At 45.1% G+C, this 60,000-nt stretch overlaps 2 protein-coding genes across 4 annotated transcripts; one reads left to right on the top strand and one right to left on the bottom strand.

Annotated features, from left to right (window-relative positions):
* Positions 1 to 1,258: 1,258 nt before the first annotated feature.
* Positions 1,259 to 5,590, top strand: FABP1 (fatty acid binding protein 1). Its single transcript, XM_043985801.1, has 4 exons — positions 1,259 to 1,414; positions 3,034 to 3,206; positions 4,424 to 4,516; positions 5,475 to 5,590. The coding sequence occupies exons 1-4, from the start codon at positions 1,348 to 1,350 to the stop codon at positions 5,523 to 5,525; spliced, it is 384 nt and encodes a 127-aa protein (XP_043841736.1). The 5' UTR covers positions 1,259 to 1,347; the 3' UTR covers positions 5,526 to 5,590.
* Positions 5,591 to 11,177: 5,587 nt separating this feature from the next.
* On the bottom strand, positions 11,178 to 55,434 carry SMYD1 (SET and MYND domain containing 1). 3 transcript variants are annotated; one of them, XM_043980601.1, is made up of 11 exons: positions 55,281 to 55,434; positions 55,008 to 55,198; positions 38,391 to 38,567; positions 33,307 to 33,520; positions 30,457 to 30,587; positions 28,060 to 28,098; positions 24,346 to 24,535; positions 20,164 to 20,256; positions 18,392 to 18,555; positions 16,898 to 17,066; positions 11,178 to 13,116 (listed from the first exon to the last, which is right to left on the bottom strand). In XM_043980601.1, the coding sequence occupies exons 2-11, from the start codon at positions 55,142 to 55,144 to the stop codon at positions 12,958 to 12,960; spliced, it is 1,473 nt and encodes a 490-aa protein (XP_043836536.1). In that variant the 5' UTR covers positions 55,145 to 55,198; positions 55,281 to 55,434; the 3' UTR covers positions 11,178 to 12,957. The 3 variants fall into 3 exon arrangements, with proteins under 3 accessions (XP_043836536.1, XP_043836535.1, XP_043836538.1); XM_043980600.1 differs by lacking the exon at positions 55,281 to 55,434 and having other exon boundaries at positions 55,008 to 55,230; XM_043980603.1 differs by lacking the exons at positions 28,060 to 28,098; positions 55,281 to 55,434 and having other exon boundaries at positions 55,008 to 55,229.
* Positions 55,435 to 60,000: the final 4,566 nt, after the last annotated feature.

Below are 60,000 nucleotides of genomic sequence, written 5' to 3' on the forward strand. Positions count from 1 at the left end.
AAAGGCAAAGTCCCATTTGTAGATTCCCACATGTCACTGGCTTTGCCAGTTATTATAGCTCAGATAAAATGACGTTTTGTTTCAGTAGCAAGTAGGGGAGGGTGCAGTTCACTGGAGAACAGTACAGTGTTGGGATTACAGAATAGCTACATTGCAAAATGCCCCTAGTGTAGTGGTTAAGCAGCTAGGTGTCAAAGTGGATAGAGCACTGGGCCTGGAGCCACCCAAGCCTCAGACACTACCTAGCGGTATGATCCCGGGCAAGTCACTGTTTGCCTCAATTTCCTCATCTATAAAATGAGCTGGAGAAGGAAATGGCAAATCATTCCAGTATATCTGCCAAGAAAATCTCAAAATGGGGTCACAAAGAGTCAAACACAGCTAAAAATGACTGAACAACAAAAAGTTCAGTTTAGGGGTCTATGCTAAAACCTGAGAAACTGAAAGTGAAATAATCTTAAAGTGTAAAAGAATAACTCAGGTTGAATTCAATTCCGCAAACGTCTATTATTAAATAGCTGCTGCATGCTTCATACTGAGGAGACAGAGATAAAAATGGACACTCCACCCTCCGAGAGAGAGAGAGACAGAGAGAGAGAGAGAGAGAGAGAGAGAGAGAGAGAGAGAGAGAGAGAGAGAGAGAGAGAGAGAGGGGGGGAGAGAGGGAGAGAGGGAGAGAGAGAGAGGGAGAGAGAGAGAGAGAGTAAAGCCCAAACTTCTCGTAGTAAGCTCTGGCTTCAGATACAGTGCCCTGTTTTGGACAAAGGCTTGTAGATGGGAAATGACAAGATAAGCCCGAGAAAGCACCAGATATCCACCGCAGATCAGTGTTTTACTGGTTGTGTGACTTCGACAAACCTTGGTTTCCTTATCTCTAAAATTGGGGCAACTATATTTTGATCACATACCCTATAAAATAATTATAAGAATCAAATGAGTGAATGAGTGAGAAAGCATGATGTAATTTTTTACAAGTGCCATATTGATAACAATTCTTGTTTCTTTCTGTTGCCGCAAAGCAAAACAATCTCATTATCTCCCCATCCTTCTGCCCATGGGCACACTCCTCCCCATCCAGCCCCAGACAGTCTGGACAGTGAGGCAGCTCACCACCTGCTCCTGTACTAAGTGACCAGGCCCTCCAGTTAACCTCAGCTAGGCTTACCTTATCCTTTATCGCTGACCATTGCTCCCAAGGAGTTAATGATTGAGCAGAATCATAAAACTTCCAACCGATAACCTCTGACCAACATTTGAAAGGAAAGAGCCCCCTATAAAACCAGCCCCTCAGGGCCAGGCCAGGCATCTTCTCTCCCAGCTGGTGTTTTGAGAGAACATCTGTCCACCATGAACTTTTCAGGAAAGTACCAGCTGCAGACCCAGGAGAATTTTGAAGCCTTCATGAAGGTTGCTGGTAAGTGGACATGGGACGTATTGTTGTTATTATTACTCTGCAGCTAACTTGATGATTCTCTAACTTCTTCAAGTGAGAAACTAAGCACTTTTCAAACCTGAAAGTGCTATGCAAACGCTGGTTGTTATTACTATTCTGCCTGGTCCCCAAAGGAAGAACCAGGAGCAGTGGGGAGAAAGCATAGGAGGTAGATTTCAAGTTAATATAGACAAGCACTTCCAGACAACTAAAGTGGAACAAGTAGCCTCCAGGAATACTGAGTTCCCTGTCACTGGAGGTATTCAAGCTACAAATGAATAGCCAGGAGTGTTGCAGAGGGAATTCCTGGGGAGCTTTGGGCTGAATGAGGTGGTCACTGGGGTCCTGTCCGACTCTGGGATCCTGTGAGTTGATGATGGTCTAGGAAGAATGGAAGATAAGGATCTAGACCCATCCCAACAAGGTTAACGACTACTTGATAGAACACAAGTGTACAGATTTAAGGTTGGGAAAGGAAGAAGAAGGAATGATGATGCGGTGGAAAGATCACTATGGGTTTTGGAGTCAGAGACCTTAGGTTTCAACCTCTTTTGTTGTTGTGTTGATCAGTCATTTTAGTCATGTCTGACTCTTCATGACCCCATTTGGGGTTTTCTTGGTAAAGATACTGGAGTGGTTTATGATTTCATTCCCTGGCTCATTTTACAGAGGAGGAAACTGAGGCAAATGGGGTGAAATGACATTCCCGGGGTCACCTAGCCAGTAAGTGTCTGAGGCTGGATTTTAACTCAGGAAGATGTCTTCTGTTATGTCACTTCTCTTTGGGCCTCAGTTCCTTTATCTATAAACTATAGAGATTAGACCCAATGGCTTCCGAGTTCCCTGACAACTCTAGAGCTAGGATGCTACACAGGGTGAGGGGGAGAGAAATCCTGACAGAGAATTCTAGACTTGGAGGTGGAAGGGACTTCAGAGGACATATATTCCAACACCTTCATCTTACAGATAAGAAGACTCAGGCCCAGGGACAGTAGGTATATCAGACCTCCCCAGAGGCCACACCAAACAGCAGCCAAGGTTTCTGGGAGCCACAGCCTACTAACCCTTTATGAAAAGTTATCCAAAGTGCACACTTCCATTAATCATTTATTAAGCATTTACTGTTCTAGTTATGTGCAGGGGAGATTTTGACTGTACACTGAAGCTTCTTTGCCTGTCCCCAAAAAATAACCAAGAGACAATAGGGTGCAGTAAAGGGACCACTAGATTTGAAGTCAGAAGAACTCGATGAAGATGATGACGATGATACATTACACTTTAAGGTGTGAAAAGCACTCTATCTCTGTTATTTCATTTGATTCTCACAACAACCCTAAAGAGATATGGGGGGGTGTTACAAAAATACCCATTTTATAAATGAGGAAACTGAGGCTGAAAGGTTTAGCAATTTGCCCAGGGTCAAACATCCAGCAAGCATCTGAGGCAGGATTTGAACCGGAGTCTTTCTGGCTCTTGCCTCCTTACTACCTACGTGACCACTGGCAAGATATTTCATTTCCCCAGGCCTCAGTTTCTTTTTTCTGTAAAATGATCGTGTTGGACCAAAAGAGCTCTAAAATGCCTTCTCTTGTATGACTCAGGTGTACCTGATGACATCATACAGAAGGGAAAGGATATCAAGGGGGTGTCCGAGATTGTACAAAATGGGAAACACTTCAAGCTCACCATAACCGCTGGCACCAAAGTCTTGGTGAACGAGTTCACCCTGGGGGAGGAGTGTGAGCTGGAAACTCTGAACGGGGAAAAAGTCAAGGTAAAACTATAACTTAATCCAATGGAAGAACCTGTTAGTAATTAAGGTGCCCCCTCTTAGCCTCTGAGCTAAGCCCTGGAGGAGATGCAAAGATGAGCTAAAATGTGGTCCCTAATCCTCCGCAGTTTACCATCTCCTGGGGAGTTAAGACCCAAACACACATCTCTTGTTAGCCACTATGTTGCAAGATGAAAAGCTAATTGATGAAATCCAGGATAGAGGGCCAGCCATGAAGTTGTGCCTCTGATACATATTGTCTGTGTTCAGGGACTAACTTGATTCCTTCAATACCAAGCCCCTCCTACATTCCCAGTCTTCTCACACCTTACTCCCTAACACATCCTCTTCATCCAGTGACTTTGCCTTCCTGGCTGTTCCTTAAACCAGAGCCACCATCTGCCATCTCTGGACATTCTCTCTGCCTATCCCCTATGCCTGGAATGCTCTAACTCTTCCACTCAGACTGTTGACCTCCCTGACTTCCTTAAAGTTCCAGCTATAGCCTACTGTTAAAGGCTAAAATTGGCGTCATTCCAATCATTACACTACCCCGCCCCACCTTGCCCCCCCCACACCCCTACAAGAAACCTCCCCCAACCCCTTAGTTCTAGTGCCTTCCCTCAGTTAAATATTTCCAACCTAATCTGTCGATAGAGTTTGTACATTATTTTTTTGTTTACTGTTTCCCCCATTAGACTGTAAGTTCCCAGCTATCTTCAGCACTTCAGCAAAATGTGACACATAATAGGTGCTTAATAAATATTTATTGACTGACAGGGAAAGGGAGAGAAGAGAGAAGGGGAGGGAAGGAGAAAGAGAAAGGAAAGGGCCAAGAGAACTAGAAAACAATCCAGCCAGTACAATCTAGAATCAAGGAGTTCTGCAGGGAATCTAAATTGTGCATTGACTCCAGGGGTGTGCTAGAGCCAGCTCAAACCTGTGGGAGAGAACCAATTGTTCAATTTTTAGCATGAGCATTTACATCTCAGAAAATAGCAAATACCACAAATCAAGGATTGATTGATTCTTTTATTGATTGTCTAGATTCAAAGTGAAGGAGAAAATGTTAATAATGCAGATTATAAGGAGAAGTTGTGTGTACATTTTTTCCCCTCCAGAAAGTGACATTTGCCAGCACATCCCTGGCTCACTCCCACCCCTTTCTCTACCCCCTGTCCCTGGGGCTTTCCAGAGCTAACTCTTCTGTCTTCCTACAGACTGTAGTACAACTGGAAGGAGGCAACAAGCTGGTGACAACTCTCAAAGGGATCAAGTCAGTCACTGAACTCAATGGAGACACAATCACCAACGTGAGTGATCGGGTGTTTCTCTTTCTGCTCGATTGTGGGGGATGGATCCGAAAAGCATTAGTGAACACCTACAAGGAAGACTGTCCTGCTCTCAAGGAGGAGGGAAGAGGGGAGGAGGGAAAGACATGGAAGACTGCAGAGAGGGAGGTGGGAAGAGGGGAGGAGGGAAAGACATGGAGGACTGCATAGAGGGAGGTGGGAAGAGGGGAGGAGGGAGAGACGGGTGAGGAGATGGAGGACAACAGGGAGGAGGAAGGAAAGAGGGGAGGAGGAAAAGACAGGGAGGAGGGAGGGAAGAGGGGAGGAGGAAGAGACAGGTGAGGACATGGAGGACAGCAAGAAGGAAGGAAAGAAGAAAGGAGGAATTATTGCCCAACGCCCTGTGTAAAGTTGAGCATATTAACATTTATGGCAGACTCCAGGGAGCTTGGAGGGTGACCTCTAAGATTCCTTCCAGCTCGAAATCCACAATCCTCTCACCCCTACACCCCCAGTGACCTAATCCTCTAACCCATTCCTCCTAATCTCCCCTTCAGGTAGTAAACCTTTTTCAGCTGTCAGCTGTTACACTGTTGGGAATATTTATATTTTCTTTTTTCTTTTTTTTTTTTTGCGCGGGGCAACGGGGGTTAAGTGACTCGCCCAGGGTCACACAGCTAGTAAGTGTCAAGTGTCTGAGACCGGATTTGAACTCAGGTACTCCTGAATCCAGGGCCGGTGCCTCATCCACCTAGCCACCCCATATTTATATTTTCTAATGGGGCCCTATTAGACTCCCATGCCAACCTTCCCCAGGGTCCCCTGAGGAAGCATGGAGAATCCATACAAAAATCCAGAAAGGTTGCCAACCCCATCTCTAATATATCTAAAATATGGGGATCATTGCCTAACATGACATGCTTATATACTGAAAGAAGTTACAGGAAAGGTTAACGCTGGATTTCTTCTTGGCTTTCAGACCATGACATTGGGTGATATTGTCTTCAAGAGAATCAGCAAGAGAATTTAGACACAACTGCTTTTCACTTATTTTTACTGTGTAAAATTGGTACAATAAAATGTGACTTGTAAAAAGAAATCTGTTTGTCTTTGAACGACCTTACAAGCACATTTTTATTCAAGGTTTTATTGCTGCCTTTTGCTCTTACAACACAACCATTTTTGAACTCAACATGCACACCCACCCACCAAGTTAGCTTCACCTTGTAACAAAGAAAAGCAATCAAGCAAAGCCAACCAACACAGGGACTCCATCTGCTAGTATAGACACTATTCTTCACCCATAGTTCGCCACCTCTCCAAGGAATAGAGAGAGCCACAAGATTTAAATATTTTAAAGATCTTTGCAAATTACCATTCACCTAAAAAGAAATTGTGCCTGCTGTGGGGATGATGGAGTCAGTTGCTGCCTTATAGTGTGATTTTAGGGGTGGTTTATGGTCCATGTCTCCTCATTCCTTAGTCCCCCACAAGCACCACCATCTATATTTGCCTAATATTATACCTGAAATGCCTAAGTGAGAATCATACCTTTGGATCAAAGTGTTTTGAGTCCAAACTGTTAAAACATCTATGTTTTTGTTTTAAACGAGAGGGGTATTTTAAAAACCAGCTACAGAGAATAGGGCCTTGACGATACCAGCTGAAGGACCATTTTTCTAGTAAACAATGAGGCAGGTTTGGGTTATGAAACTCAGATCGGGAAGCAGAAAGCCTAAATGAGGAGGAGAACCTTAACTAGAGAAGGGCAAGCAGACCTTTGTCCCCAGATTTAAAAGGATGCTCTGCCCTAGTAATCCTTTAGTGGCATGAAAACAGCAGAGATGTAACCTGGCTTACAGAATCACAGAATTTCAAGGTTGGAAGGAACTTCAGAGGTCACCTCGTCCAAACCATAGCTGAAAAAGAATCCTCTTACATCATGTCTGGTAAATGGTCATCTAAATTTCAAAACGAGAAAGAACTTATTACCTCCCGAAGCATCCATGTCTCTTTTGGAGGCAGCTGGTGGCATAATGGTTAGGGCACTGGGCCTAGATTGAAGAAGATCCAAGTTCAAATCTTGCCTCAGATGCTTCCTAGCTGTGTGAGTCTGGATAAATCACTTCACTTCTGTTTGCCTCAGTTTCCTCATCTGTAAAATAGGCGTGATCATGATAGCACCTGCCTCCCAGAATTGTCATGAGGATCAGATGAGATCATGTTTGTAAAGTTAGCACAGTGTCTGGCATGCAGTAAGGACTTTATAAAGGCTTATTCCTTTCTACTTTTGGATTGTTCTAATAGGAATTTTTTTCTTATATCAGAAATAAACAAGAATAATCCGTTAAATTAGGAAGCTATGATATGGTGGCCTTTGGTAACCTCCTGCTCTCTTCTCACTATCTTCCCCACCATCCTATGTAGCAGCTTCCTCAGTATAACAATGACAATAAATAATAATAAACAACTAATATTTATGTTGCACTTTGAGGTTTATAAAATGATCCTGGGAGGTAGGTAGTATTATAATCCCATTTTATAGATGAAGAAACTGAGGGAAACAGATGGGAAGTGACTTGCCTAGAGCCATACAGCTAGTGTCTGAAGCTAGATTCTAAGTTGGGTCTTTCTGACTCCCAGTTCTGCATTCTAAACACTGCACCATTTTACTTGGGTGTCTCAGAGTCTCTGTCTCTCCCCACACAGGGTTTTGTGCTATTTGCCCAAGGTACAAAAGATCCTAGTTACTGCTCTGGTAGGAAGTCACATTTGGGAGCCCTGAGCAGACAGAAGGAGGTGAAAAAGCAGGGAAGGAAGGCAAATACCCAGAAGATGATGGGTACATCCCCTGAAGCACCTGAGTAAGGCAGCTTCCCAGGAAGCTGTCACACAGGGTAGGGAGGAATATGGTGGGGCAAAAGAACAGATCACCCCAGTCCACTCTTTATTAACACTCATTTAAGGAACCCTTTGGATTCCCTGGTGCTCGAGCAAAGATGTTGAGGGTCTGTATCATTTTGCTGACCCCTTGAATCACCCTTCACCCCATGCTTTTTAAAAATTCTATCTAGGGGGCAGCTAGGTGGCGCAGTGGTTAAAGCACCGGCCCTGGATTCAAATCTGACCTCAGACACTTAACACTAGCTGCGTGACCCTTGGCAAGTCACTTAACCCCAATTGCCCTGCAAAAAAAACAAAAACAAAACAAAAACAAAAAATTCTATCTAGAATCCTTCCTACATGAGAATGAGCAACCAGGTTGGTTACATCGGTGAGTGAGATGGGAGAAGGCATACTCACAAGCTCTAGGCTGTAATAAAAAGCTCTCCCATCCCATGGGAGTGGTTGCCCACAGGCTACCTGCCAAATGCCCAACTGCCATCTATGGGAATCCAAGTGCTGAAAACCCAACCCTAAAGAGAAGCTGCTTTAGGTCATCTTTCTAAAACCCTAATACCCCCTACCCCTCCCCCCACGCAGATCTAGACACCTAATGATCATAGCCTTGAAACAGCTTCCACAAGGGAAGGTGTTTAAAGGACCCAACCAAGTGATGAGTAGGGAGCTAGGGCTAAGGACTTGGAGAGTATAGAGATCTTCTGTAAAATGTAAGTCACTTGAGGGTACGGACCATTTTCATCTGTCTTGATGTGCCCCAAGTTCCTAGTATGGTGCCTAGTGGAATATACTGGAATACCCCCCTAACAAACCTCCAACCTTCCTGCTCATGTGACCCTTCCCTCACTCAGAGAGGCATCTGGGTGATGTTTAGTGGGGAGATGAGAGGGTTATAATTAGAAGGCTCTTAAAGGACATTCACAGGGAGGGGGGCTGGGGGAGGAGGGCATGGTGTTTGGTTTTTTCCATGGCAGATCCAACCAGGTTCTAATGGAATCCATGTCCCTTGGCTCTGCCCTTTCCCAGCGGCTGCCTGTCCTTCTGCCCTAAAGGAGGAATTTTAGCTTGTAAATACAGTTTGAATGTTGCATTTGGATTTTGTACAGGTGCCCCAGGGACCACGGGCATGAGGCATACTTTAAATTAATCCAATAAATAGAAAGCCAGACAGCTGCAGATCTTATCAGCTATTTTTACACTTGCCTTCTCTATTCCATCCTCCCCACTCACAAGCATCACACTCCTGCCAGTGCCCCCTCTTATGGGGGAGGGGTGTGCAGACGGAGGGAGTCCTCTCTCGGAGAGTGTCTTGTTTTGCAATTTACAAAGGTCCAGTGGGAGATGAACCTCTGGAAACTTTAGCCCTGGATCCAATTCAATCCATCAATAATGTAGCAAGTCCCCACTATGTGAAAGATGCTGGAGAACACCAAGTCCCTGGCTTTAAGGAGACTATATTGTTCTATATTCTAGAACACAGAAATTTGAAAAGAGAGAGAGAGAGAGAGAGAGAGAGAGAGAGAGAGAGAGAGAGAGAGAGAGAGAGAGACAGCGCTAGGAGGATGGAAAGAGACTTCCTACAGTACTTGTGCTGAGAAACTAGGGATTCTTAGAAGAGACAGAGGTGAGGGAGGAGTGCGTATCAAGCACAAGTATGGCTTGAACAAAGAAATGGAGGTGAGGGCTTATAAAAGGTCAGGTAGACTGGAAGGTCAATCATGTAAAAGGGAATTATGGGAAATAAGTCTGAAAAGGGTAGGCTTTGGAAACAGGCTAGGAAGGGCTTAAATGCCCAACTGAGGAGTGCATAGACTGTCCTAGAGGTGATAGGAAGCCACAGATTCTCAAGAAGAGCTGTGACAGGTTCAGATGGGTTTCGGGAAGATGATTTCCCAGAATTCAAGACCATGATGCCATTCCCTATTTATCCTCCTTCACTCTAAGCTTAGGGGCCACTCCCAATGAGGTAAAGTATTTCCAAAAACAAGGAAAGTTAGGGAAGGAGACCATATCTGAGGTGTGGTCTAGACAAGGGAAAGAGAAAGTTGAGGAAGTAGTTGGGTAATCCAGGTAGGACCTATTATGGAGGGAAAGGGGGATTTTTTTGTTTGTTTGAACAAACCAGGCTGTTGCCCCACCTGTCCAAAAATCAGGTACCATACTTGAATGCCCTTTGCCTATTGAGGTAATAGGTTCTATGAGCATGGGTCCACCTTCCACAGTCTAATTCCTTGGGGATTTAGGGAGCTCAGGAACACTGGCTTTGGAGTCCAAGGACCTGGATTCAAATTCTAGATTTGTCAGCCATGAATATCCATATGTGATCTTAGGGAGGCAAATGCCTTGGCATCTCTGAACCTCATTTTCCCCACCCGTAAAACAAGGGAGTTGAACTAGAGCCACAGAATCCCAAGTATGTAACTAGATTTCGAGGGCGGGGGGGGGGGAGTCATAAACTTGGATAGGGAAAATATTATATCGTTATTTTCACCAACTTCTTTTGGGAGGGGGTGAGGTAATTGGGGTTAAGTGGGTTGCCCAGGGTCACACAGCTAGTAAGTGTTAAGTGTCTGAGGCCGGATTTGAACTCAGGTCCTCCTGACTCCAGGGCCAGTGCTCTATCCACTGTGCCACCTAGCTACCCCTTCACCAACTTCTAACTGAACTTTAGCATTTCTTTCAAATATCTCAAACCATTATTCTGAGAAGGGGTCCATAGGTTTCACCAGACTTACTGCCAAAGGGTCTGTGACACTAAAAGATAAAGAACCCATGAATTTAGTGATTTCTAAGGCCATTTTCACCTCTGAATTTGCTATTTAATTTGTGAAGGTGTGAAGATATCCATTAGATTGCAAACTCCTGGAGGGCAGGAACTTGTCTTTTGCCTCTTTTTGTATCCCCATCACTTAGCCCAGTGCCTGGGCCCATAGTAGACTGGTATGTAACAAATGTTTACTGAATTGAATTAAACTGAGATCCATGGAAATTTAAAACAGTAACAGAGACCCTTTAAAGGAAGTTCTAAGGGAGGAAACCTTCCTGATTTCTACCAATCAATCAATAGGCATTTATTGTCTATGCACCAAGGCTGGTGATGGTAGAACTATTTCTGGCTTGTATTACTACTGTGGGTTTTAACAAATGTACATTTATTTGCATTTCTTTATATTTTGTCTATACATACATATATGCATATTATATATTGCATTCATGTATTTCTATACTTATATGTATAGAAAATGTATTTATATATACAATATTACATGTATATATGTATATATTCTGAGGCAATATGTTCATGTATATATGTATGTACATGTGTATATGTGCATATATATACATTTATATTTGTTGTCTCTCTCATTTGAATGTTCCTTCTTTCAAGTATGCTTGGCTGTCATTACCAGTGCATGCCATCTGATAGTTTTCTATTTTAACTAGTTATTCTTGCTAACCAGGTGATCGCCTAAATTGTTCCTACCCTCTTGGAGGAGTATGTATGTGTTCTCATAACTAAATGCAAATTTTTAAATTATGCAATTTTTCGAATTCATCATTTAGAATTTCTGCTCCCTCTGAAACCCAGCTTGCCTCAACATAGTTATAGCTTTGGTAAAAGGCCCCTGAAATAGCTGTTTGCCATGAAATATGGGGCAGGAAGGAAACCTTCAGTTAGGGCCTAGGAGCTCCCAGATGGGGTTATATTGTTCAGATGACCCACTATATGATTACAGCCTTGGATTTTAGGAAGAAAAAAATCTCAACGTTTGCTTGCTTAGAAACACTGATTTTTAATGCTACTGCTTTAGTTACTACAAAATTATATGAGCCAGAGACATCGCGCGATCCAAGTCTCTGATCCGGGCAAGATGATGGGCAGATGGTGTTGGCCCAAAAGGCAGAAATATTGGGGGAGACGAGTCCTCGGTTCCAGCAGTGAGACATTCTGATTCCAGTCACGTACGCTGTTCACACACACACACACACACACACACACACAAAAGGGTACAAGTCCCAGCTTGGGAGAAGCTGCCTTGGGGAACCCATATGGGGCAAATGGGAGCACACTAAACTTGGCATCTGGAGACCTGAGTTTGAATCCTCGCTCTGTCACTTGTTGCCTATGTGACCTTGGGCCAATTCATTAACTTCTCTCAGCTTCACTTTCCTCATCTGCAAAATGGGGTTGATAGAGCAGGAACTCATTTCACAAGTTCATTCTGAGGCTCAAGGAAGAACAGATGTGTGGAGTGCTTTGAGCCCTTCAAAGTGCCCTGTAAATGTCCAGTGTAATGATGTTGGGTCGAAGTGACTGGTAAAGACTTGGACCTGGGATGGCGACTTCACATGGCCTTAATCTTCCAGACAAACCCATGCAAACTACTGTTTCCCAGCCCAGTCCCTGACTCAGGCAGACCTCCCTGCTCTCAGGCTCAGGGACATGTTCTCCTCAACCTAGCTGAATCCTCCCCATGAATGGCTTCCATCAAATCCAGGCTCCCCTCTGTAGATGATCAGCTCCCTCCCTAGGCCTGTGAAATCAGCCATGTTCAAAAGAGAGAGGTCTCTCCCTCCAGGAGAGACAGGGAGAAAAGGAAAGGAGCAGCATGTGAGCCCATTAGAATCAGAGCTGAGAAATTTGTCCCAGGGCGTGGAAAAAAAGAGAGAAAACTAGGTCAGGCTTTGCCCTGAGATGTAGAAGAGAAGCAAAAAGGCGATCGATGGGGTGCAGTGTATAAGGCACCTGGGTTCAGATCCTGCCTTAGACACTGGCTGCCTGTGTGACCCCCTGGGCTTATCATTCAGCCCTTTGAGTCTCAGCTCCTCATCTGTGGGTGGAGGGATGAGAAAGGTAATAATAACACCTCTCTCATTGTCTGTTGTGACATTTGGATGAAGTCGTGTACATATTTTCTAAGCCTCATTGTCCTTTGTAAGGGCCCTAAATATCTCATTGATTTGATATCCAGAAAAGAATCTTCCAGTCTCAGAGGGTCATAGATTTCTGGCCAGAAGGAATCTCAAAGGTCACCTAGTTGAGCTCCCGTTTTACAGATGGGGAACCTGAGGACCAAAGACATGAAGTGATCTACCCAAGGTTACATAGCAGCAGAGTCTAGATTAGAACTCAGGTCCTCTGGCTCCCAAGTTGGCGGTGCCCTCATTCGGTACTCACTGTGCTCAGAGCACAAAGACAAAAATTAAAGCAGCCCCTGCCCTCAAAGGGCTTCCACACACCTGTTTCAGAGTAGCCCCCATTTTTAGGAGGTCCCAGTTCTCAGAGCACCCAAACACGCCCACATTCCCCACAATTCCATTGGAACATGAGGAATCCACAAATGTGGACCAAAGCGACATTGGACAAGACAATACTCAGAATCACACACCATGCTAACAAACAATAGGTGTCAAAGCATGCTCGCTGGAAGACTTGGGGTGCCTTCCTTCCAACAGCCATCCAGCCCACTGCATTCCTTGCTCCCCGACCCCTTTGGGAGGATGGTTCTGCCCCCTTTGCCCATCCCTTCAGCACCAGATGTCCCCTCTTGAGCAAGTCCTCATGGCTTCTTATGAAAGGTGGGCGTTGCTGTCTCCACGCTTGGCTCCGCCATGACCTGCATCTTCTGGTTGCTCAGGGTGGCCTCCCGCATCTTGTAGTACATGAACTCATTCTGTCGGAACATGCGCAGCTCCATCTCTGACTGGATGCGCATGGCCTGTGAGGAAGCAGATACCCCCAAGTGTGGGGAGAAGAATATTTAGGAAAGCCCCCAAGTTGGATTTCACCTAAGGTCTTGTAGGCATCTACCATATCATTCTGTAACCTAGAAGTAGGTTCTCCTTTTCCAGAGGTGAGAAGATGAGCACCATCGGACACTGAATTGGACCACTACTGGCTCCAATGCGATGCTATTGATCATAAGCCCCAACCAATAGCTTAGCATTGTGGGAATTTGCATAGGTTCCTGGGTATCAAGCTCCCCTGTGAGTCTCTAAGGACTCATGCTTCGCCTGAGTTTAAGGGATTGTTCTCAAAGGCGAATGAATGTATGTCTTAGGGACGCTCAAGTGAGGTCCAGTAGACTGCTTGACAACTCCAAAAGGCTGTTTTCCTCCCTTTCCACCTTTCACATGTGGGAAGATCTCTATGCCTCGACTCTTTGATTCCCTAAAACTGCCTACCATGACCTTCACACCAACTAGGCCCATTCGCAAAGGCAGGAAGGCTGTGGAATCTCAACTAGTCAATCAAATATGGAGCTTCTACTGAGTGTGAGACATCACCCCAGGGAAGTCATCCCAGACTCTCCCCCACAGTGTAGATGTGGCTGTCACAACAGAATGCCATACTTGGAATAGAGGAGATGCTCCCTAGATTAGCCTCCCAATAGGTCAGTAAACCATAAGGTATGTAGACACAAACAGAATGGAAACGTCCAAGTATCCCAAACAACTGGGCATGCAATGACCTTCAGGGGACATCCAACCCAGAAATGGCCATGGTGAGTGCCACCCATGCCCATGACCATGCCCATCCACCAAAGGCAGTTGGGGGTTGGGAACATAAGCAAGAACACTAAAATAAACCAAAGCTTTGGGGAATCAGAGTTGAGTTAAACACTCAGTCACTTGCCGAGCTAAGCACGCACACGGGCATAACTTGGACTGGCTTGTCAGGCTACCCTTGCTTCACTCCAGACTTGGCCCTCATCTCCTGTGCCCCGAGAGTTGGTAGAAAGGCTTGCCCTTCCCCTAAGCATGGGATTACTGACATATGTTTGCTGTACCTCCACTGCTGATTAAGCAAGCACCAGTCTGAGAGAAGCAATACCTTCCTCCCACACCCCACCAAAATCAATTAATTAATGGCAGATCCAAAATGGGATCCAAGAAAGTTCAAACAAGAGAAAAGGTCAAGTGGGGGTAGGCTGGTAAATGTTTAACATATGACTGCTCTTCCCCCTTCTTCATGCCTTCCCCCCCCCCAAATGCAGGACATTGTTTAATCTGATTTGTTTGTTTGTTTGTTTTGGTTTTTGGTCAGGCAATTGGGGTTAAGTGACTTGCCCAGGGTCACACCACTAGTAAGTCTTAAGTGTCTGAGGCCAGATCTGAACTCAGGTCCTCCTGACTCCAGGGCTGGTGCTCTATCCACTGCGCCACCTAGCTGCCCCTAATCTGAATTATTAACATTTTTCTCCATCACTTTTTTAAGTCTACAAATCAACAAAGCAATAACTCAAGTCTTGATTTATAGAATTTGCCAATTTGCGGGTATGAATGCTCACACTGGCTTTAGCACATCCCTGACCAGGTCCCAGGGGATTGCTTCTTCTCAGAGTAGGGAGATCTGGGGATGGAAGGGGAGATTTATAGCCAGGTGGGTGAATGAAGTACAGGATTATACAGCAGACCAGGGATGCCACCAAAATGACCACTTATCCACAGAACAGTGTTTGGTACACAGTAGGCACTCAATAAATGCTTGTAGAATTGTTGATGATTCTACCCCCAAACCTTTGGCCCTTGTTGGTGCTGCCCCAGTCTTCTCTGTTACAATATCATGCCTTGTCCTGACCCAGACACTCAGGCAAGATTGTACACTCAGACATCAGATGCCATCTCCCACAGGAGACCTTTTCTGACCCCCTAGATACCAGTGTCTTCATACACACACACATCCCCCTATGTACTTGGTACACATTTTGACTTTATTTCTATGCATACCTCTTGTTTCTCCCCACAGAACATAAGTTGCTTGAGGGCAAAGATTGTTTTACTTCTGTCTTTGTATCTGCAGAGCTTAGCACATAGTAGGTCTTTAATAAATGCTTCTTGATTGGTTGGTTGGTTTTTCAACTCAACCACCTGGGTCTTGAGAGGATGTGATACTCAACAGTTGAGTTTTGATGGAAGAAGAAAATACAGAAAGGTCTAGAGGGTAGGTAGGCCAAAGTAAGTGTTCTGGGGGGTGGAACAGATGGCAGTGCCAGCCCCTGGGCATGGGGAGACAGTCCCAAGAGACCAGGGTGGGAGGGAAACAGCTGTGTCCTGGAGGTGTCCCAGCTTTGATTTTGAGGGCCTCTTTAAGAGTTATGTAGATGGGGCAGCTAGGTGGTGCAGTGGATAGAGCACTGGCCCTGGATTCAGGAGGACCTGAGTTCAAATCCGGCCTCAGACACTTAACACTTACTAGCTGTGTGACCCTGGGCAAGTCACTTAACCCCAATTGCCTCACCAAAAAAAAAAAGAAAAAAAGAGTTATGTAGACAATAACAGTGTTAGGTGCCATGGGAGAGACTACTAGGTGCTAGGAGACGAGAAAAGTCAGCCTTTATCCTTCAGGCACCACAATGCCACTGTCTTCATGGAAGGAAAAAATGACAGAGAAAGCCTGAGGCCAAAATCGGTTTGGAGCAAAATCTGCAAGCAGGGACTCCTCTGATTTTACCTGTTTTGTTAGTAGTCCCCAGCACAGCTAGGCCTCTCATAAAGCCGGCTGGAGACACAGAAGTCACCCACCCCAGTCAGCTAAGTCTTCTATTTATTTCTTGGTTCTTATAGCACACAAAGGCAGCTGGGTGACGGCATAGTGCACAGAGCAGTGGGCCTGGAGTCAGGAAGACATCCTGAGTTCAAATCTGACCTCAGACACGTACTATTTATGTGACCCTAGGCAAGTCACTTCACCCTGTTTGTCTCAGTTTCCGCATCTGTAAAATGAGCTGGAGAAGGAAATGGCAAACCACTCCGGTATCTCTGCCAAGAAAACCCCAAATGGGGTCACAACTGAGACAGACAGACAGAACTGAACCGACAGAATGACTGCATACAAGAGGCTGCTTCAGGTAGTGCTGGATTTAGAGTCGGTTCAAATCCTGCCTCTATGTGACCCTGGGCAAGTCATTTAAGAGTCTCTGTGACTCAATTTTCTCATCTGCAGAATGTCTGGGTTAGACCCAATGACCCCAGAGGTATCTTACACCTCTGGATCTATGATCCTGTTCATCTTTGTGCTTCAGACAAATCTGAAGTCGAAAGCACTGTAAGCTACTTTGGAGAAGGAATTTCCATGCAACAGTTCCCTACATCAATGAAATCATGTTTCTTTCATCAATTCCTATGGTACCAACGGCACTCGTGTCACCATTGAGCTTAGCATGTTTCCCTGAAGCTGATTAGAGACATCTAATGAGATGAAAGAGACATCTTTCATTGATATCAGGGATTCACATGAGAAGAGTCCCTCCAGCAGGGAGGGATGATCAATCGATAAGCACTTATTAGGCACTTTCTGTATACCAGATACTATGCTAAGCACTGGGCATAACAAAATCATATACCAGCATTATTTCTTGATAGATAGCAGGGATTTTAGACATCACTGAGTCCAGCCCTGCCACTGCACAGAGAAGAAAACCATGCTCCTGTTCCAGTGTTTCAAGACAAGCCATGCACTGGGCAGGAGTGGCGGAGAGACTTTAAGGGGTCACTTACTTCCAGGTCCTTAGTGATTGGATGGGTGGGCCCATGAGTCACCAGGAGGATGGCGTAGGCTTTGCAGATCATCCCATGCCCAGCCTCAATGAGTCCAGCGTGCCAGTGGGTCAGCCCTGCCCTCATCACAGCCATGCCCAGCTGGGCATTGTTAGGGTGGTAGAGCTTCCTGAAAGGGCATGGAGAAGTCATCATGTCAGAGAGGGAAGCTCTGGAAAGGAGGAACAGAGCAGGACTCTCCTCTGGGATCTGCCCTCAAGGGAGGATGTGTCTGCCTGGCAGGAGCCCAAATCTCACCCTGGACTTTTCTAGACCATTGGACTTTCTTGATGCCAGGGACATAAGGGTGACAGAGAAAGACATAAGGTTAACTGGAACAGAGAGACAGCATGGCCCAGGAGATAGAACACGGAGCTTCTTGGAATCAGGAAGACTTGTGTTCAAATCCTGCCCTTGGTACTTGTTGACTGTGTGATCACCTCCCCTCTGTGAGTCTCAGTTTCCTTATCTGTAAAATGAAGGGGCTGGACTTGATGTTCTCCAAGATCCCTCCCAGCTCAGTATCTATAAATCCATGAACATCCATGTGGGAATTTCTCCCCAGATGAAGGACCGTGATGCAGAAATGTATCCATGTTCATCTCCAGAGGAGAAGAGCCCCTTTGCCTAAAGTGCTTATAATTAAGCTAGATCAAAGCCTAGAGACAGAAAAACAATTCCTCCTTCCCACCTCTAGCCACCATCCCTCTAATGGGAAAGGACTGGACGCCCTGGATAGGAGCCCTGAGTCTTCTCTAAAGGTTATCTGAGAAGAGAAGAGGAAACGCACTGCCTTCCTTTTGGAAAAGAGGTGGGGGGCCATGGGAACGGAGCATTGTCTATAACATCAGATGTGGTTTGCTACATCAGCTTGGTCTGCTCAGCTCTTTACTCTCGGTCATAAGATAAGGTTGAATGTGGCATAGGGGGAAAGAGCAGGCATCAGAGTCAAGAAAATCCAGGTCAGTCCAGCCCTGACATGCATGGGCTATGTAACCCCGGGTAAGTCACCCTCCTCAGTGCCCTAGGCTAATGCTGTCAAACTCACATAGAAACAGGGGCCACTGAGTCATACAGAAGGATCCCTATGGGCCACATACTGACTTAGAAAAGCACATGTCTATATTTTTCATTTTTTCATCAACACGTTAAAATTCCAGAACTACCATTGTAATCTGGTTTGGGCAGCATTCATGTCTTGTGGGGCCTAGGCCTTGTGTCTGGCACCTCTGCCCGAGAGGTAAATCCCTCATCATTCCCTGTGAGATCACAGGTCCAGTCCCCATGTCTAAGGGAAGGTTCATGGGAGGCTCATGGGAGGGTGAAGGGAGGGATCTAGCCACAAATGACTGTGACATTAAAAGGCATTAAGATGTGTTGGACATGGGGGGAGGGGGGATACAGGGATGGGAAAGAGGGAAAAGCAGGGGGAGGGGAGGGGAGGAAGGCACCTACATGTAACCATCGACCATCCTCTTGGCATAGTCCGAAGCCTCCTGGAAGCTCTGCAGGTAGGAGAGCACTTCAGAGGCGATGCTTAGGATCCGCAGCACATGGATATTGGTGTCTGCCAGCACCGGCTCCTGCTTCTGCAAACACTCTCGACATAATTTCACCACCTGGGACGAGGCACCGGATGCATCAGTGACAGACACAAACGCAGCCTCCCTGGCCATGATGCCCGGCCGCCCACTGCAGACACTCCCAAACTGCTGTGACCAACAGACAAAGGTCAGGCCCCTGCTGGGCTCTCACGATTTAATGCACCAAGCACTCTTTGAGCACAGGGACCGAGCAGATACAGAGGGGCTTGCAAACCGAAAGAACAACGGTTTCTGGCTTTAAGAAAGTTCCCTTCTACTGGGGGGAGGGATTGTGTTTCTACAACCCATCCTTTTCTATCCCTTTATGGTGCCCACTGGCACTGCTGGAGGGACTCTTCTCATGGGAATCCCTGATATCAGTGAAAGCACAGGACAGAGCCCGTCCCAGGCCTTTATGATTTACAAAGCACTGTCTGTACAGGCTTATAGTTTGAGAGCTAGAAGAGATCTTTGATGCCATCTAGCCCATCCACCCCCCTTTTGTTTTACAGATTAAAATACAACAACACTGAGAGATAGAAGTTAAAGGATCTGTCCAATATCTCCTAGCCAGAGACAGGATTTGAACCCGAGTCATTGAGACTCCAAGTGCGGCAGTCATCCACCAGGCCCACTGCCTGGTCTGGTCCTCAGTCTGACTTCAGTGAGCTCATGCGAGTGCTGTCATCCCCATTTGACAGATGACGACACAGAGGTTCGGAGACAAGTCCCTTCTCCGTGGCTGCACAGTTACTAAGGGGCTGAGCTGGGCTCAAGCTCAGGCTATCTCACTACAATGGCTGAATCAGGCACAGCTTACATCCTTGTCCTGACCTTCAAGGCCTCTTGCATGAACCAGTAGGTTGAATACAAGCTCTTTAAGGGAAGGTGCTTCCTTTGGAGGGCAGCTAGGTGGCGCCATGGTGCATAGAGCACTGGGTTTGGCGTCAGAAAGACTCTTCTGAGTTCAAATTTAGCCTCAGGCACTTACTCTCGGTGTGACTCTGGGCAAATCACTTCACCCTGCCTGCCTCCTTTTCCTCATCTGTAAAATGAGCTGGGGAAGGAAAGGGCAAAGCATTCCAGGATCTTTAACAAGAAAACCCCGGAGGGGGTCATGAAGAGTCAGATACACAATAACAACAGCCTTCCTTTTTTTGCCTCTGTATCCCCATTACCCAACATAGTGCCTTGCATGGAGGAGAAATGGAGTTTTGGGAGACAGCTAGGTGGAACAGTGGAGAAAGCACTGGCCCTGGATTCTGGAGGACCTGAGTTCGAATCCGGTCTCAGATACTTGACACTTACTAGCTGTGTGACCTTGGGCAAGTCACTTAACCCTCATTGCCTCACCAAAAAAGAAAAAACAAAAAAAAAAAGAGCAAAGAGAGGGGCCCAGTTTGGGAACCAGCAGAAGGCCTGGCGCCCCACTATCCCAGCGGCCAAGCTGGGACCCCAGCCATCTCCAAAGGGGCGTCCCTGAGGCACTGGGGTCTTCTTGGTCCCAAACGCTACTTCAGGGCTTGGCCAGGTGGGCAAGGAAAGGGTCAAGGGCTCTGGTAGCGGAAGCCAAGGGGACAAGGATCCTCTCTACAGTCTTCCTGCTCGGGGGGAGCCGCCATCTTCTACCTCGTCCTTTCTTACTTCGTGGTACAGCCCTTCGGAGCGAGCCTTGTCAATCTTCTCCAAGGTGTCCTTGGAGAACTGGGTCACCTCCTTCACCGCATCCTGGGGAGGCTGGAAAGAGAAGACGAATGAAGTTCAGACTCCTGGGCGGAAAGGTCTCCACATTCCTGCGGAGACCATAACGGGGCGTGGGCACCGCCCTCCCTCATCTCTGAACACAAGGGCAGGCGCCTGGGATAGAGGACGGGGCTCCTTTCTGCCAATCCTCCCTGACGCCCGTAACTCTGAGAGACGCACCCTCACCCCACTGTCCGTCCTGACTCATCACACTTAGAACTGGACTTGAATCGGGGCAGCTAGATGGCACAGTGGATAGAGCACCGGCCCTGGATTCAGGAATACCTGAGTTCGAATCCGGCCTCAGACATTTAACACTAGTTGTGTGACCCTGGGCAAGTCACTTAACCCCAATTGCCTCACCAAAAAAAAAAAAAAAAGAACTGGACTTGAATCCATTCGCCAACGACAGGACGTCAATCCCACTAGATTCAGAAAACATATTAATGCAATACCTACTGTGCGCCGTGGTAGGAAGAAAGATACCCTTAAAGCCGGGAAGATACGGGCTCAGATCTCACCTCTGACCCATACACGCTTTGTGACTTTGGCACAGAGAAAAGTGGGCCTGCGTATTAACTAAGAGAACTGCGAGTTAACATCACGTGTTGTGCTTTATGTTTATTTTGTTAAACACGGCCCAATCTCGTTTTAAACTGTCCCAGCCACACTCAGGATTGCTGTGGGCTGCCAGCTGCCAACGGGCCTGTGAGCCCTCTGCTTAGGGCAGCTCCCTAGACCAGTGAAGTCACAGGCCGGGGCCAGCTCTGGGTGCAGGCGGGCCCCCAGATGTTCCATTTCCAGCCTCTGGGTCTTTGCATAGGCAGGGCCTCAGGTCTGGGAGGCCCCCCCCTCCCAGGCAGCCTCTCAGACTCAGGCTAAGCCCCGGGGGCATCATCTCCTCCATCAGGCCTTTCCTGGTCCTCCCCACTGCTAGTGCTCTCCTTCCCATCAATTCTTTGTGTCTGTCACTGGGATTTCTTACATATGCATAGATGCCTCTCCCATGGAACATAACCTCCTTGTGGCAGGCATAGTCTCCTGTTGTCTCTGTGTCCCCAGAGCCCCTTGTACCTGGGAGAGATGGGAAGGAAGGGAGGGGAGGGGGCAAGGGAAAGCAGGGGAAGGCAAGACTAGAAGGGAAGGGAAGGGAAGGAGATAATGTATGGGGAGGGAAGGAAAAAAGGAAACAAAAGAAAGGAAGGGAAGGGAAGACAATGGGAAGGAAGACAGGGGACAAGAAGGAGGGAAGGGGCAGGGAGGGGCATTTACCTAGCACTTACCATGTTCCAGACACTGCGCTAAACACTTTACAAATCTTATTTCATTTAATCTCAATAAGCACTTGTGGGATTGGAATGAGTTGAAGTCACGCACCTTAGACAGAATTGAAAGAGTCCCTGGTCTCAAGGAGCTTGCATTCTCCTGGCCTTTCCTGACTCTTCCTAGCTGTTAGCGCTTCTCTCTCTAATCACCTTTTATTTTGTACATATTGAGTCGGCCAGTTATACATTAATTCCGGCTTATTTTTATGCTAACTGGTGGTTGCCTGGTCAGCTAGGACCAGCATCACTCCTCACTTCCCTCCTCAGCCCCCTCCCCAGCTTCCATGCTGCAGAGTTCATTGTACCCCTATAACATTCCCATCCAAAATATCCTTCCTTACCCCTCCCCTGCGTGCTTGTCTCCCCATATTAAATAGAAGCTCCTGGAGGGCAGAGATGGTCTTCTATTTGTAGCCCCAGATCTTAGCACAGTGCTTAGCACATAGCAAGTGCTTTAAAAAGATGTTCATTCATTCATTCATGAATACATGTTGGCCACCTCTATGTCTTTGTGTCCTACTCATCTGACACATAGTTGATCGCTTGATACAACGTATAAATAGATTTTTTAAAAGACAAGGAAATTTGAGGAGGGAGAATGTACTGGGTGGGGCAGGGAAGAGGAAGTTCAGGAAGATAACATAGGTGGCTTTTTGGCTGGGCCTTGGAATCAGGAAAAAATCAGTCATGTGGCTCAAAAAATAAGCAATGTAGAACAGAGATAGAAAGCAGAGGGTGAAGAATCTATTAGGTCATAGAGGGTGTCAATAGCTCCTTATCTAGTGTCATTTTGAGGGTCACCAAAAGGTCCCCTTTCCCCAAAAAATGTGTGACCACATTCTCACACAGTCTGCTAAGGCATCTGGAATCAGCACCACCAGAGGCTGCCTGACATTAACACCATCACTTAGGGGGTGCCTGAAGCCCTGGAAGGCAGGGCTGATCAGTTTTGAAGGAGGCAAGGACAGAAAGGTCACTGCTCCCAAAGAGAAGGGAGGGGTCACTGGCTTGAGTGAGGAACTGGAATTGGGAAGCTCCAGGTGGGAATCGTGTTTCCAGGGAATTCTCTTCTGCTTTCTAAGCCTCAGTGAACTCTAAAATTCACCTGTAAAAAAGGAGACTAGAATCACACCTGCTACAGAGCAGTTGTGGGGCTCAGAAATAGCTTACCTCGATGTAAAGGTACATGATGCACTTGCCTTCCACACAAGCTGAGCTGATCAAATGAATACATGTATGAGAAATGATTTGTACTCTATAGATGTGAGTGGCTATTGTTCCTACCTGGGTTGGGGAGGATGGGGAGAAGGACTGAAGAAATGTCACACTTATTTCACCACTCAGTCCAGGGCCATCCCATCAGATCTGAGAGCATAGGTCCCTAGGCAGGGGCTTTCTGAGCTCAGAAGTAATTATTATTATTTTTAAAATTTTCATCTATTTATTTATTTTTGCAGGGCAATGAGGGTTAAGTGACTTGCCCAGGGTCACACAGCTAGTAAGTGCCAAGTATCTGAGGTCAGATTTGAACTCAGGTCCTCCTGAATCCGGGGTCAGGGCTTTATCCACTGCACCACCCAGCTGCCCCCAGCAGTAATTATTAAACCCTCTTCCCTTAGGGTTCTATTTGTCTTTGTAACTCTGGACCTCTCTCTATGCATTGTCTGTGTAAGAGCTTAGAGCTACAAGAGAGCTCTACCAGCTATCCAACTCTGTCATTTTATCAAGGAGAAAATGAAGGCTCAGAGAAGGGAATGACTTACCTTCAGTCACACAGGTAGTCAGGGCACCTGAAATTAATCTACTGTATTAATGTTACCCCTATAGAATTAAGGTTCTGTTATCTGGGATGGGCAGGTAGCATCTTACTTCGCAAAAATTAAGTCTATGGAATGAAGGCTGAGAACATCCCCCTTGGTTTGCTCAGTGTAGGGGCCAAACTTATTATGGGGTGAGTTAATTGGGTGGCTCACCCTAATATTGGGGTTCAGAAAATAATGAGGGACCTCTAGGTCCAAAGTTTCCTCCCTTCCAGAACTGCCTTTTTTAGTTATTTCTCCCAGGCTAATAAGAAAGGAGATTAACAGCCTCTTTTCCACAAACAAACCAGGTTTTTATTAATGGGAATAAAATTTACAACAAAGGTGAAGTTAATAAAGCCAGGGACAAGGGAATAAGGGAAGAGAAAATGAATAAGCTCCCTGGCTTTATCAAAGACTGACTCAAACCCCAAACTTGCTTCCTGCTCAGTTAGCTCAAAGAGCTGGCCTCAATTCCACTCACCACCTGGGGTCCGTAGTTTCAATGGGAGTCAGCTGGGCAGTCCCTCTCTGCTGTGCTCCTCCGCTTCTCCGAGCGAGCGTTCCCTTTCTCTACTTTTTCTCCTCCTCCCCCCAAAGGGAGGGTCCCCTAGTGACATCAGTAGCACACTAACACGGCACTCAGGGCAGGCCAGGTGTGGCCTGTATCTAATCAGCCCCAACTAGGTACTTAGTCGTTTCTCATTCTCACCCAATTCAAACAATACTAAATCAATCAGGGGGCACTCCTGGGCGTCTGCCAAATTCCATTATTTTATCACATTAGGGACATTCAGTCCCTCTTGTTCTCTGGCTATTTAGAGTCAAGTGTCACCTTAGGGATGGGAAGTGGACTTTGACTCCACTAGCAGAGGGAATTCCCTCTGCCAACACGAGTCAGCACCCTGTACTCCTATGGAGAGCGCTGAAGACTCATTAAAGCTAAGTGAAGGCTGTACCTTGGGGTCCTCTTTCACCGCCAGGAAGAGGTCATCTTTTATCCCTTTCTCACAGTGCTCACACGTGCAGTCAAAGTAATACTGTTTCTTCAGTTGCTTCTTCCGCTCTTGGCTAATGTTGAGAAAGTCTACGTAGGAAACAGTCAGCTCCTCCCCTTCTGAGATCTTCCCCAGGGCCCGAAGCTCAATTCTGGGTTGGGATGAGAGGTAAGACAGGAAACCCAAATTTAGGTACCACTGCACAGTGCTTGGCACATAGTAAGCACTTTAATTATTACTGACTGGCTGGCTGGCTGATTCTGTGGAGATATATCTACGTCAGGGCAATGGGGCTTTGTCCTACAGCACTGAAATTTAAAACTGATACCCATCTGAGAGTCACTGCAATAACTAACTCCACCTCCTACTCACTTGAATTTGTCTCAATTTTATTAAATTTCTATCAAAAATTTCAAAGCTGATTTAAGAATGCTTTATTGTGCTGCTTGCTCTGGATACCAAAATTACTAGTTATGGCTCTAAAGTTTTAAGCTGAGGAATTCCTGGTGAACCCAAGGTAAAATGCAAGACAGGCTTTTTACAAAAGTGCTCATTTGAAATGGAAATGAGCCAAGCGACAAAGGCCATGTCCATGCCCATGAACTGAACCAAGGGCAATTCCGGTTTTATTTTTTGTACTAATAACCTAATTTGTTTCATTGGAAGACTAATCGGTTTATTGTTTTGTGATCAGACCCAAACAGAATAGAAAATGGTTGATGTGGTCATGAGGCCAGAAATGGCCTCCTTCCACTGACAGTTCTGGGGGTAGAGTCAACTCTTGATTGTCCAGGCCAATGAAGGGGAATAGAGGCAGAGGTAACTTCCAACAGTAGATAATGCAAAAACTCACTGACATTTGCTTTGCAGAAGCTCTGACTGACTTGGGCTTTCACCCTCTTTTTGGCTGAGCCCCAACCCTGACTTAGCTCTGGTTTCAATCACCCGGGGCCCCAGTGGAGCCATGAATGATCCAGAGTCGGCTTCATTCCATTAGAGAGTATTGTTTGCCTTTATGATGTGCCGTAACACAAGTGCGTCCTTGGAAACTGAACACAGGTCTCCCTTCAACTGACCTTTCCTATCTGGACTGCAGTACCAATCCCTTTGCCCTCCATGTAACCATGGTGCCATCTTTCAGCACAGTAGATGGCCAGCAGTCAAAGCAAAGCCCATCCTATCACTGACATCCAGCTTAGCCAATCATCATGAGAAACAGCCCATGGAATGTAGTCATGCAAATCAGCACTGGCCCATAGAACTGGAGCCTAAAAGAAATCAGGATGGGGTCACTTGATTGAATTGCTCCTGTGCCTCTTTGGTCTCCAGATGCCTCAATGGATGAACCAGTATGGTGAGAAGGGAGGGAAAGAAGGGTAAAAATTTGGGCAAGAGGGCTTTTTAAAAATCATCATGGTGAAATAGTGAGCTGGTCTTCAAATTAGGGAGACCTGGGTTCAAATCCCACCCCTGACAAAATAGGCTGTGTGACCTTGGGCAAGTAATTTAACATCATAGTGCCCTAGATAACGGTTCTAAGATTGTGTTGAAAAGGAGGTGCCAACCTTCATTGGTAGAAAGAGTGTCCTCATCTGTTAGTTCCTTACACCAGTGATACCAATCCCTGTCATTATCCTGACCCTATCAAAAGTCAAAGAAGAATAACAGCACCATAAAGTGTGTCTCTATGGGGCAGCTAGGTGGCACAGTGGATAAAGCACTGGCCTTTGATTCAGGAGGACCTGAGTTCAAATCCAGATTCAGACACTTGACACTTACTAGCTGTGTGACCCTGGGCAAGTCACTTGACCCTCATTGCCCCGCAAAAAAAAAAAAAAAATAGTGTCTCTGCAACATGAGCCCAGGTTTACAATTGAACAGTTAGTCCAAATGCATGATGGGAAACTCCTAGCCTAAGGCATGCAGTTACTCATATATGATAACTGCCACTTGGTACCACATACAAGCAAACTGTTATTAGGGGTAAAAGGATCACCCAAATTTGGGTCATTTAAATTCCTGGCATTTGTGCCTCCCCCCACTGCTAGGCTAATTAACCCATTGCTTAAATAACTAGAAGGTAATATGGGAAAGAGCATCAGCTCTTCATCCATTAACAGTGGCTCAAATATTGGGCTGAGAGTAGTAGTATTAGATGAGAATTTATCTGTCCAACAGAAATCAAAACCTTCTGCAGCTAGGTGTCAAAGTGGTTAGAGCACTGGACCTGAAATCAGGAAGACCTGAGTTCAAATCCTGCTGCAGACATTTGCTAGCTCTGTGAACTTGGACAAGTCACTTCTATTTCTCTCAGTTTCCTCGTCTGTAAAATGAGGATACTCATAGCAAATACCTCCCAATGTCATTGCTGAAGATAAAATGAGAAAATATTTGTAAATGCTTTGCAAACATTAAAGAACTATATAATGCTACTTATCGTCATCATTCTTGTTACTTGTCTTGATTCCACCAAAAGCTCAATGGTTAGGTAGTATTGAGATCCCAACTGCTTTATCTCTACTCTCTGCCAAGGTCACAAAAGCAGTGTCAGAGGAAGGATACAAATCCAAATTCTTTTGGGTCCAAGATCAGTGTTCTTTTTACTACATTAAACAAAAGACAAGCTCCTAAAAGGTAGACTCTTTTTTCCCCTCTTTATTCCCAAATTTGTGCTTTACACATAGTAGGAACTTAACTGAATTGAATAATTGAAATCAACCCAAACACATCAGGCCACAATCGTCCTTAATCAGAAAAGGGGGCACCAGAGAACATCAAACCTCATCTCAATCATCAAAACTCATCTCTGAGCTATTTTACTGAGTAGGGAATAGGAGATGTCAGAGAACACACAACTCTTTAGTATGTCAGTAAATTAATCAGTTTTCATTTTAGGGTAAGCAAGGTTTAAGGAAGGGACTCTTAACCTGGTGTCCATGGACCCCCAAGGGATCTGTGGGTAGATTTCAGGGGGTCTGTTAACTTTTAAAAAATACTTTGGGGGCAGCTAGGTGGCACAGTGGATAAAGCACTGGCCTTGGATTCGGGAGGACCTGAGTTCAAATCCAGATTCAGACACTTGCCTCTTACTAGCTGTGTGACCCTGGACAAGTCACTTAACCCTCAACGCCCCACAAAAAAAAATAAAAATAAAAACAAAATACTTTGGCAGCTCTATTTCAATATCACTGGCTTCCATTGTCATCTAACAGATTTTATTTTGTATATTTTAAAACATTCTGAACAGGGATCAGTCTATAGGCTTCACAGACTGCCAAAGGGGTCCATGACAGAAACAAAGGTTAAGAACCTTTACTCGAGTGGTTGTTTTGGTTTTTTAAACTAGATCTTTTAGATCTGGAAAGATTCCATGCTTGTCAGTCAAAGGAAAGAGAGAAGATGGAGGAGAAAGGAACGAAAGGACAGGGAAGCTCCTACAGTCACTGGTGGGATGGAGAACAGTATTATTTCTTTTTTAATTGCATACAAAATAGAACAGCCAATGAAGGTGAGGCTTTGGGGTTGAGCAGGACTTTGGGACAGTGGGAAAAGGAATGGTGAATTTGAACACATGACCAGCCTAGGAGTCTTGGAAAAGGACTGGCCCACACGCAAACCAAGCAAGTGAGGGGAGGGTCAGAGGAACAGGTATATGCTTTGACAAGACTGACCCACCTCATCTGTGTGTGAAACATAGATTTCACAGCCTCATGACTGAAAGACAAAACAAATAGTGCAGGTGATGTAAGAGCAACCCCACTGGAAACAAAGATATTCAAATTGGTTGGATAAACCATGGTTAGCATGTGTGAATGGGGTCAATAATTCCAGCCAAGCTCCCATGGTCACAAATATCTCCCATCACCCCTTCTTCCCAAATGTTTAAGATCATTTTTATAACCCCCATTTACTTAGGCTCACTAAGTGAATAGAAATCTGAGCCCAAATGATATCCCCTTGGGGCTAGTACAAGCAGGATTTAAATTGGGTAGCATCTCACAGATGGAAACTCAGGCTCCTTTGAAACTTGTTTTGGGTAGCATTCCCACTTGGGATGGGGAATTTGGAGGCACTCCTAGGCATAAGGACATTCCTCAGGCAGGGGCTACAGACTTTCCTGGGCTTATACACAAATCTTCCCTCCAATGATATCTAAGAAACCAGGATCAAAGCAAACAGCCCTGAAATGATGAATGGTGGGTACTGAAAAATTGACTTATGGAGAGGAGTGTTTGGGAGTGGGAATAACTAAGCCAACCTCTAATAAGGGAAGCAGGGTTTAGTGAAGGGGTTCTTAACTTGGTGTCCATGGACCCCCAAGGGATCTGTGGCTAGATTTCAGGGGGTCTGTTAACGGTTTAATAAATATTTCGATAACTGTATTTCAATATCATTGGTTTTCTGTCAGCCTATATATTTTATTTTGTGCATTTTAAAACATTATTCTGAATAGGGGTCTATAGACTAACAAAGGGTCACAGACTAACAAAGGGGTGCTCCACTCAGACAAAGGTTAAGAACGTTAACTCGGGGTTAATTTTCTTGAGTATCCTGAGCCTGGGGTTGTCACCACTAAGGGCGATTAGAGTTTGGAAGGAATCCTCCAGATTGCGGTATTTCAATCTGTCATTAACATTCAGAAGAACCCCAGGGTGATGTGGGATGGAATTTGGAGTCAAATTGATTGTCCCAAAAGAATTACAAGACTCAGTGATTCAGTTTTCCAAGTTTTATTGCAATACTGTGGGTTACTACAGGGAGAGAACCAGAATAGTGGAAAGGTATCTCTCGAATAGTGAAAGAAAAGACAGTTATATTTATAGTATGGGTAAATTGATTATCAGTCTTATTATAATAATCTCCACCTTGGGGAGGTACAGGGGAGAGCCTGTCCTACTCATTATAGGTGGAGAACCACCTAGGGTTGTTACAAGGGAGAGGCTTATCCTAATTTGGAGTTCCTGGGGGTCCTAAGCCCATCCTCTAGGCAGGTACCTTTTTCAGTGGAGGTGTGTTTTGGGGGTTTACACGTCATAAGGTGAATCTGGGGACAATTTTGATCTTTTCTGCACATGTCTCTTTCTGATTCCCGTGGCTAGTTTCAAAATAGAATCATTTTTCATTAGAATTTCTATAGGTTGTCTTTTTCCTTTATTGTTATTTTGACCTGACTCATTCTGGTCCCTTATGGACGTTGATCACTATGGGTACAAGAACCTAACATAAGTTATTCATTAACTGGAATCTAACTCCCTTTTGGAGGTAATATCTGTATTAGAGCTTGGGTCTTAGGTTTTTCTATTAACCCCTTTTTGCCTCCTACATCAAGGGGACAAGTACTTTGCCCTGGTGGTGAGTGGATTGGGGAAGGTTTGGGGCTGAGGGACAAACAAAAGGGGAAATGGGAGAAGCCTGATGAGAATTTGTACTGGGTTCCTAAGTCCAAGATCATGCTCATGGATGTGGTTCCCGCGTATTAAAAAAAAAAGAAGAAGAAAGCAGAAAGACAAATGTATCTTATCACTGAATAGAAGGGATTCCCTTTTGAAGGATATAAGTAGTAAAGGAACAATCACTCTAAGAATCAGATCCATCACAATATTGGGTCGCAGATGTCATTCCTACCAGGTATTTGTTATTTTTAGGAATTTGGAAGGAGGGAAACCTGCCCAGTGAATAGTGAATACTGAATAAGGCCCTCCTTAGTTGAAACTGGGGTTGGTGTCATTACTACTATCTAAAGGCCACCGAAATAATGATACTCAGTCCTCTTTGGAAGTTGCTGGTTGGCCTTTAAGAATCTGCTCTTTGGGGCAGCTAGGTGGCACAGTGGATAAAGCACCAGTCCTGGATTCAGGAGTACCTGAGTTCAAATCCGGCCTCAGACACTTGATACTTACTAGCTGTGTGACACTGGGCAAGTCACTTAACCCCCATTGCCCCGCAAAAAAAAAAAAAAGAAAAGAAAAGAAAAAGAATCTGCTCTTTGATTTTTTTTCAATCAATTGCAGGAAACATCACAATAGGTGTTACCCCACCCTTGCCTCCCACCCCAGGCAAAGACCTACTCACTTGCCGTTGTTGAATATGACCGTACAGTTGGGCCAGCAGTCATGGTTCACTAGGCAGAGGTTGGGGAAGATCCCCACCCCCACGGCCTGAAGGCCCCTCTGGTCACTGAGAGTGAAAGCGTTGCAGTTGATCTGCCCAGTGGAAGGAAAGAAAATAGTGAATCAATCCTAAGCAGACACAACAGAGAACTAAGAAGGGAATGGTGGACATTAAGGAAAGTACAGCCCCCAAAGCTGAATGAAGGGGATTCTAGTCCTCAGCTTAATTTCACGTGGCCTGCAATCACTCAATAAGCATTTATTAAGCCCCTGCTGTGTACCATGCATGTGTACTATGCCAAGTGTTAGGGATACAAAGAAAAACGGTGGTCCCTGCCCTCAAGGAGTTTATAACCTAATGTAATTCATTATAAGGCTAGAACCTAGAGGTGAAATCTGTATCGATGCCTAAAGATGCTAAAATGCAACACAATCCTACATTTGTAGCAGTAGTATCTCTGCATTTTGTGTTTGTGCTTTCTGTTTTGTCTTTGATAGGTAGGTAGGTGGGTGAGTGGATAGATACATATTTTTGCTCTTCCTTTGTTTTCCTCTATTTCTTTTTCTCTCTCTCTTCTTCTGTTGTTGTTATTTGTCCTTCATTCTTTTGGGGGGGTAGTGAGGCAATTGGGGTTAAGTGACTTGTTCAGGGTCACACAGCTAGTATACATCAAGTGTCTGAGGCCGGATTTGAACTCAGGTCTTCCTGACTCCAGGGCCGGTGCTCTATCCACTGCACCACCTAGCTGCCCTTTGTCCTTCATTCTCGAAGAGAACCATGACATCAGGAAGTGATGTCATGACTTGCAGTGAATTGGATTTAAGTTGATTTCCACCCCATCCCATCCCGACTCAGTAGCCTTGGAGAACATTCCTCAGCCCTGTATACCTGAAAAAATATTAAGAATAAATATGAGTGGGGGCAGCTAGATGGCACAGTGAATAAAGCAGCAGCCCTGGATTCAGGAGGACCTGAGTTCAAATCTGACCTCAGACACTTGACACTTACTAGCTGGGTGACCCTGGGCAAGTCACTTAACCCTCATTGCCCAGCAAAAAAAAAGAATAAATATGAGTGTCTAATCAACTGCCTAATGAATTATACCTTTGTAGCTGTAAGTACTAATGGAGGTACATATTCTGGAATTAAGTGTCACTTTCTCCATTCATTCTCAGTAAATACCTTAAGAGGTATTGAATAAATAACCATTTATTTTTATTACTATTATAATCATTGTAAACCTTAGAGCACTATACAAATATGTGCATGCAAGAATCAATGAATAAATGAGCCCCGATAAACCCTTTGGAAAAGAACAGAATTTTTCTATTATCCCCATTTACTGCTATGAAAACAAGGAATGTAGCTCATGGGTCCAAAACCCCACATTGAGCTGAGGTCCACTGCCTCTGGGTATGAGGGTCCTTGTCTAGCTTTCTTGAGTCCTGGACATAAGCCTGTCCACATTGTGATGGGAAACTGAATAGGAGCCCTTTGCTGTCTTGTCCCGTGTCCTTAGTCTCATGACTTCTGAGTTGTACCCTCTGTCCCCCCAGGTCAGAGGTTCTTAATTATTTTTGGCAAGTTTCTCTTTGGAAGTCTGGAGAAACCTATGGATCCTTTCTCAGTAGCATTTTTAAGTTAATAAAATAAAATATATAGGATTACAAAGGAACCAATTATACTAAATATGGTTACCTACTTGTCTGTCTATCTGCCTATCTTCCTATCTACTTCTCTACTTGTTTATCTCTATTTATCTACTTGTTTGTCCATCTACTTGCCTATCTGCTTATCTTTTTGTCTACCTATCTACTTCTCTGTCTGTCCTCATGGTGGAGCTTTCCCACAGCAAGTCTCCAGTAGGTGGCGTCATTCCAATCATTACACTACTTACCTGTCTATGTATGCATCTATGTATCTGTCCGTCTATCACCTATCTACGTCTGTTTACCTGTCTATTTCTCTATCTACCTGTCTGTTTATGTATCTATGCATTTATCCATCCATCTATCTACTTGTCTGTTTATCTATCTGTCTGTCTACCATCTATCAATTTTTTTTGAGTTGACATACCCAGGTTAAGACTTCCTGCCCTAGGTCACATTGCATAGTTAAATGTGAAGACAAGATGTATTTTCCTAGGGAAGAGGTGGCCTTGGCCATGGCTGTGGCAAGGCCCAGAAAGTAGGAGGGAAGAATCCCACAGGCATCCATCACAGCTGATGGATGGATTTTCATCCTTCTCTAACCTTCCCAAGCTCTACATGCCCCCTTCCCTCTTCCAGCTCCTGACCTGGGAGCCTCTGAGGCCCTGGGTTCTCAGGGCAGACTGTACCTTCTCAGTTTGGCCACCACAACTTATGCCAAGGGATTTCATTTCCCTTTTTCTTTTTTTCCTTTGTGGGAAACTCAGCATTTTAGCCCCTGGGATTTATTTGTCATTGCCATTTTAATTTGGTGTCCTTGTGCCCAGCAACTGAAGTGGGGGTGGGAGGGAGCTGTGAGCAATAGGTGGTCAATAGGAGCCAGAATCATCTGGGAGGAGAGAGGAGTGAGTAGGCTGCCAGGGATTGGGGTGGGGGGAGGCTCACTTTTATAAACAGGCACTTTATAGGAACAGCACAGAGTGATCTCCTGTGTTTGTTACAAGCAGAGAATCCATCAAGTAATCTCATGACTTTTTCCATTTAGGGAAGGAGGAAGAGGAGGGGGAGAGGGAGAGGAGGGGGAAGAGAGAGGGGAAGAAGACAAGGGGGAGAGCGAGCGGCAGGAGCAGGGGAAATGGGAAGAGAGGTCAGGGTGCCGTACCACTCCGAAGATATGTGAGATATACTGCATGCTGAATTGCTGGCTCTGGGAGGGCCAGAAGTTCAAAAAGCTGTCCACATCCATCCGAAGGTCCTTCTGCTCCTCCTCCCCAAAGTTGTCCACGTGATTCTGCAGGTCATCAACGGAGACCAAACAACCCTCCGTGAGCCCAGTTCCTTCTCTCTCTATCCGCCACATGATTCTGGCCGCCAGCCTATGGATGATGATGAGAACAACGATGACGGTGGGGGTGATGAAGGCAGTGGGAACTCATGTGTATATTGTGCTATGAGGTTTGTGGAGCACTTTACAGACATTGTTTCATTTGATCCTCATAGAAGCCCTGGAAGACAAGTGCTACCAATATTGTTATCCCATTTTACAGATGAATCCATCGGTGAACATTTCTTACGTGCCGGGCACTGTGCCAAGCACCAGGTTTACAAAGGGAGGCAAAGGACAGTTCCTACCTTGAAGTAGCTTACAATCTAAAATGAAGTTGGGGTTCCAAGTTACTAACTGTGTAAGGCTAGATGTAAACCCGAGTCCTAAGATCTGAAAAAAATGAGCTAGAAGGGACCTTAAAGACCAGTGGATTCAACTCTCTCATTTTACAGATAAAGAAACTGAGAAGAAAGATGAAGTCTTCTTGGCCCCAAGTCCAGCAGGCGACCCACTATATATGGCTGTCTTTTACCAGACAACACAAGGACCCCAAGAAGATATTTAGGCTAACCACAGGACAGAAGAACCCACAAAAAACCAACCCAGAATCATGCCATTGGTCCCTTCAGTTCTGGATTCTGTCAATAGCAAGTTTTGGTGGGGAGGGGCTGGCTGTTGGGGAAAAGTGGGGCTGTCCCCTGGGACCCCCCCCCCAAGTTACAACAAAAATATCCCAGGTTCACTTCATAGTGTACTGCGGACCTTCCTCTAGGCATTTATCTAGTCTTTTAAAAAACTGGTTTCAGTTTCCAGCAGACAGTAATCCTCTTAGGATTCAATCATTCAACATACAGTGCCAGGCACTGTGCTAAGAACTAGGAAGGAGAAGCAAAGACTTAGCTCTTCTCAGCAATCCAATGATCCAAGACAATTCCAAAAGACTCAGGATGGAAAATGCTCTCCACAGCCAGAGGAAGAGCTGTGCAGTCTGAATGCAGATCGAAGCAGACCATTCTCACTTCTGTTGGGTTTTTTTTTCCTTCTTGAGGTCTTTCCCCTCTCACAACATGACTAATGGGGAAATAGGTTTAACATGATTGTACATATTTAACCTATATCAGATTGGGTGCTGTCCAGGGAGGGAAGGGAAGGAGGGAGAAAAATTTGGAACCCCCAATCTTACCAAAACAAATGTTGAAAACTATCTTTGTATGTAATTGGGGGAGGGAGAATAAAATGCTGTTAAGATTGAACAAGGGGCAGCTAGGTGGTGCAGTGGATAGAGCACTGGCCCTGGAGTCAGGAGTACCTGAGTTCAAATCCAGCCTCAGACACTTAACACCTAGTAGCTGTGTGACCCTGGGCAAGTCACTTAACCCCAACTGCCTCACTAAAAAAAAAAAAAAGATTCAACAAAAAAGTAGAAGCAAAACAGCGTGGGTGTCCCGAACTGTCTTACTGACAACAAACCTTCAGGTGTAAAAGGGGGTAACCAAGGGGTTCATCTTACGTGAGGTCTTTCCTGATCCCTGCCCCACCCCTCAGGTACTAGTGCCTCCCCCAATTACTTCATCATTTTTGTTATAGTTACTTATGATGGATACATGTTATTCCCTCCCCCCACCCCCACCAAGAGAATATATCAAGGACTGTTTCCGTTTTGTTTTTGTGCACTCAGCTCTTTGAACAGTGCCTGGTTATAACAGGTGCTTAACTGTTGTTTCATTAAACCAGGAACACCAACTTTTATCTCTGTGAGTTCTGTTGTGCATGTAAACACACACACATACACACACACAGGGATGGGACTTCAAAAATCAATAAACCTATCACATGGGTACTCCCATCTTAGACCTGAGGGCAAGATCAGGGCATACCTAGGGACACCAGGGACCTCCTTTATGCCCTCGGGCAACTTTTAAGTTGGCAATAGTAGTTTTGGTACATGTGAGGTCACAAATGCACTTGGCATTCTTTCTCCAATCTTTCCCTCTACTCTGAAATCCAATGAGTATTTCTTGGCCCCAAGTCTTGGTCCTTGGCTGATGAAAAAGCCTGGAATCCCAGGATAAGAAATTGATGTCGCTGATTAGGGGTGTGATTCGGTAGTTTATGGACAGGGGAGGAGGGGTACGTGTGAGATCCAGTGTTTGGGGATGAGTGATTCAGACAGTGAAGTCATTCTGTCAGGTAGACTCTCTCAACTAGTCTCACCCTCTCCCCTCACTTTTAAATACTCAAATCTGACTGTTTAACAATTTCCCAGACACTGGATCCAAGTCCAAGGTTCATCAACTGGACCCAGGGTAAGAGTCATAGTTCCTGGAACTGTACTGGGGGCCGGAGTAGGGGGGAAGGCAGGTCTACTTTTTGCAACTAAGGGCCATGCTGTCTGGTGATCAGAAATAATGTGACCTGACAGGCTGAAAGCCAAAACTCCTGAGTCCTGTCTAGCCCAACTGTTTGCTCCAGGCCCCTTTTACAATCCTGTCTCCCTGCCAAAGGAGCTGGTATCTCCACCTTCAAGGTTATCATTTCCCAATAGTTGTATTAAGTCTGAGGACCTACTATGTATAAGTACCTACTATGTGTAGGTCCCAGTACCAGCAATAGCCATCTCCCACCTCCACACCTTTATACAAGTGGCCATCCCTGTAGGAAAGTCCTCTCCCTCATAGAAGTCCCAGTTCAGCTGCCACCTCCTGTATGGGGGCTTTCCTGATCCCCCTAGGCATTAGCACTGTCTCCTTCTTGAGATTTCATTGCACATACTTTCTGTTGAAGAGAAGCTGGGTGGATAGGGGGCCTGGATTCAAGTCCAAGTCCCCTGATTCCAAATCTAGCATTCTTTCCACTGTAGCTATGGTGACTAGAGAGAAGAAACAACATAAGCAGGGGAATTAATATAACAATGACAACAGCTGATGTTTAAATAATTACTTCATGGGCCTTATCTCATCTGAGCTCTTACAATAACCCACAGAGGGAGGTTCTACTTCCCCATTTCTTTTTTTTTTTCTTTTTTTCTTCTTTTCTTTTTGGCAGGGTAATGAGGGTTAAGTGACTTGCCCAGAGTCACACAGCTAGTAAGTGTCAAGTGTCTGAGGCCAGATTTGAACTCAGGTCCTCCTGAATCCAGGGCCGATGCTTTATCCACTGGGCCACCTAGTTGCCCTCTACTTCCCCATTTCACAGGTCAGGAAACTGAGGCAAAGAGAAGTTAAATGATTTCGTATGGTTGGTTAAGTGTCAGAGACAAGATTTGAACCCAGGTGTTCAGCATTCATTCCTCTCCACCAAATTGCATCTCTTGAATAACTTTGCAAGAGTTTGAACCTTGTGCCATGGACATCGTGGAGTTATCAGCCAGAGAAACATATGATTCCTGAGTGGTCTGGGCCTGCCAGCGTTACCCACTAACCCTGTACACTGATATGATACCTGGGGTGGGGAGCTCGTGGCCTGAGGTCAATCCCCATCTCAGAAGGTAGATTTTCCTTAGAGGGCCACTAGCGATCTTCTTGTTTCCTTAGCGATCAGGGGCTATTAATAGAAAGAGGCCATTTCTAGGGAGCCTGGTTACCTCAGATCCAAGCCAACAAGCACATGGAGTACAGGGGAGGGGGGTGACATTAAAGCCAGCCACCAAAACAAGTCATAGCCCATAGACCCAGAGGAGCCAGCAAGCCAGGGAAGTAGGTACACAACAGCTTGGTGCCCTTCCTCTCCCTAAGAGGAACCATTCTCGTGCACTGGGCACATTCTAAGAACTCTCCTCCAGTCTGGGCTCAGAGTATAGAGATGGCACAGGCTGGGCAGGGGGTTAGACCTGGGTGTGTGCCTACAGCCAACCCTTGACTTTGGCATGAGGCCATGTTGGGGGGTTCCTTTCTACCTTGGTATGTGCCCAGATCCAGAGCTCCAAGCTGCCCTCATGCCCATCTCTATACCATTTCCCCCCTCCCATAACCCCTTCCATACTAACCCTAAATATATTCTATCATCAATTCTCAGACTCTGGTCAGAAGCTCTCTAGAGGTCCCCAAGACCCTTTTAGGGGAGTATGAAAAGTTAAAATGATTTTCATAATACTAAGATACTTTAATTTCTAGGTCATATTATTGTGATATTGTCTAGATGACATTGTTTGGTCATTTTCAGTCATGTCTGACTCTTCATGACCCCATTGGGGGTTTTCTTGGCAAAGATAATATAGTGGTTTGCCATTTCTTCCTCCAGCACCTTTTACAGATGAGGAAACTGAACTGAAGCAAACAGGATGAAGTGACTTGCCCAGGGTCACCCAGCTATTATAGCCTTGAGGATAAAATACAAAATTCTTTGGTATTCAAAGCCTTTCTCAATCTGGTTCCAGCCTTCCACTCAAGGATTATTTCCCATTACTCCCTCTCATTTACCCTATATTCCATATACCCTATATTGGTCTCTTAGCTATTCCCAGTCTATCCCCCTGGGCATTCCACCATTCCATCTCCTGCTTCCAGCTGTGAGCCATTCCTGGAATCCTTAGCCTCCTTCGAAATTCAGCCACAGGAAGCCTATCCTGGTCCCCTCAATTCCTAGGGCCTCCCACCAGAAGTTACTTTGTATTTGTCAGGTAAATATTTGGTAATGATTTACCTGTACACATGTAGTCCCCTACCGGCACACCCCAACAGAAGGTCAGCTCTTTGAAGGCAGGTTTCCCATCTTGGTATCCCCAGCATCCAGCACAAGGCCCAGTGTTTAGTCGCCACTTGTTCCCTGAAGTTGGTGCTTAGTAAGTGCTTGCTCACTGAAGGTGCAGTGACATAAGCCGGATGACTGATTTCTTGGAGGTCATGGGGCCTCAAAGCTTCCACCTCCCAGTCTAATCCCGCCACCCCTCGGTGCCAGGTCACCCCCACAGCAGCTCTGACCTGATGTTCTCAGTGGGCGGCTTCCCGTGCTTCTTGATAGCTGCACACTCATGCTTGTGGTTCAGCCAGGCATCCTTTTGACAGGTCCGGTCACAATAGTGGGCAAACTTACACTGCCCACATCTCTGGAGTTTCTCCTGCCTTTTAAAGCAGGTGTGGCACACGACCTGGGTGAAGCTAGAAAGAGAAGAAGGAATCAGCATTGCTTACTGCCTCAGGGAGGAGGGAGGGGAGGGAGAGAAAGAGGGAGAAAAATCGGAACCCAAAACTATAAATGAAAATGTTTATTACTTTAAAAAATAAAAGAAATAAAAATTTAAAAAGAAGCACACCATCTAATAGAGGAGACAACGGCAAATAAATATGTACCAACAAGATAAAAAACAAGAAGGCATCAGCAGGGGCGAGCCCAATGGCAGCAGATGCTAGCCCTAGCCGACATCCAGCTAGGTACAGTGCAGACCCCTCGCTCCCTGCCCCATGCTGTCTGACTCATGGCAGCAAATAAAGCGAGGGAGCAGGAAGGTGGTGGCACGGCATGGTCAGATTTAAGGTGACTCCCAAGATGTGTACTGTGTGCGACCTGGGCCTGTCCCTAAACAAGCCAGTGCCAAATTCAGACTGTTATCTCCATACCTCTAATTACAATGTGCATTAAAGAGGGAGTCGCTATGCTTATCGAAGCCTAGAATCAAATGAAACAAATCAAAGCCCCCAGCTTGGATGCATGGGAGTGAATGGCATATACATACTGTATCTACCAGGGGCTACTGAAAGATTTAATGCAGTTTTAAGAGTCGATAAGGTTTAATCAGCTTACTGCACTAATACTTTTGGGCTACCTTGTACAATATACATATACACACAATATACAGGTTCTGTAAATGAGAATATATTTGTGCATTATATAAAATACATGTATAATATCTACATATCATACATATAATAAAAATGAAGTCATGTTTAAATAGCACATTATATTTACATGACGTTTATATAAGAATGATGATCATTCACGTACCATTTGTCTATGTTCCAGGCGCTATGTTAGGCACTTAATATAGATCACCTCATTTTATCCTCACAACGTGCCTGTGGACACATTGAGGTGCTATTACAATTGTCATTTTACAGATGAGAAAACTGAGGCAAACAGAAGTTATATGACCTGCCCAGGGTCCCTAGTAAATGTCTGAGGCCATTTTGGATCTCAAGTCTTCTTGACTCTAGGTCCAGTGTTCTATCCCCTGAGTGGCCTAGCTGCCCCTGATGTTCTGTACATATTATATATTGTACACACATATTGGGGGGGGGGCGTTGCATGGAGTAGTGGCCAGAGATCTGGCCTCAGAGCCAAGAAGTCCTGAGTCCCAGTCCTGACTCTGACACATAATGTCTGTGTAATTCTTTGGGCAAGTCACTTAACTTGTTCTAAATGAACCTTGGAGGACACGGGGCCCACTTTATAGAGGAGGATACAGAGGCCCAGAGTAGTGACTTGCCTGAGGTCACACAGGTAATAAATGGCAGCCTGGGTCATCTGACTCCAAATCTAGTGGCCTTTCCACTAAGTCACAGTCTCCCAACGATGAAGATTAGACGTCACACATTTAAACAGCCACAAATGTTGGATGTTTCTGGTAACAGCTGGTGCCTGAACACAAGGGAAAATCAGCAGGTGGTGGGATGAATGAGCCAGCTAGCTAAAGACAGAAATAGATTCAGAAACCTTTAGAGAAATTCCTGGGTGATTGCTTCATAATGTATATGTGTGTGTATGTGTGTACATATGTATGTGTGTAGAGAGACAGAAAAAGGTTAGAGATAGAACCCAGATACAGACATATATATCCGGGTTCTATCTCTAACCTTTCTGAAATCAGGGAGAGTGACCACCACATTCTTTGCTAGATGTGCCTTACCTGGACAGATATCCAGAAGGAGAATGACCCACCAATGGACTTATGTGGCAGAGTAAAATGGGCACTGGATGTCAAGTTAGTTAGAAAGTAGTTTAGAACTTGAAGATGTGGGTTCAAATCCTGATGCCTCTATTTACCACCTGGGTGACCTTGGGCAAATGATTTGGGGGGGGGCGGAGCAATGAGGGTTAAGTGACTTGCTCAGGGTCACACAGCTAGTAAGAGTCTGAGGCCGAATTTGAACTCAGGTCCTCCTGAATCTAGGGCCGGTGCTCTATCCACTGCGCCACCCAGCTGCCCCTGGGCAAATGATTTTACCTCATTTGGTTCTGTCATCTGGAAAACAAAGGGTTAATACTCTCTAAATCCAATGACCCACTGACTGTGGGGACCAAGTACTTTTTTTCTAGCTGAGGAGAGCATGGATTGACCCTGGAACCCAAGATCCTACATCCCAGTCTCACATCTCTTAGTATGTGCGTGGCCTCAGGAGAGCGACTTAATCTCTCTCAGTCTGCTTCCTCCTCTAGTTGCCCTAGATTGCCTCTTCAGTCTTTTCCAGTTCTAGATTTCAGGTCCCACATGTTTCATTCATTCATGCCACTATCATTTTCACCCCTTGGGCAAGAGCAGTCCTCATACCTCTTAGGACAAAGAGAAGACATGGCACTCTACCAGAAAGCAGGGTCGGCGTTAGGGTCAGAGGACATTAAGTTCAAACCCTAGTTCTGGTCCTTCCTATGTGACCTCAGGTAAGTCACTGCAATTTTCTGGCCTCAGTGTCCTTGTCTGTAAAATGAAGGCATCAAAGCACATGACTTCTGAGGGTCATTCCAGTTCTTAATCTCTGCTCCTTCGCTCTATAAGCAAAGTCCACAAAATGAATTGGACAGTGTTTATTAATTACCTACTATGTGCCAAAGACTTGGCAAGGTTCTGGTACAGGAGGCATCATCCACAGGTCAGTGGAAAGAACACTGGCCTTGCAGTCAGAGGGCCTAGATTCTGCCATAATACTATCTGAGAACCTCAGGCTGGTCCTTTAACCTCTTGGGGTCTCAGTTTCCCCCTCTGTAAAAAGGAGGCAGTTGGCCCAAATTATCTGTATGTGCTAAATAAATCTCTATTCCTGAGATACAAGGACAAAAACTAAACAGTCCCTGCCTTCAAGAAGAGTATGTTCTTTTAAAGGGGAGATGGAGAATGCACAGTGGAATACATGAATAATATGAACAGAAATAAAAAGAAAAAACATACAAGTCAGACACAAAGCAATCTGGGGAGAAGTCTAGAGGAGAGTGCTGGTAACTGGTGATGGCAGGGGGTGGAACACTCAAGTATTTCAGCCCTACTGTGTGCTCTGTTAGGGTTTGCATGGAACAGCAAAGCCCCCCGCAAGAAGAGCCAGGACCCCTGCAGGAGAAGAGTGCACTGCTCTCCTCACTTGGAAGCACAGCCTCTATGTTGCTTTATATGCACGCACCCTGGGCTGCTCCACTGAAATCCTAGTTATGCTCCCAGGAGTCAGTGGGAAAGAAGCGCCCTCTAATAACACCTTCACCTTCGAGATGGGGCTGTGCACAGGAAATGAGAGGACATCGACCCCGTCAGCTTTTCTCCCTGTGGTTGTTTTCTGGTAAAGGGACTCCCTCCCCACCCCCCATCCCCGTGGAAGTCTTGCCTTTTTCCATTTTTTTGCTTTTATCTCTCCAGTGGATGTTTCTTCCCTTACAAGGAGTGAAGCATCAAACTGCATCTTCCTGCCCTCTTAACTCTGACAGCTGATGGAAAACAGTGTGAGCCTCCAGGCCAGCTGCCCCCAACTCCCCCACTGTCACATAAACCAAAGACTGGGTGGGTGCACTGGAATTACGGCCGGGCTCCCTGGGAGCTGACACTGGCCATATATTGTCCTTCTCCAGCCCCACTTCTGGTGCTGGGAAGCTATGCCACATGCTGGAGTATCTCCCCCTTGCTCTGTGGTGCTGGTCCATAAAACTAGGTCCAGTGCAGCCTACAGCAGTGAGGGTTGCCAAGGCAAAACACAAGGCTGAAGCTGAGGCATTTGCGGCTGATGGTCAGCGATTCAATCTTTCACTGGACAACTTCAGAGCCTGAGAATCAGTAAGCATTTGTTAACCACACAGCACGTTCCACGTGCTGTGCTGAGCACCCAGGATTCAAAGAAAGGCTGAAAAATGGTCTCACATTTAAGCTCACATTTTGCAAAGGAAAAAAAGAGATTCTACCAGGACAGAACTCCAGATAGGGGAATCTGTATCCGAAAACATTAGAATGTCCCCTCTTTGACACTGCTTAGGTCTTCTAAGTGGTATCACTGAAGAAGAAGAAAGGGTTCAAAGTCTTCCCAGATTGATAGAACATTCTAAGGCTTGTGCATGGTTGACACAACATTTAATAACCTGGTGTTATCTCTACATTATTAGAAGGAAGGAAGGAAGGAAGGAGGGAAGGAAGGAAGGAAGGAAGGAAGGAAGGAAGGAAGGAAGGAAGGAAGGAAGGAAGGAAGGAAGGAAGGAAGGAAGGAAGGAAGGAGGGAAGGAAGGAAGGAGGGAAGGAAGGAAGGAGGGAAGGAGGGAAGGAGGGAAGGAAGGAAGGAGGGAGGGAAGGAGGGAAGGAAGGAAGGAAGGAAGGAAGGAAGGAAGGAAGGAAGGAAGGAAGGAAGGAAGGAAGGAAGGAGGGGGGGAAGGAGGGAAGGAAGGAAGGAAAGAAGGAAGGAAGGAAGGAAGGAGGGAAGGAAGGAAGGAGGGAAGGAGGGAAGGAGGGAAGGAGGGAAGGAAGGAAGGAGGGAGGGAAGGAAGGAGGGAGGGAAGGAGTGAAGGAAGGAAGGAAGGAAGGAAGGAAGGAAGGAAGGAAGGAAGGAGGGAGGGAAGGAGGGAAGGAAGGAAGGAAAGAAGGAGGGAAAGAAGGAGGGAAGGAAGGAAGGAAGGAAGGAAGGAAGGACAGAAGGAGAGAAGGAGAGAAGGAAGGAAGGAGGGAAGGAAGGAAGGAGGGAAGGAAGGAAGGAGGGAAGGCAGGCAGGCAGGCAGGCAGGCATCTGGCTAGCAGTAGTTCTCCAGGAAGAAGCCGCATGGTTTGGTGGACAGAGGCTCAACCTTCGAGGCAGGATGCCTTTGAAATCAAATCACATCACCACTACTTCCTACCTGTGTGACCTTGGATAAATCACTGAACTTCTCTGGGTACTGGACTAGAGGACCTCTGAGGTCCCATCCAGCTTTATCTCCCCATATGGTCCTAAGTCATTAGAACAAGACGTTGCTGGTCCTTCCTGGCTGGGCAGCCCTTGGCCAAGTCAGTTAATGTAGCAGAATGTAAACTCTCTGAGGGTCAAGCCTCTTTCACTTTTGCATTTGTACCCCTAGCTCCCCACACAGTGTTAGTGAACAGCCATCACTACCAAGGGACATGACAGGGGCTTAATAAATGATTATTGATCGACTTCATCTCTCTGTGCCCCCAGGCAGTGATCTAAGACTGTAAATCCTGGAGCAGACGCCAATATTCATCAGTCAAGGGAGCTCACACACCAGAAATCCCCCCAGATAAAATTACATGTTTGGATTCCGTCTCCAAAGCTTTAAAGTTGATTTCCCACTGTAAGCACAGCTCTTTACTAGGCAGGCACCATGGGCTTCAGCAGAAAGCACTTGGATTTGGAATCTGAGGAGCTGGGTTCAGAGTCTAGCATTGCCGCTATCTGTGTGACCTTGGGCAAATCCCTTGCCTTCTTTCTAGTTCAGTTTATTCATGTTCAAAATGGCAGGAGTTAGACTAGATCAATTCAAGTCAGCAATTACTTCTTAATCACTGACCATGTGCCAGACACTGGGCTAGGCTCCAGGGATACAAAGTCAAATATGAAATAGTCCCTGTTTTTGAGAAGCTTCCGTTCTACTCATGTAAGTGCAAAGGTCCTGCCCAGCTCTGACTCTGACCCTATGATCCCATTCTGGCTTGAACCAATGATCCAGTCAATGTAGAACCTTCTCCATCTCATACTTTCTAGTGAAGTGAGAAAGGACTGGAGGGATATGCCATGATACCACCCTTGGATGTTTGGGTCATAAGGGAAAGCTCTCTAATGTTCTGTTATCACCTTATCATGGAACTATCTCCCAGGACTTTCTCTGAACCCTTCCCAAACCTCTTTATATTTGTATTTACAGCCCATGTGTGCCTTTGTCCCCTCCTGTCCACAAGCCGACCATGACTACAAAAACCTCCAACCCAGGGGGCTGCATACACCCAATGGCTGATCTCCTCATTAGCTGCACAGCCAAAAATACGTCAGGCTGAGAATCTGGCAATCTCCACCATGTCTGCTTGAGCTCAAGATCCATTTGATTTCCAGTAAGCCTGGCAGACCCTTAGCTCTACAAGCAGTCAGCCAATTGAGGGGTGCTAATATGCCCTGAAATGCATTACACTAATATCTCAAGCAGGCGTATGTTTCTCTGGACCCAATCAATCTCAGGACCTGGCCAAGTTTCTATTTAGAAGAAAAGGGGGGGAGCGAGGTAAGGACAGGAATGCAAGTAATTCATTGGCCTTGTTCTTCCTTATCCTTCCATCGGATGAATTTGGCTTACCCAGAAAGCTCTTTTATCACTTATATTATAAGCATCATTTGCCTTCTTCACCAGTGACATTTGCACTCATGCATTTGCATCTCATCTGAGGTCGCTCGTTGACATGAAACAGTCTTAGCTCACAAAGAAACCCAACTTATTATTGTTTCCGGAATTGATTCCAGAGCTATTTCCTCTCTACCATAGCTACGGTAAGCCAACAAGCATTCAGTAAGAGTTTACTATGTGTTGGGCACTGTGCTGAGCAGCAGGAATGCCAAGAGAGGCAAAAAACACAGCTCCTGCCCTCCTTAAGAAACTCTACTCTATTGAGGGAGACAACATAGAAATAACGAGGCACATACAAGAGATATTTACTGAGTAGATGGATGGTAATCTGAGAGGGAGAGGCAATGGCACCTGGGATCACCAAGAAAGGCTTCCTAGGGGGCAGCTAAGTGGCACAGTGGATAAAAGCACTGGCCCTGGATTCAGGAGTACCTGAGTTCAAATTCAGCCTCAGACACTTGACATTTACTAGCTGTGTGACCCTGGGAAAGCCACTTAATCCCCACTGCCCCTCAAAAAAGAAAGAAAGAAAGAAAGAAAGAAAGAAAGAAAGAAAGAAAGAAAGAAAGAAAGAAAGGCTTCCTGCAAATGGTAGGATTTGGGCAGAAGAAAGCCAGGGAAACTAAGGAGTAGAGATGAAGAGTGAAGGCATCCCAAGTAGGGCAAGAGTCCAGAAATAGGAGATGAAGTGCCATGTATAATTTATGTATATGTCTATATAATATATACATATGTATATGATACATACATGCATTGCATAGAGACATATATAAATTAGTAAATACATTCATTTAATCATATTGTATCACTAATTAAATTAAAAATTAATAAACCTATTTTCAGATAAATCTATAGATATACAGAAATGTATATTTAAATGATTTCTAATAAATACACATATATTACATATAAGTATATATAAAATGTGTGTGTGCATATAGACTGAACTGGCCAGAACTAAAGGAAGAAATACAAGTCATGAGATAAGCATGTGTCCAGGGACTACTCAATGTAGCTGACATTCCTATAACTAACACTCTAAGATTTGAAAAGCACTTGCATTGTCTCATTTCATAGCATCCTAGATCTAAATCTCAAAGGAACCCTAGAAATCATTCAATTCCTCCTTGCCTTTCATTTTACAGATGAGGAAACTGAGGCTGAGACTTGACTGTGTCACAGAGCCATAAGCCTCTGAAAACAGGATTTGAACTTAGGTCTTCTTCACTCCAGATCCAATGCTCTAACCACTATACCACCTAACCATCTCCAAGGAATTTGAAATCCAAGACATTTTAGTGAATGGTCCAAGGTCACACAAATAGTTATCATCAGGGGTGGGATTTGAACCCAGATTCTCTGACTCCAGGCTTATCATTCTTTCCATTTAAAAAAAAATTTTTTTTAAGTGAGGCAATTGGGGTTAAGTGACTTGCCCAGGGTCACACAGCTAGTAAGTGTTAAGTGTCTGAGGCCGGATTTGACTTCAGGTACTCCTGACTCCAGGGCCGGTGCTCTATCCAATGCACCACCTAGCTGCCCCTATTCTTTCCATTTTAATATTTTGCCTTCATAGTGATCCTGTAAAGTAGGTATTATTTTTAGCTGATAGTTGAGGAAACTGCAGCCAAGCTATGTGACTTGTGCATGGTTACACAGATAGAAAGTGTCAGAGGCAGGATTTGAACCCAGGTCTTCTTGACTCCAAGTCCTATAGCTTTTCTCTCATCACAGGTGTGTTTATGGGGTTTGCCAGATGTGTCTAGGTATACTCTAGTGTGGCAGCAGTCTTATAGTGTTGGAGATGCTCAGGATCCAGAGCCTGCTTGGGGATGAGAAGGGGGCAGGGGAGGATAATGGCTTTCCCAATCTCTGATAACCCCTATTAGCTGTAGCCATTGCCAGCACTACTCCAGCTTCCTTTCTCCACTTCTTACTCATTTCCCCTCTCCTCAGCGCTTTCCCAGAGGCTCAGGTGCAGGAGGAGGAAGCAGGTGTACCTAGCGACTTTGGGCCAGCCCCATACCACAGGTCCCTATGATCTTCAGGCTCTCTTCAAGGTGCTGCCTCCCTGTCTCCTGAGGTGCTTCTGCTTGGAGGAGCCCAGATGGGCCATCTGCCCCCCTCCTTAACATCGCCAGAAGATGCCTGGTTACTCTGGCCAGCTGTAGCTGGGTCAGACAAAGATGAAATCCACATGTTTTTCTCCTTCAACAACCTTGGCCATCCCATTTTCTCAACTTTGAGGGGGATGCTTGAGACTCTAAGGAGAATCTACTGATAAGAATCTACAGAAAGGGAAACTAGCATGTTAGGGATGCAAGCTTACTGGTTAGGTCTGGGCCCAGGCTGGTAAAGACAAAGTCACTTGGAAAATATGACTACTTTTTCCAGCTCCGCCTCTAGGACTTCCAAACAGTTCAGGGTAAGATGCAGAGTGAGAAGGGGAAAGGCTCTGAAGTAGCTGGTGGCATGTTCAGCAGGAGCCGGCAGACTTCTGGGAGGGCTTGGGCAGGTCACAACTTCCCAGCACCTGTTTCCTCCTCTATAAAACAACAGGGTCAAACTTGATGACCTTTAGGGTCCTGGAAAGTACTGAAATTCTAGGAGTCAGTTTCTAGTTCAAGTTCAGATCAATTCAGCTTGGGCTCCTTTGAGCTCATGCTCCCTACTGTGATCTGTGTCTTCAGAGAAAAGCATTAAAACACAGTAGCAGGCAGAGCTGTAACTAAGGAGGGGCTAACAGAGCTTTGCCACTGGGTGCTGAAGTTAGAGGCACCAAGTCCGGAGGTCATGGACCACACTTGAGTTGTTTTTCAACACTGAAACAATAGAGTTTAGCTTAGCGATAATTTTTTTTGAGGAGGAATGAGGGGTCTAGACCTATATTTTCACTAAACACAGGGGAACTCCTGGAATGGAAACTCCCTTTATCAATATAGACTAGAAATTTGGCTGCAAGTGACAGTCTTAGGGAGCATACAGCTTATATGTGTTAGGGAAAGGATTTGAGCATAGGTCTTCCTGAAAGACTGGTACTCTACCCAATATGCTAGGCTGCCCATCAGTTAGCTAGAATAATTAACTAGTTTATATGGGCAGCTATAGGATGGTGACTGGGGTGAGTTTCCCCCTCCCGCCCCACTATATTCCCCACCACCACATATGGTCCCCTCCCAAGTGGTAGCCCCACAACAGAGGCCTAGTGTCTCCCCTGCCCCATCCCCCCCCAAAAAAAACCATTTTTCACACTGTGATATTTGCACTAGGTTAGAAACAAGACGAAACAAAAGACTTCTAGTTATAGCTCTCATGGCTGGACTTGGTTCCCTTCACTCTGGGATATTGACCTCCCATGGCTATTCTTAATAATAATAATAACTAGCATTTCTGTGCTACCTACTATGTGTCAGGCACTGTGCTAAACACTCTACAAATCGTATCACATCTGATCCTACCTGGGAGGTAGGTGCTATAATTATCCCCATTTTACAGTTGAGGAAACTAAGGCTTAGGGCATTAGTATCTAATTCAGAATAAGGCCATGTGCTGTTTCTGGACAGACAGGAAGAGGAGGAGCTCTGAGCCTGGGGTCATGAAGACCAGATTCAAATCTGACCTCGGATACTTACTAGCTGTGTGACCCTGGGCAAGTCACTTATTGCTGTTTGTCTCAATTTCCTCATCTGTAAAATGGACTGCAGAAGGAAATAGCAAACCACTCTAGTATATTTGCCAAGAAAATCCCAAAAGCGCTCACAGAGAGACTGAAATGACTTAACAACAACTTCCTGACTAACCCCTGAACTCTATTCACTGTACCCCCAGCTCCCTAAGGAGAACCTGGGTGCCCCAACTACAAATCCAGAACTGTTCCCATGGTACTGCACAAATAAGGAGTTCTCGATAAATATTTCCGAATGAATGAATGAATATACTCTGGCACAGTTTTATGTGACATCAGGCACTAAATAAATCCTTACAGATGATGAAAATCTTATGTCATCAACTTTATCTTCATTCATTCATTCATTCTCACCATAAGCATTTATTAAGCACCTGTATAAGCTCATCCTGAGCAATGGTTGTTTCATTCCTTGTACCTCTATCCCCAACGCCTAGCACAGTTCCCAGCACACAGCAGGTGCTTCGGAAATATTTGTTCAATGATTCATTGCAAGTAGAGAAGCAGCATGGAGTAGTGTATAGAAGGCTGTCCTTGGGGGCACCACGCCAAGTCACTTCACCTTTGCCTACCTCAGTTTCCACAGTTGTAAAACAGATCATAATAGTACCTTCCCCATATCCTGGAGCTACTGTAAGGATTACATGAGACCACATTGGTAAAGCTCCCAGGATCCCTACCCACCTCTCTAAGACTGATGTTACAGATAACTTTCCAATCTGTATCAAGGAAGGCAGCTGCCCTACACAGGACCAGAGCAGCCTAGCCCAGCCTCCTACCGGGGAAAGGCATCATTCCCTGTCCTCAAAGAGCTTCCACTCTAGGTCACTGGGTTGTGCTTGCAGGGTCCTTAACCTGTGTCCAGGGTCTTCCTCTCTTATGAAAACTGTAATCTTAGGCAACTAACAACAAAAATGGGATCTTAGGCTGCCAAAGGACCACACCATACTATGATCCTGAAAGTCTTTCTACCCAAAATCCACTGAATGGGCCAACAAAGAAATTACTCTTTTCTTTTCCCCTTTTTATTTTTTAAATAATAAAAATTTTTTATTTATAGTTTGGGGTTTGAATTTTTATCTCGCCTTCTCTATCTCCTCTTCCCCCTTCCTGAGGAGGCAATCAGATATGGGTTATACATGTATGACTATGTGAAACATTACCACTTTATACAAGAAAACTTGATTAAAAGAAAAAAATGAAAGTGAAAAATAGCATGCTTCAGTCTGTTCCATCAATATTAGTTCTTTCTTTGGAGGTAGATAGTAATGTTTCATCAATAGACCTTTGGGATTATCTTAGATCATTTTATTGTTAAGAATAGTCAAGCCATTCACAGTTCTTCATCAAACAATATTGCTGTCTCTATGCACAACGTTCTCATGGTTCTGCTCACTTCACTATACATCAGTTCATACAAATCTTTCCAGGCCTTTCTGAAATCATCCTGCTTCTCATTTCTTATAGCACAATAATATTTGATCACCATCATATACCACAGTTTGTTCAGCCATTCCCCAAATAATGGGCATTTCTTTGATTTCCAAGTCTTAGCCACCACAAAAAGAATTGCGATAAATATTTTTGTACAAAGAGGTCTTAAAGAAATGATTTTTAATGTTGGAGTTTTCAGGCTCATATTCTCTCAGTTTCCATCAATAGGAATAAATCATTATCACACATGCACTCACATACTCCACTCAGCTGCCAAAGGGCAAAAAGTCCCTGCTTGATTTGGAACTATGCCCAAAGGGCTATAAAATTGTGCATACCCTTTGACCCAGTAATACCACTACTAGGTCTATATTCCAAAGAGATCATAAAAAAAGGGGAAAAGAACACATGTACAAAAATATTTATAGCAGCTCTCTTTGTGGTGGCAAAGAACTGGAAATCAAGGGGACACCCATCAATTGGGGAATGGCTGAACAAGTTGTGCTATATGTTTGTGATAGGATACTGTTGTGCTGTAAGAAGTGATGAGCAAGCAGATTTCAGAAAAAAACCTGGAAAGACTTAAGTGGACTGGTGCTGAGTGACGTGAGCAGAACAATGTATACAGGAACAGTAACATTGTATGATCAACTGTGAAAGACAGCTCTTCTCAGCAATACAACGATCCAAAGGTAATTCCAAAAGACTTATGATGGAAAATGCTCTACTCATCCAGAAAAAGAACTGTGGAGTCTGAATACAGATCAAAGTATACTATCTTCACTTTATTTGTTATTATTTTTTCTTTCTTGTGGCATTTTCCTTTTTGTTCTAATTCTTTTACAACATGACTAATATGGAAACGTATAACATGACTGTGTGTGTGTGTGTGTGTGTGTGTGTGTGTATATACCTATATATATATACACCTATATCTGATTGCTTGCTGTCTTGGGGAGGGGGGAGGGAGGGGAGGGAAGGAGGGAGAAAAATTTGGAACTCAAAATCTTACAAAAATGAATGTTGAAAATTAGCTTTACATGTAATTGGAAAATGAAATACTACCAAGGGGGAAAAAAGTCCCAGCTTGGTGAGCTCCAATGGCCCCCTATTCCCTCCAGAATCAGATTTTAAATCTTCTGTTTGGCCTTTTAAGCCCTGTCTCAGAACATCCCCATTTTCTATTTTGCAGCTATGTTGGCCTTAGTGCTGCTCATAGAAGACACTGTATCTCCCTGTCCCATACCTTTATCCCAGTTGTACTCGTGCCTAGCAAGCCCCGCCTCTTCCATTCCCTCAGCTGCTGGTTATCTTCCCTCTGAAATTACCATACGCCTACTTTCTTCATTCCTTTCTTTGTCTTCCTTCTTTCCTTTCTTTTTCTTTCCTTAATTCCTTTTCTTTTTCTTCCTTACTTGATTCTTTTTCTTTCCTTCCTCCCTTTCCTTCCTTCCTTTTTTCTCTTTTTCCTTCCTTCCTTCTTTTTTCTTTCTTTCCTTCCTTCTTTCTCTTTATATACGTATAGAAAATACATCATACATATATATAAAATATAGACAGTATAGCTGGAAGATGATCTCAGGGAAAATATATATGTGTGTGTATGTGCATGTGTGTATATATGTATGCATAGACATAGCTATTTGTGTAAGGTAGGAAAAATGGTTTTGCCTTTCTTTGTGTATCCCCAGTATTTAGCAGGGTGCCTAACACAGAGCAAGCATTTAATAAAGGCTTGTCAACTGACTAAAAGAAGGCTACAAAAAGATGGGACCTGGAATAAGCCTGCAATACGGATTAGGTGGGGCTGTTTTATAGGGTGACTAAGAAAATAAAACTTTTATAGGGCAGTTTAACTCCTCTCTCCCTGGTTCCTCCAGTTCTCTCAGCCTCCAATGGATTAGTTAGGCTTTTGGAAGCTACCTGCTAGGGGGTCATCAAAGGCTTGGAATCTGACCAAACCCAAAGGTCAGAACCTTCCTTTTTTTGAAAAGTCGGGGGGAGGGGGGGGGCTATAAGATGTTGCCTTCATCTGAGGAATGAAGGGCAGGCTCAAATAGTTTCCAAGTTAGTTAACCCCCAGTGCCTACACCAAAGGCTCCAAATTGAGTTGTCAACCTGCATTGATGGGAGGGAGTTTCTGTACATACCAGTTTACCACACCCATGAAATAACAAACCTGGAACCCCAACCCCCAAAGGCCAATCTAATCCTTAACCCTACTTTAGTGTGGTGGAGAAAGCACTGAATCTGGCACCTATTTGTGTTGGGGTAGCGAATGCCCTCCTTAGCCTAGATCTCTTTCCTCTGGTTCTGCTTGTGAGGCTGATGATCATGGGGTTGTGGCATCATCGATCTAAGACAGGAAGGGCACTTGTGTGTCATCTAGTCCCACCCTCTTCAATTTACAGAAGAGGAGACTGAGGCCCTGGTGGGCTAAGTCACTTGCTCAAGGTCACTCAAGTTGCAAAGTGTCAGGAATCAGAATTTGAACCTGGGTCCTTTGACTCTAAACCTTATTCTTACAACTCCATTAAAGACTCTTGCATTGGCCACATCCTAGAGCCTTCCTCAAGCTCCTGACAAGATAATAATGTTCATGGAAACCATTTAAGTCTTCCACTAGAAGCTCCTTGAGGGTGGGGACTGTCCTTACTTTTTTACTTTTTTTACTTATTTTCTCAGTGCCTGCCCATGAATACTTGTTGGCCAACTGATTGTTTGATCTTGGATTCAGTCTCTCTGAGCCTCAGCTTTCTCTTCCACTCGCCAACCCACCCATGCCCATCGGGAAGGTCAAATGAGATCATGTGTGTGAAGGCTCTTTGTATCCATAACACTCTAAGCGTGACCTACTATCAGGAGGAAAGATTAGAATCAGTTATAATTGAACATTATAATCCTCGGGTGTTGTGCAGGACTTGAATGTTCACAAAGAGATTTATCCATGTTACATTACCTCACTGGATCCTCACAACCACTCCAATCAGTAAATGCTTTTTGATATTATTCGTCCCATTTTAGAGATGAGGAAACAGGCTGAGAGTCTAAGGGACTTGCCCAGAGTCACTCAGCTATGAGAGTAGGCAATAGGAATCAAGCCCCAGTCTTCTGCACTGCAAATCTAGCACCCTTTCCTATACCTATAGGTAGCTAGGAGGTGCACTGCATAGAATACTGGATCTGGGAGTCAGGAAGGCCTGAGTTCAGATCCTGCTGCAGACCATTACTAGCTGTGGGATACTGGCTAAGTCATTTAGTCTCTGTGCCACAATTTCCTCATCTGTAAAATGGGGATAATAATAGCAACTACCTTTGGAGGCAGGACTGGGGCAGCTAGGTGGTGCCATAGTCCATAGAGTGCTGGCCCCGAAGTCAGGAAAACTCATCTTCCTGAGTTTGAATCCAGCCTCAGACACTTACTAGCTGTGTGACCCTGGGCAAGTCACTTGACCCTGTTTACCTCAATTTCCTCATCTGCAAAATGAACTGCAGAAGGAAATAGCAAACCACTCCAGTATCTTTGCCAAGAAAACCCCAAATGGAGTCAAAAAGCGTCAGACAAGACTGAAAAATGGCTAAACAGCAACAAAAATATTTGTAAAGTTCTTTTAAAACCTTAAAAGTTGTATTTAAATGGTAATTATTGTGGTGGTGGTTAGCAGTGGTTATTACATACACCACCTCTAGCATCTGTTTGAGAATTTACCAATAAAGGCTTAGCCTTGGAGGGACCACAGAAAGCATCTTGTCCAACACTTTTATTTTGTAGATGCTAAACTAAGGATCAGGGAGTTTCACTGACTTGCCCAAGACTTCATGTGGATTGTGTTAGAAGTGAACAAAGGTCTTCTGATTCCAAAGCTAGTACACCATCCACTGAACCACACTACTCCCTATCTAGGGACAGCCTGGCATAGCTGGATGTGAGACCACCTCCAACATTTATTAGCTATGTGACCTTGGGTAAGTGGCCTGACCTCCCTGGGTTTAAGGCAAGTTTAGACAAATATCACAGTTCATTGATGTAAAGCACAGCACATTGTTATATATTCTCTTAGGCTAGAAAGTTAAAAGGGAAAAAAAGTCTTAGGTACCCCATTCACAGTCCCACCACTTTTCCCTCCCTACCCCCTCATAGTCATTAAGGCCACAGAGAAAGCTCTGGACCAGAGGAGAATCTTTGAGGTTCTATTGTGCCACAGATCTTTGAAGGAATAAAATCACCAGGAACTTCTGTTCCTCTTTCACAGGTTTTCCTTGCAGGACAGCAGTCAAGGACTGGCATCGTGAAACACAGAAGTAATTATCACAAGACACCCCTGAAGGGTGGAGGCAGTGTGGCAGTGTGCACCAAGGCAGAGGCCAGGAATGAAGACACCTGGCGCTGACTGGTAAGTAGCACTAGGGTTAGGGGAAGTCACTTGACTTATGCAGGGCTGTCCCAGGCCTGTGTGAGGAGGGGGTAGGCAAAACAGTCCCTAAGATCCCTTCTAGCCCTGACAGCTTATGAATATGTCAGAGAATAACCAATTATTGGACTTTGGTATAGAGGGGCAAGGGCTAGATTTGGAGTGAAAGGACCTGGGTTCAAATCTCAGCACTGAGACTACCATATAACCTGGCTCAGATCACAACCTCTCTGGGTCCTCCATTTTCTCATCCATAACATGTGAGGCTTGGCCTGTAAATGAGATGTTTGCAAAGTGCTTTGCAAACCTTAACATATTATTATTATCCTCACTATTATTATTATCATTGCTATTATTTTTATTAGGACCTCTAGTGTTCCAACTCTAAATCCCGTGACCTCTCAGGATTCTAGTTTTTGGTCCCTCGTGGGGTATCAGAGTCTGGCCTTATTCATATGATCCACTAAGCCCACGAAGCCCCCAAACAAACACGGGCCACCTACCTGTCGAAGACCACCGCAGAGTAAGCCCGCTCTGCAAAGACCACGTCGGCAGCCCAGAGCTCTTTGGTGGTCTTAAGACCCCGACCTTTGCCTTCTGAAGTGAACACTTCAACTTTCTCCATGCTTCCTATTGTCATTGCAAAAACGTCCCTGGCCGGCACAGCGGATTTTAGCTGCTGCTATTTCAGCACCTTCGGCATCCCAAAGACCAAGTCCATAAATGGTCTCACCACCGCCCCTTCCCTACACAGCCTGCTCCCGCCCCTCACTCACCTCCTCCCCTCTGCCTGCTGCAGCGCTGTCCACAGGGGATGGGGGGGGGAAGAGAGCCCTCCTCCCGCCCCCCAACTGTCAGGACCTCAAAGCGGAAAAGCAATAAGGACTCTGAGATCAGCCCTGTTCGTGGCTTGGATCTGAAAACGAGTGCTTTCCCAAGGGGACACTGTGTGTACATGTTTAGAAAATGTGGACCCTAATTCATGCTCCTGCTTTGCTAAGGGGTGGCAAGGGCTGTTCACCGGGGTATTTTTAGCAGCCAGATGCTTCTGTCTATCAGGAGGCAACAGCTGCAACAGGGGGCCGAGGAAAAGTGGCATTTGCTGGGGCCCCTTCTAGTATCGTGATCAGGAGAGATTGGGGGTGGGGGGAGCAGCAGCAGCTGCTGTTCAAAGCCAAGACAAGGGCAGCCACCTCTCTCCCCCACTGGGACTGTGGGAGCCAGTGGAGCCGATGCTGAAACACAAGTAAGAGGACCCAGACTCAGAGCCCAGCTTCGTCATATATGACCCATGTAACCTTGGTCAAATCACTTAACTTTTCTGAGACTATAAACAGCCTCATGACATCAGATCCCTAAAGCTGGAAAGGACCCCAAAGGGCATCTATTCTCATTTTACAGATAAGGAAACTGAGAGCCGGGGAAGTAAAATGACTCCCTGAGGTCACAAAGGCAGGATCTGAACCCAGGGCCCCAGACTCCAGTTCTGCTGTTCTTCCCTTGCCACAGCTTCCCCACCTGTAAAATCAAAGGGCCAAACAAGATGACCTCCAAGGTCCTTGATGGCTCTATACATATAATCCTCTGCGACCACCTTTTTTATGTAGATCTATAATTTCATCAGTGTAGAAAACTCCTGATAGGAAAATTCCATCTGCCAATGTAGATTGGCAACTTAGAATGTTAGAGAGTTGGGGACAGCTAGATGTTACAGTGGATAGAACATGGAGTCAGGAGGACATGAGTTCAAATCCAGCCTCAAACACTTACTAGCTGTGTGACCCTGAATGCCTCCCCCCAAAAAATCTTAGAGTTGCCTGGGGTCATTGAAATCTTCAGTTACTTGCTCAAGGTCTCCTTGTGTGTCATAGGTAAGACTTGAACCCAGGTCTTCCCAACTTTATAGGATCATGTATCACAAATTGAGAGCTAGAAGGGGCCTTTAGAGGACACCAAAGCCAACCTCCTAATTTTACAAATAAGGAAACTGAGGCACAGAAAGGTTAAGGGATATTCCTTAGGCCGTACAACTAGTAAGGAGCAGAAGAGGGACTCCTAATGTGCTACAGTTTCTACAGTACCAGAAATGTATCTGCCTTTACACGCTTAGTTCCAATGGCGGCCTCATTATCTTTGGCAAGAGCAACCCTTAAGGGACTTAGAGGACTACAGGAGCACCCATAATAGCCGGAAGGGACCTGGGAGGACACCAACAGTGTCACGTTTGAGGATTCCCAAGGTCAGCATAGCCAGATCATAGAATGTGTGACTGCGGGAATGTGTAAGAAGACTGGGAAGAGATGAAGGGACCAGGCTGTGAAGGTCACTGACTGACAAAAGAGGGTTTCACATTTGATCCTGGAGGTAACAGGGACCTGCTAGAGTTTACTGAGTAGGAGGGTGATGTGGACAGACATGGCAGCCGAGTGAAGGATGCATTAGGGTGGTGTGACAGGAATAATGGGTCCTAACCCACCCCAACCCCCAATCCCACCTTTATGAGAGTTAGGCTAGTTTTGCCTTAGATGACATTAAAACCACCCTCAAGACTCAGATGGTTTGGGAAACTAAATCCTGGTGGACTCAGGCAGCTAACTAAACTCAGGGTATCCTGAATGCCCATCCTTCTTACCTTCTCCTGCTTGGCTAAAGAAATCTCTACTAACTGTTGAATGACCAATAACTGTCTCACTGCATTCCAATATGGGACTTGAACTATCAGGAGACTAGCCCATGCCAAGCCCAGCCCAGAAAAAATGGAAAGAAACAAAGCAGAAGATCAATTACAAGGTTATTGATCTGAAGGCAATAAAGTAATGTACCCAAATCTTTAGGCTTTGGAGAAATAAACACCCAATTAGTCATCCATTTATTATACAACCACTCTAAAGTCTGTCGACAGTTGTCAACTTAATGGGCTATTTATTTTACTATTTGGAATGTTTAGCCTGAATGGGGGAATAGAGCCTTGGGTGGATATGAAAGCTGTCTTCAGCAGAAAAGGTGCTGACCTGTACTGTGAGGAATTCCTCCCTGGGACTTCTGTCCATGGATTAAATCATGCATCTGGTGTTCTCTGCACCTCTCAGACAATTATGTGACTGTGACAATGACTCCAAGAGTATTGTCTGTTCTCTTGTTCTGAAGACATCCTTATCATACGTGTGAACTGTTCTCACAATGATTTTATAAAGATCAGAAAAAACAGGCATGGGGAGTCAGGAGCTATTGATGTCTTAATAACCACATCTTGGTGACAGTAATATCTGGGATTTTTGTTTTTACTCTTCCCATCTTGGAGAGATCTTTTTGTTAAAAATCAATCCTAGGGCAGCTAGGTGGCGCAGTGGATAGAGCACCGGCCCTGGATTCAGGAGAACCTGAGTTCAAATCTGGCCTCAGACACTTAACACTAGCTGTGTGACCCTGGGCAAGTCACTTAACCCCAATTGCCTCACCAAAAAAAAAAAGGTAAAAATCAATCCTTGAGGGCAGCTAGGTGGCACAGTGGATAAAGCACTGGCCTTGAATTCAGGAGGACCTGAGTTCAAATCTGACCTCAGACACTTGACATTTACTAGCTGCGTGACCTCATTTCCCCGCAAAAAAAAACCAACAACAGCAACAACAAATCAATCCTTGAGCACCTTTCCCATTGTAACATCCCTAGTACAGATTTCTTCTATGTGCTTTTGGGGGTTTTGGTTTTTTTTTGTTATTTATATGCACACACACACACACACATATATATATATGTATATGTGTATATATGTGTATATGTATACATGTGTGTGGTTCCAAAAGGTTTGTCATGCCAGGGTGGGAGTGGGGATAAGCTCCCACTCTCTATAAAATGCTCCAATGGCGTGCGTCTCAAATAGCCTCTGACAACCCGAAGCCCAACTTCTGGCGGAACTGTTTCCACTAACAGGAGAAGGGGTGAAGGTAAGTCACTGGCGCCTTAAAACCAGTCGCTTTGGGCAGGTGGGGCTCGTTAGCCTTGGCAGGCAAGCTGCCTAGGGGAAGGAGCCCTGATTTGAAACCTCCACTGCCTTGCAGCTATACCCATATATGGGAAAGGCTTCAGGAGTTAACCCTGAGGAAAAATCAGGAGTCGGAGTCCCTTAGGCAGTTGGATGTTGGATATCACATCCCTCTGGCAACTCCTGCAGCAGCACTGGTGCCAAACTGTATTGACTCTGCCTCTCCTGTGGATCCACCAATGTCGTGGAGAGGGAAAACCTGCTGCATGGGCAACAGCTTGTTTTCCATATTGATCCGCCCAGGCCAGCGCCCTGGAGAGGACACTCCAGCTACTCCTCATGGGGCAGATATAATACGGGATGCGGCAGTTACCGGTTATAAGCCACTCAGGAGCTGCGGCTCCCACATCAGACTACACAGCCACACTGTGGCCTGTGGCTCTTCAAGGCGCAGATCCATGGTCATCCGCAACTGGTGAAGGCCTAAATATATATATATATATATCCCATTAAACATATTTCTGCATTAGTCATGTTGTGAAAGAAGAATCAGAACATAAGGGAAAAACATTTAAAAAAAAGAAAAGAAACAACCAAAAAGTAGAAACAGTATGGTTCAATCTGCATTCAGAATCCACAGTTCTTTTTTCTGGATGTGGTTTTCCACCATGAGTCCTTTGGAATTGTCTTGGATCATTGTACTGCTGAGAAGAGCCAAGTCTATCACAGTTGATCATCACACAATGTCACTGTTACTGTGTACAATGTTCTCCTGGTTCTGCTCACTTCGCTCAGCATCAGTCCACTTAAGTCTTTCCAGGTTTTTCTGAAATCTGCCTGCTCGTCATTTCTTACAGCACAATAGTATTCCATTACATTCGTATACCACAACTTGTTCTGCCATTTCCCAATTGATGGGCATCCCCTCAGTTTCAAATTCTTTGCCACTACAAAAAGAGCAAAATATTTTTATGTGGTGCTTTTCTCTTTGTTATGATCTCTTTGGGATACAGACCTAGTAGTGGTATTACTGGATCAAAGGGTATGCACAGTCCCATCACCCTTTGGGCATAGTTCCGAACTGTTCTTCAGAATGGTTGGATCAGTTCATAACTACACCAACAATGCATTAGTGTTCCAATTTTTCCATAGCTTCTATAGCATTTATTATTTTCCTTTTTTTTCATATTAGCCAATTTGTCATATTAGCCAATCTGATAGGTGTGAGGTGGTACCTCAGAGTTGTTTTATTTTGCATTTCTCTAATAAATAGTGACTCAGAGTATTTTTTCATATAGTAATAGATAGCTTTGATTTCTTCATCTGAAAACTGCCTGTTTATATCCTTTGACCATTTCTCAATTGGGGAATGACTTGCATTCTTAAAAATTTGATTTAGTTCCCTATATATACTTAGAGATGAGGCCTTTATCAGAAACACTGGCCAAAAAATTGTTCCCCAGCTTTCTGCTTTCCTTCTAATTTTGGCTGCATTGCTTCTGTTTGTACAAAA

The sequence above is a fragment of the Dromiciops gliroides genome, chromosome 2, assembly GCF_019393635.1.
Source record: "Dromiciops gliroides isolate mDroGli1 chromosome 2, mDroGli1.pri, whole genome shotgun sequence".
In the NCBI taxonomy this organism is placed as follows: domain Eukaryota; kingdom Metazoa; phylum Chordata; class Mammalia; order Microbiotheria; family Microbiotheriidae; genus Dromiciops; species Dromiciops gliroides.

Bases quoted from the DNA above. Each gene is read 5' to 3' on its own strand.
- SMYD1 (XM_043980601.1), bottom strand. From the start codon at position 55,144: ATGACAATAGGAAGCATGGAGAAAGTTGAAGTGTTCACTTCAGAAGGC. The intron at 38,568-55,007 runs GTAGGTGGCCCG...TTCTCTTTCTAG, and splicing joins TCTGCGGTGGTCTTCGACAG to CTTCACCCAGGTCGTGTGCC. The intron at 18,556-20,163 runs GTAAGAAAGGAC...GCCTCGTCCCAG, and splicing joins CCGAAGGGCTGTACCACGAA to GTGGTGAAATTATGTCGAGA.
- FABP1 (XM_043985801.1), top strand. From the start codon at position 1,348: ATGAACTTTTCAGGAAAGTACCAGCTGCAGACCCAGGAGAATTTTGAA. The intron at 3,207-4,423 runs GTAAAACTATAA...GTCTTCCTACAG, and splicing joins TGAACGGGGAAAAAGTCAAG to ACTGTAGTACAACTGGAAGG. The intron at 4,517-5,474 runs GTGAGTGATCGG...CTTGGCTTTCAG, and splicing joins ATGGAGACACAATCACCAAC to ACCATGACATTGGGTGATAT.